General features: G+C 27.9%; 2 protein-coding genes across 4 annotated transcripts; one reads left to right on the forward strand and one right to left on the reverse strand.

Annotated features, from left to right (window-relative positions):
* The first annotated feature begins 7,820 nt into the window (after positions 1 to 7,820).
* LOC136085368 (uncharacterized) lies at positions 7,821 to 8,507 on the forward strand. The gene has a single exon (XM_065806669.1). It carries the CDS (start codon positions 7,821 to 7,823, stop codon positions 8,505 to 8,507), a length of 687 nt encoding a protein of 228 aa, XP_065662741.1.
* An 11,382-nt stretch (positions 8,508 to 19,889) lies between these two features.
* On the reverse strand, positions 19,890 to 58,964 carry LOC100203776 (kinesin light chain). 3 transcript variants are annotated; one of them, XM_065805133.1, is made up of 17 exons: positions 58,826 to 58,964; positions 53,719 to 53,949; positions 52,294 to 52,521; positions 48,717 to 48,789; positions 48,038 to 48,153; positions 35,997 to 36,115; positions 35,834 to 35,921; positions 34,557 to 34,658; positions 34,372 to 34,455; positions 29,358 to 29,447; positions 29,194 to 29,250; positions 28,831 to 28,881; positions 28,691 to 28,755; positions 24,091 to 24,199; positions 23,766 to 23,885; positions 22,401 to 22,604; positions 19,890 to 20,020 (listed from the first exon to the last, which is right to left on the reverse strand). In XM_065805133.1, the coding sequence occupies exons 2-17, from the start codon at positions 53,935 to 53,937 to the stop codon at positions 20,003 to 20,005; spliced, it is 1,743 nt and encodes a 580-aa protein (XP_065661205.1). In that variant the 5' UTR covers positions 53,938 to 53,949; positions 58,826 to 58,964; the 3' UTR covers positions 19,890 to 20,002. The 3 variants fall into 3 exon arrangements, with proteins under 3 accessions (XP_065661205.1, XP_065661203.1, XP_065661206.1); XM_065805131.1 differs by having other exon boundaries at positions 19,890 to 20,361; XM_065805134.1 differs by lacking the exon at positions 58,826 to 58,964 and adding an exon at positions 57,694 to 57,812.
* Between the last annotated feature and the right edge of the window lie 2,880 nt (positions 58,965 to 61,844).

Here is a 61,844-nt window from a genome sequence, read left to right on the forward strand (position 1 = left end):
TTAAGCTACAGAGGTGCAGAATAGTCTGAGTTTACATTGCTTAATGAAAGTGTAGATCATGAGATTTTTTTGAACACTCTTTTGTTTGTTGGCAAGTTTGATCCGTTGTTGGAAGCACATGCGAAAGAGGTGGTTAAAAAAAGCGATTTCTGGCATGATTTAGTTGGCAACAGAAGAGGTCATTTTTGACAGATATGACCAAGACTTGGTCATATTTCTGTCAAAAATGATGTCCTTTGTGATCCGATATGATTAAGAAGCTGTACATGAACGTGTAATATCGATAGTTAATTGCACACCAACAACTGGAAAAGGAATGTGTGATTTGGTTTGTGACGTTTTTGAAAAGTTTGGCATTTATATTTATAAATTTATTGGCAATGCAACCGATGGTCAATATCAATACCTAGTTAAATACAGTCTCCCTTGGTCAGATTCATGTATGGAGCTATGTGCATGACTTAAATTAAAAAATGGGTGATGGTTAAAATTGTTATCTTATTTGGTTTTTTAAAAAAATGAGCAGTATTTTTACTGGAATAATACTTACGCTTCAATGTTTGGCATGAATTTAGCAAATTGAAATATATATTTGGAATCGTGAAACCCGTTGGTGGGCGAAAGATAGAGCTCTTACTAAGATATTTGGAAACTTCTTCTTCATAAAAACCTCCAATCAAGAAACAGAAGCTATTGATTATTTGTACATTGACATGTTACAAATATTTCATGGTATTTCTACATCAATCAAGTTTGATAATAATATCCGTTACAGAGCGGAAGTTCTTTTAGATTCCTTGACAATTTTCGAATTTATTTTGACGGCACAATTGTTTTTGAAAGTGTTTGAGAGCACAACGCCATTATCTGAATATTTGCAAACAATTGGAATGGATATAATACAAAAGTATAGATTTGAAGTTCAGACTGGTTTGAAAGAGAAAATAATTAGAGCCAACAAACTACTTAAAAGTCCAAGCGATAAATTTCGAGTCAATTTTCACAACATTGTCATGATTCAGTAGTTTAAAACAGAGATTATCTGAGCATGGTATATGCTGATTTATCTTGTTTAGATCCAAGCAATTTTGCAGAAATTTTCGAAAAAAGAGCCAAGTGGCGTATTGCAGCACCTCAGTGGGTTGCTCAGAAAATTTGATGTTTATGTAACAATAGCATTCAAACGGAATTATGGTACTTTGCAAGGAAATGTTTCGAAAAATTTCTTGAAGATGAGTATAGTTTGCTATTTGACACGGAATTATCTAACTCTGTCTCGGACAACATTCGACAATCTAAATACATAGATATTTAAACTGTCTTTTCAATCCCAGCAGTAGAAAACAGTGACAGCCACAGAAATAAATGCAAATCTTGCAAAAAAATGTATTGTTTGTTGTTACTTTGTTTTCCAGAAGTTAAATTTGCATAGTCTTGCGTATTTAAATTTATTTCTGGTTTACAAATTTGTGTTGACAATATCCTTATCCCAAGTTGCTTGTGAAAGGTCATTCTCAAAATTGAATATATTTTGAACAAATTAGGAAATTTTTTGTAAATAAAAAAAAATATTTTTTACAACTATAAGCTTCTTGCTAAATGCAATCATCAGGTAAAAATATGATTTTTGCAGAAAAACAAATGTAAGTTATAAGTGCATTGCATCATTCCCAAACACACCCACCAAAAGATATATAGGTTCTACAGAGGGCGCACAGTGAGTCAGAAAGGTGAAAAAACGGCAAAAATTATATAACTATCATATATAATTATGTGATACATCAATATTATCGTATTTTGGGTCAAAAAATTTAAATTTTCCATTAAAAATAATTTTTACGTGTACCTATGACGCGTAAGGCGCGCGCATACGCGTGTAACTGTCTTTTACGCGCGTAAAATATAACCTAAATAAAAAAATCGAATTCCGTGATCCAAAATACCATATAAAAGAATACCACATATTTTTTAATCTGAATATTTTTTGTGCCTAAGGCTCGTACTACTTACGCGTATACGCGTTAGAGACTTTTACGCGCACAATGACTGACCTAATTTAAAAAAGTTAAATTCCTCAAACCAAAACATTTATTAATTAAAAAGAAAAACTGGTTCGAAAAATATTTTAATATTATATAATATTAAAATATGTTAAAAACAAAATAATTATTTATCTTATCTAATTTTTCTTTCAAGAAAACAAAAAAAGAAAACCTAATACTAATAAAAAGGCTTTATTTCATTATTACAGCATTAACAAAGATAAAACTTCAGGGGTAAGTGTTTTTCCATTTTCAACCTTGTATTTTTTTAAACAAGTGTTTGATATTACAGGATCACTTCTAATCAACAAGTATTGGTACTGGTTTTTCATAACATTCTTTCTAGATATCTAGGCTGTATGGTTTAATCTAGCTTTGCAAATTTCTTTATTTAGAGCCTCTTGTGACTCTTCAGAGAAGTAACCAATTGGCAGTTCTAATGCCTCAGATATCTGCACACCATGTTCCAAGAGTTTATGAACAGTTGGGGGAATCACATACCAGCAATAGTTTTTGAGTATAAGAGCTGTAGTTTCATAGCAATACTGGCCAAAACTTTCAGAGTTCAACTCATAACAGGAGCATACTGATATTAGGATTGTCCTCAATCTAATAATTTCATCTACTGTTACTCCCGTTATATCAGCGAAAGTTTCAGCATTTTCAAATGCTCTTCTGGCAGTGTTTCCATCGTTAGTGTTGCCAAAACTCTGTTTGGGCATATCAACTATAAGACTTAGCTCTTCTCTAAACCTCAGTTGAATGTTCGTTTTTTTACTTTTTACTAATGCTTTTTCAGCAGGGGATTTGGCAAAGTATTTTTTAATGTCTAACTGTTATCCTAAATGTAAAATATATTCAAAACATCTGAGCCAGCAATGCAGAGTAGAAAGACCCAAAGACAAAGCTTTTTCATTGATTGGTTTAGATCTGATCAATGCTGGGTTATTAAGTTCACTGGGCTTAGCTCCGCAAACATTACATGATTGCGAGGACAGAGTGTTAGTGAGGGCATTAACCACTTTACCATCATACATGGTTAAATCTAGTTTGAACTTAAATGTGATAGTTGTATCCGGTTTGCCTTCCTCTACTTCTAACTTTACTTCAAACTTGACTAGTCTATTTATTTCTGTATTTAAAAGTTCATATTCAATTCTTATCAATTCTTTCTTATTTATTTTGATATTGGAGATGGAGGGGTCTACAGTAATTTATTCACAAGTATCATGAAGACTTTAACTATTTATTTTGGCCAGATTTAGCAAGTTCTCATTATTCTAAAGATTCTCTAAATTGGATGGACCAATATGCCTATTACGTTGATAAAGAATCCAATCCCCCAAATGTGCCTCAAGCACGACCAATTGAAAATTTTTGGGGACATTTGGCACAGAAGGTTTACGAGGGAGATTAGCAAGCTTCAAAAAAGCAAGTTTTGATTGATCGCATTAAACTAAAATACAAGAAATTGATTTAAACTTTTTACAGTCGCATATGAAAGGCGTCAGAGCAAAATTGAGATCAATTGCAGATGGTGGTGTTTTTTCATATAAAAAATAATATATTTTTATTAAAAGATAAATGCTTTATTTAAAAAAAATATAATAGTAGTTTGTTTTTTTATTTATGAATAAGTTATTGACGTTTTTATTTTGTCCGATAACTTCCGCATCACCCGTTATAGTTTTTTATGAGCTTAAGTTTACTGAAACTTCTCTCACACGTAGCAACTGTGACTGGTATGGTGAGAAAGATGCGAATAGCACTTGCCGTGTTGGGATAAACATCGGTCAAAGAATATTTATGAAAGAGTTGCAAAAAGCCGATCAGGCTAGATTTTTCAAAGTTGTCCATCATTGCACAGAACAAAATTGCATTAACAATCACTTTCAAGATGTCTCTCCACTTTTTCATCTCTCCACTGATAACTGCAGATCAAAAACCCTGGATTCTGATCTGCAGATCAGAATCCAGAGTCTTTTCTTCCTTGAGATTTTTTTCAAGAGTTTTCCAATCAGAATAGCATCATTGGTGTTAATTGCTGTTTTCATGCTCAGGAATTCACAAAACCCTTTGGAAATTTCTGAGAAATTGTTGGTTTTTGTTGTTAAAAATAACAAACAGCAAAAGCAAAATAAAGAATCTTTTTTGTTGCTGTACTGCAGCCAATTGCGAACAAGTTTTTCACCATTAGGATGAATTTTTTCATACCATTTTGAGCTGAAGTGTCGCATTCTGTTGTCAAAATCACACAGCGTGTTTGAGAAAAAAATTCTCTTCTGTCTTGCTCTTCCCCATGCTCAATCAAAAAGCCACTTGTTTTGTCCGTTTTTTAGGCCATGTTGCTGGATCCATGTGTTAAAACTTTTCTTCCGAGACCACTGGAATTTCTGAGATTTCTAAATGAGTTCATCCTCGTCCATTTCAGCTGGGCCTGAAAGCTGGGCATTTCCATCTTCCCTTGTTGGTTCTGAATCAGTTGTGCAAAATTCTTCTTGACTTTGGCTGATGAAAATCTCCTCTTCAATTAATTCCAAATAACGATCTGAACTTAAGTTCATTATAGGATCTGTTGAATTGTCATTAACTTCAATACAAATATCCTCTGAAATAATTAATTTTTCCACTGAGTTTGTAACCAACCACTTTTTGAAACAGTTTTGTAGTTTCTTGTCACTTTTTTGGCGCTGTTTTCTTTTCTTCTTAAATTCAGCACCAGATAATTTTTTGGTTCGATTCATAATAAAATCATAATGTTCAAAAGTTATCAAAGGTATGTTAGTGTTAAAGGGGGATCTTTTGTTCAGTAAATGAGCTTTAATATTTAGGAGTTTGTGTCAAGAGGCGGAATTTTAATTAATTTTCTTATCAACAGCAGCGACGCCATGAAAATTTGTTTCATAAACTGATTATTGTTTCTTTAATTTATTAAAATTTGCGCCCTCCCAATTTTGGTGCCTTAAATATGTATATATATATATATATATATATATATATACAATATATATATATATATATATATATATATATATATATATATATATATATATATATATATATATATATATATATACATATATAGGAGACGCAAATGTGATACAAAATACAAAAATATTTCAACTTCTTTCCCTCCTCCCCCCCCCCAAAAAAAAAATTTCTGAATCCATCACTGATATTTATATATATATATATATATATATATATATATAATATATATATATATATATATATATATATATATATATTATATATATATATATATATATATATATATATATATATATATATATATATATATATATATATATATATATATATATATATATATAGAAACACACAGGGTGACCAGAAAAAACGGAGACAAAATTAAATATGTCCTGATAATAAAGTTTTTTACGGTATCCAATTAGTATATATCCATGTTTTTATGTTTAGTATATATATGTTCTTAGTTTGATATCTCTAAAATATATTATATTTTTAGAATGTCAAATTAAGCAATTTTAGAGTTGTTTCGTAAAGGAATGCGTGAATGTAATATTGTTCGTTTGCTTAATGTGCCTAAGCAAAATATCTCCATGGCCGTTAACCGTTTCAAGAAGCTCGGTCATGATGGTCGCCGTCCAGGAAGTGGTAGAAGACGCACCATCAACACGTCCGCCAACCGCTAGATCATCAGGAAGCGAGTCAAGCGAAATTCGAGGGTCTCCATGCGAAAAATCGCCCGTGAAACCGGAATGAAACGTGAATCGGTGCGACAAATGGCAAAAAGGGAGCTTAAACTCATGCCTTACAAGCTCAAAAAAGTTCAATTGCTCACCGATAAAAACAAACGTGTGCGACTGAAGAGATGTCGCCAACTCAAGCGTCGGGCCGCTGCTCAGCGATGGCCTAACCACCAAAACAACAGGAGCTGATCCGCTGAGGCTCCCGGCACGTCGGCTATTGTCGAACACCGCCAAAATCTACAGTCCGTCATGGTCTGGAGCGGAATCTGCGTTAGCGGTAAGACCCCCCTCGTTTTCGTGGATCATGGAGTCAAAATCAACCAAGAAGTCTACCGACGCAACATTCTCGAGACTTTGGTACTTCTGTGGGCCCAACAGCATTTCGGCGATGTGAATTAGACGTTCCAACAGGACTCTGCCCATGCTCACAAGGCGAAAACGACTCAATACTCGTGTCGGACCCATTTTCCGGACTTCATCACTTCTTCGGAATGGCCGCCTTACTCGCCGGATCTTAACCTGATGGATTACAGCGTGTGGTCAATTTTGGAGGCCATGGCCTGTGCTACACTCCAATTAAGTTTGGAATTGCTGAGGCAATCGCTGCGCCGGGAATGGGATCGAATGTCGCCAGAAGACCTGCGGCCCATTGCTGAAAATTTCAAGACGCGTTTGGGCTTATGCATTGCCGCGGGAGGAGGCCACTTCGAAACCGGCTGTGTATATTATTGCGGAAGGTCCATGTTGTTGTTATTCATCGTGGTTTTACTTAATTTTTATTGGTTTAATAAAAAATGATTAAAAATGTTTGTCTCCGTTCTTTCTGGTCACCCTGTATATATATATATATATATATATATATATATATATATATATATATATATATATATATATATATATATATATATATATATATATATATATATATATATATATATATATATATATATAAATTAGTAAAAAACACTTATCTAACTTTTTTCTTTAACTTTAAGTTTCACCATTAGCAAGTTTCATATGACGCGGTTTAACTAAGCGAATATTGCCTGTAGGGACAAAATTCTAGCCTAAATCAGATAATGTTTCTAGATTAAGCGATACTCAGTTTTTTTTATCGATTAAACTTCTAAAAATAGCGTAGTACTTGATGCAATCGAGTTAAAAACACATATAAAAATCAAAACAAATTTTTTTTTAATATGCTATTAAAATAAGTTAGCGATATGTAACTATTATTTATTTTAATAAAAAGATATTAAACATTATTAGATATAAAATTATATTAAATTATCACTTAAAAGAAATGGTTAACTGGTTTTGTGGCGCAGCATTATGTTTTAACAACTTTAGAACCAAAACTACTAACGGAGAACGTATAAATTTTTACAGGCTTCCCAAAAATGTTTCTATTTAAAAAGAATATATCCGAGTTTTAAATACAAAGGGAATGAATTTCAGAAATGGGCATATTTGTTGTGAACATTTTTCATCTGGAATAAGAGAGTTATGCACTATAATAGTTACATATCGCTAAATAATAGTTACATATCGCTAACTTATTTTAAGAGAGTTATGCACTGATATTCCAGACATATTTTTTGGCTTGGTGGTGCAGCACCAAGCCAAATTGCTATAATGGAACAAAAATACGCAAATGCTCTGGCCAAAATAACTAAATCAAGAAAAACAACTGAAGCTGATAAAAAACATTTGAAAGGGTTAAAACGTAAGCTTAGTATGGTGATATCCTTGTCTAAACCTTGTCCTATTCGTAAAAAACCAACAAACCGACCTTCTTATGTTACAAAATCTCCTTTATCATTGCTTAAACCAACAAAACAACAGTTATTTTCTAAATTAAAAAAAGAAGCAGATGCTAACAAAATTCTTCTAGAAAAAATAAACAATGCAAACAATTATATAAAACAGCTTAAAAAAGAAAAAAAAAAAAAAAAAAGTAAAGAACGATATGTTACATAAAAAATATTTAATTTTATCTGTAAGAAATCAAATTTCAAAAAAAGAACTAGACAAATTTGAAAAAGGAATGTTTAAATATTCCAAACTTAAAGACAAACCAAAGCAGTTTAAATATTTATGTGATTTAACTGTCCTGCAATTTCAACTCCTTTATAATTGTGTAGCACCATACTGCCATTTAATTGAATATCCGGATTGCAAAGGTACAGGAACCAGATTCCTTGAAAAGAAAACCGAATTGTTTTCAGTTTTAACATTGTGCAGACATGCACTTCATCTTGGTGTTATTGGATTTATGGCTGGCGTTTCTAAAAGCACCATGTATCGTGTTTTCACTGGATGGGTTGTATTTCTAGACACAATATTTTCAGAGATAAATTTAAAAGTCGAAAGCACTTATATTTCCCTGATGATGCCTTCTGTTTTTAAAAAAACTGGCCATGGTGAAACCGATATTTTTGTGGATGCTACAGATTTTAAGTTTCAACAACCAACCAATTATGACCTTAACACTTTAATGTTTTCAAGTTATAAAAACTGTACAACAAGGAAAGCTTTAATTGGAATCTCTCCACATGGGTCAGGATTGCTTTTTGGAAACATATACCCTGGTTCGATCACAGATAATGAATTAACAGAACAATCTCATATTTTAGAACTAGTTGAGAAAGAACACGAAGTTATGGCAGATAGAGGGTTTTCAATTCAAGATTTATGCGCTTCAAAAGGAATATATCTGAATCGACCATCTTAAAAATCAAGCCATCAGTTCCCACAAGCTGATGTAGCTGGTAATTTTGATAAAGCTTCTACCCGTATTCATGTAGAGAGATTCATAGGATGCGTACGTGATTGGTCAATTCTTAATGCGGTGTGGCCGGTACAAAGAATGGACTTACTTTCTTTAACATGGAAAATGTTATGTCATGTTGTAAACCTTACAATGCGCCCCATCGGGCCAAAGGCAGAATCTTGTAACTAATAATATTTTGTGAATATATATAACCATATAAAAACATATTTTATTGTTTTATCATAATTTTAAACATTTATATCAATTTTAATAGAAAAGTTGATGTTTTTACAAGTTCTTTAATATATGATCTAAGTAGTTTTAGTTCTTTAAAATCAGGAATTTTCCCCACAACATTATTTCCAAGAGTAGTGAGCAAAGAATGTTCATGATGTTGCCAATTTTTTATTGGATTTGAATGCAAAATGCTATCTTATAATTCCTTGATAACTGACATCAGTAAATTATTTAGTTAAATAATAAAGAAATTTGAGTTTGACGTTTCAGGATGATGAGATTGTAAAATGCAGTATTTAGATTTTGTAAATAGTAGTGCAAGCTGAGCTTGCACGTAATACTGAGGTTGGTTTTTTAAATGGGTCAATGGACTGTCACTGTTTTTTGCTCGTGTTTTAATTTCCAAAATAATTTGATGACACAAGGCTATCTGGACTTGCCCCATAGTTTAAATCATCTGGGTGATAGAAAAATCCACACATTTCAGGAGAACATTTTGACAGCAAAGTGCTGAAGTGCAATAAATTCATATTTATGAACACGCTCAAAATTTTTTATGTTTTGGGTGTTATAAATACCATTTTCATTTAATCCTTCCTTAATTATCTTCCAATAATTTGTAAATTTTTCCTTTCCATATATTCCTAGCAATGCTGGTAATCGACTCCTGTTATTTTCCCTTTTCTTGTGTCCATCCACTCCTGGGTATTTTGTTTGACATTAATATGATTGGTGTATTGTCTTTGTGATGGTATCAGATTTGTGAAATCAATGCGAATAACAGGATCCTCATTTAAAAGTTGTTTATTAATTTTTTCTAAAACAATAACTTGTTCAGGCGAAACTATGATTACCTCGATGTTTACTTTATTTTGATTTAGTATTTGCAATATTGTTGGTATTTCATTATAATTATCTTGACATTTTTGTGGGTTTACTGCTTGTTTATTTAAAGTACGACTTTTTGCGTTTATAGAACTTAACTTATTGAATTGGGATTTAAAACTTTCAGGGTCATATCTAAATCTTAAGTGCCCCATTAGTAAAGATTCATATCCAAGATCTATTGAACAAAGAGTATCATAAACGTGTCTTTCAAAATTGGGTTCCTTTTTCAGCCCTTCCTTAATTATTTGCTTCATTTTTAAACATCTCTTTTAAAAGATGAACTTTCTGGATCTGCTGGAGTTATTTTTAAGTTTTCAACTGTGCTTTTGTTTCTTGCTGATTTTACTTTAATATGAGATAATGGGACCATTGGAATAGAACCTTTTTTTGATCTTTTATGCCATTTCTGTATCACTTGTGTGCACGTTAATTCTAAAATTGTTGGCTTTGTATCCCTTATAATGCTTTAAGTAAAGAAGGATAGCTAAAACATGACAACAAAGCCCACTAAGACCAACGGGGCATTCACAATAACCTTTACGAGGTGTCTCTCCTACAAAAAGTAAATAAGCAGGGCGTGCATCATGGCTATAAGATTTTCTTATGAAAGCTCTTACATATACTATATTGTTATCTGAATGTATTTTAACTGATATAATTTTTAACATTTGGTATGCTTTTTGCTGTTGTACAAATGTACCCTCTCTTTTATTGAGTATGTATTCTTTAAAAAGTTCAGAGCTTACACAAGGGTAGAGGTTTTCACTTCCAGTCCAATTTCGAGACATGTGTGGTATCTCGTCTACATGTGTGGTATCTCGTTTACATGTGTGGTATCTCGTCTACATGTGTGGTATCTCGTTTACATGTGTGGTATCTCGTCTACATGTAATCTCGTCTACATGTAAGCTTGTTTTGAATAAGTAGTTTTTTTTGCTTTTAGATAAAGTTTCTTAACTAGTTTTAGATATGGTAAGAACTTCAAAATTCCGCCTTGCAACTCTATAACAGAGCCTGTGACACCCAGTCCGTGGTTAACAAGCCATTCAACACAAATCTTTCTTGATGCAGTTGAAATGTTAACTACATTAATATTTAATTCCATTTATAACAGTAATAGTAAATTAGCTTATATTTATATTAGCTATATTTTGCTTTACTTTAAACTGCTATAAATGTAAACAAACGCAATAAAATTTTTTGTCCCTCAGCTCAATTATAAGTACCCAGACCTACCCGTATGAAACTTGCTAATTGCTGGATCATCAGGAAGAGTTACCAAATCTCAAAAAAAATACAATTTATAGAAAAAAATATTTTACAGGAAGTTATAAATTATTATAACTAAAAACAAAAATTTTTTAAATTACTATATTTTTTTTGGTTAACGGGAAGTTACAGAAAGTAATTATTAAATAAATTTCTTTGAAATGGGAATAATTTAATTTGGTCATTTGTTTTTATAATTTTTTAAGAGGTATTTATTTTCGTGCCTTTATTTAGAAATTATTTCAGATTTTTATTTAATAAATTTTCCTGATTTAAATGAGTAATTATTTCAAATTTTTCTTGTAAACATAGCATACATTTTTTGGAAATGTTGTTATAGGCAAAAAATATAGTAATTAAAAAATATATATTTTTTTATTTTTAGTTATAATAATTTATAACTTCCTGTAAAATATTTTTTTCTATAAATTGAGTTTTTTTTGAGATTTAGTAACTCTTCCTGATGATCCAGCAATGGTAAAACTTAAAGTTGAAGAAAAATGTTAGATAAGTGCTTTTTACTAATTTATTATTGTTTATTATTATTTACCTGTTTATTAAGAATATTGAGCACTCTATTTGTAAAATACACTAACATATTTTACATATCCATATTACGGATCCAGCATTTTTCTTCCAGATATGGAGCAAACTCCAAACATTTCTATGTTTATACTTATATCAAATAATAATGCTTTGCGATGATTGGAGGCTGGGAACAAAAAGGCCCTAAAATTCCATTACCCCTGCCCCAAACGTGAGTGCAATGAGTTGATAAAATGATTTTTTTGTTATTCTCAACTAAAATTATATTCATCAATAAATTTCAAGTTTCATAGTATTATCTCTCAGCGTTCAAAAAATATGACCATAGAAAGTTTAAATCCCCCTCAATTTAAGGGGGTTACAAATTTTATATGGTCATAACTTTTGAACGCTGAGAGATTGTACAATAATACTCTAAGATTACTTTTGTTTAATACTTAAAAATTATTAGTTGTATTTACTACTATAAAAATAATACTTTACGTCTGATTTGTTTTTGTTCTTGCATCTTTTAATAAGGTTGAACTCATATTTGCACTAACAGTGCCAATTTGGCATTTTTCTGTAGTGGTTCGTTGACTGTAGTTGATGATTCATTGTATACCATCACTGGTAAAATAACTGCTTTTGCATAAACAAGCAAGTTGGTATGAATTTCATTTTTTAAAAACAAAACAAGCATTACACTGGGATGGAGTCGATAGGTTAGTTTAGTTGATTGAGATATCGGTATATGCTTGTCAATTTTTAAGTAGCAATCTCATTTGAGTTGTTTAATTTTAACAAGATCATCAACAAGGCTGCGGAAATGATTTAATTTTATGCTAAGTAAAAGATACAACGACCAGTGTGTTGTTTTCTATACTTATTACATGGTTTAAAGACTCAAACAACTTAAGAAATAAGATAAAAGAGATCAGTTTTGTTGACATCAAATGTTAAGTAATGGTGACCACTTTTGATGAGTTGATTTTTCGCAGGTTCCAAAAGCTGACATAATGATTAAAACAAAAGAGTCGTTTTTTCTTTAAAGTTTCTAAGACCAAGCAACCGCTTTAACCTTGCTATTGCCGTAGCTAGTTTTTCTCTTACGAAAATGTATTTGTGACTTTATTTTTTGTGGTTAGCACAATCTTTGTCTCTCATTAGAATCTTAATTTGAAGAGTTATCGCTTCTCATTTTAACGGATTGTAAAGGGTAACATCTATAACACTTTATTTCTGACTGATTATAGAAGAAAATTTTCGTTTATAATATGGAAACTTAAGACTGAAAATCAACAGAAAGAGCTCAGAGAGCAAATATAAATAATGCATTTAAAATAATTCGGAATACCAATCAAAAAGGGTTAAAATACATGGTATCTAACAAAAAAAGAAGTTTTTAAACTTGAAAAAAAATCTGCGATTAAGTTACTCTAAAGTCATTTGTATCTTTTTTTTATTTTTTATAATTTTATATTCAACAAGGTGCTTGGCGACAAAATTTTTCTGTCTTCTTAGTGTTCTGGCCATATTTTTTTCTTGTATATGCAGTATTGGACAAAACATTTGCAACCAACATCGAACAATGCTAAAAAGTGTTCCTAATTTTACATGTCTTAAAAATGAAACGAACTATACTACAAAAGCAAACAGTTCAGGAGTTTGGAGCAAAGCATGCCATGACATGAGCAATCAGCTGACAGGTGACAGCAGACAGGCATAATTTCGTTGACAAGTGCCATTTTGCAGCGGACAAAACAAGTGCAACTTTTTTGGTTTGTTTCATTTTCTTAAGTCTGGTCCAATACAACAAGTGTTTCATTACATCAATACAGTCCACATCCAACCAAGACGTTGTGTTCCACAGAGCATTATTGTATCATCACAAGGTAAATGTAACACGGTAAGCCTTGAGAAGCGTGATTACTTATTTTTATTATTTTTATGACTTCAAGTGCAAAAATGGCTCTTGACAGTCTTGGATTGGAACTAAGAAAGAAAATTATTGTCAATTCCGTAAGTGGAATGTCACAAAAAATATTTGTGATAAATATCGCGTGAAAAAATGGACCGTATCAAGACTATGTTCCAAATATCGTTCAACGGGGAAGTTGGCGGCAGATAACAAAGGTGGAAGACCGCGTTCCACCACTTCTAGAGAGGATTCTATGATCTTCAGATCCGTCAAGAAGGATCCCTGGATATTATCAGTCGAGATACAAAAGCAATTAGAGCTGCCTGTATCGGACCGAACAATCAGACGACGTGCTGTTGAAGCCGGATTGTTTTCTCGACGCCCTGCAAAGAAACCGCTGATTTCACTAAAAAACCAGAAGAAAAGACTCCTGTTTGCTACATGTCATATTGACTGGAATGTGCAGAAATGGCGAACTGTCCTGTTCAGTGATGAATCGAAGTTCAACATCATTGGGAGCGATGGCATTTGCCGTTTACGTCGACCGGCCGGAAAACGCCTCGATTTACGTTACTGCCATAAGACCGTGAAGCAGGGTGGAGGCAATAAAAAAGGTCTCGGGGTGTTTTTCTGCTAACAGTCTAGGTCCAATACATCGAAACGATGGAATAATGGACCGTTTCGTGTATAAAAATATCCTGAAAGATGTTATGTTACCTCATGCTGAATGGAATATGCCAATAAAATGGGTTTTTCAGCAAGATAACGATCCGAAACACACTGCAAAAGTAGTCAAGCAGTGGTTTCAAGACAACCACCTATTGGTAATGGATTGGCCGCCTCAATCTCCGGATCTCAACCCTATCGAGAACCTGTGGGAGATCGTCAACCGCAGAATTAATCGTAAAGGTGTTCGTAATAAGGATCAACTGTTTGAACAAATCCAAAAAGCCTGGGCAGCGATTCCACAAAGTTTCATTGATCACCTGATCAAATCTATGCCTCGAAGATAAAATACTGTGATCGACAACAAAGGATTCGCCACAAAATATTGATAGCGAAATACAGCTTGGTCAACATTTTGTCGAGTTGCACTTGTTTTGTCCAGAAGGAAATCAACTTTTTTTATTACTTTTGATTAATTTATTAATTTTCGTGTACAAATAATGAACTTTGTGATGAATAAAACTTGAAGAACTTTGTCTCTAAACAGTTACATAGTTATTTCTCTAAATTGAAAAAATGCAGCACTTTTATATAAAGAAACTAAATTAGCATTATTTGGTTGCACTCGTTTTGTCCGATACTGTATATGCGATTGTATTTTTTAAAAAAAGATCTAATTTGAAATTGACCGTTAAAAAATGCACACTCCGATAATTCGCAAGAAGAAGATAATAATTTGCTATTACCTGAGTTGATCATTAAGCGCTAAAATCTAATCACAGTCTGCTATCTATCGTCTGGCATCATTTGATAACCCTCCTGATTTAATATGGAAAACTTATCTTGCTTTAATCTTTTGGCAAAAGGCTTACGCTTGGTCCGTGTTTACTATATCTTAGATTCTCAATTCATGAAAATTTCGAATTCAAGAAACTTTCGAAGTGAAAACTCGGCTGTTAAGACATAAAGTATTACCTCCTTTTTTTTAACCAAAACCTTTGGTTGTCGTTTTTTATTGTCTTTGAAGGATCAAAAAGTTATCCTAAATTTTTAATTTTTGATTTTCAACATTTTAAATCAAATCTTATTAATGGTAAAAACTCGCATAAAAAACTAAAAAAAAGATCACCCTAATAAGTGCTGGCAACTCAGTGAAAATCACGCGTTGCATGGGTGCAAACAGTTGAAAATATAGCTGGAGAGAGAATGCAGTAAAATACGTCATTTTAAGGAACAGTCTTAGAACGAGCATAATTTTCAATTAAATATCGCATAATTATCATACAGGGTTATTAATAATTATATATCAGTTTCTTAATAATTATATACCAGTTTATTAATAGTTATATATCAGTTTATTAATAATCATGTAGCGATTTATTAATAATTATATAGCGTTTGTATATAATTTTTTTTTTTTTAAATAAATAATATATTCATCCATTATTACCTCGTTGTTCCATCAAAAAATCATTATCATTTAAAATATAACTTTGGTTATTTTAGTACCATGGAAAATAATTTTAATGAAAGTGAACCAGTCAGAAATATAAAAAGGAAAAAAGAGTATTAATTTCACCTAATTTATTTAAACAAATAAAAATAAGAATGGACAGAGGGGAAAGTATAGCTCAAATTGCCAATGTTACTGATTTGGGAGTATCAATCGTTAGAAAATTGCAGGCTATAATATCAACTAAGAATAATCATATTGATTGTTTTAACCTACTACAGAAAACAAGGCCCCAAGCAAAGCTCCAATTCTCGTGCTATGATGTTGTTATCTGAATGTATTCAAGACGACAATTTACTTATGCAGGGTGAAACGGCCAGAAAGCTTCAAGAAAATGGAATACCATATTCCAACCATCTATATCTTGTTACCTTATAAAGCTTGAAATTACAAGAAAAAGATTAAGAAAGGTCTCTGATGTCACCTGTTCACCAAGAATAATTAATAAGAAAAAAAATTATTTTATTCGATATAGAAGTATTCTTCTTGAGAATATAGATATAGATATAGAAGTATTCTTCTTGAGAGAAGACTTCTCTCAAATATTATTCTTGGATAAAACCGGGTTCGATTTACTTTCAAGTAAACACTCCTGCATTTACAACTGTTCCTGCAAACAAAAGTCGCAATATCGGTCTACTTCCATTAATATCAGTTAGAGCCATTTTAAAACATTCAATTATTGAAGGGGTTTTCAACACTGAAATTTTCTTTGAATTTCTCAAGCCATGCAAGGTAAGATTGTTTGAAAATAAAATTCTCATCATGGACAACGTAAGATTTCATAAATCAGGACTGATAATTTAATTTTTCTGTGATAAGAATATTAGATACGGATATCTGCCCCCATATTCTCCCCAGTTAAATCCTATAGAAGAAGTATTTTCATGTTTAAAGAACAGATATTACAAATTACGTCCATATCCAGAAACTAAAGAAGATATTATTCAACACATTAATACGGTAATAGCAGATATGAATGAGAATGTTGATTTTATGGCGTTTTATCAACATATCGAGGATTATCTTGATCTTGCTTTTATAGGACACAAATTTGAATAAAAACTTAACATTTAACAACAATTTTTATATTTATTTTACTGGATGTGTTTTTTATTTTAACTAAAAAAGGTATTTTATAAATTTTATACAATACACGGGTTTATAGTCTCAGTTCCGTTCAGTAAATTATCACAAAATCGTTTAGTAAGATAAATATTTCGAACTTAAGTTAATGATAAATTTGACTAGGAAAGATATTAGCGTTAAAAAAAATTTATGTCAAAGATTTTATATTAAAGTAATATCAATATGTCATTTCTGCTTCTCAAATTTTTTTCAAATCTTCTCATATTCTAGAAATGTTTTCTATTTTAAACAATTTTGAGATTTACGGAACGGAACTGAGACGATAAATCCGTGTATTGTAAGCAACTCGCTATATAATTATTAATAAACTGATACATAATTATTGATAAACTGATATATAATTATTAATAACTCTGTAATTTAAAGTTATCCAATCACATTCAACTTTAAAAAAAAAACTATTTAGTTTTTGTTTTAAAATGTCAGATGCAAATAAATGGCAGATGCAAATAAAAGGTGAAGGTTTAGAAAAGTTTGTAAAGTGTTTAAAAATAGTTTAATGACATTTTTTTAAAACAACTAATAGTAAATTTTTAGATTAGAACTAATTAATAAATGTCATAATAAGAATAGGTAATATTTTTTCCGGATTTACAAAAAGGCATTCATTTAAATATAGCAGTTTTTTCTTTTCAGTTCCGTTCAGTAAATTATCACAAAATCGTTTAGTAAGATAAATATTTTGAACTTAAGTTAATGATAAATATGGCTAGGAAAGATATTAGCGTTAAAAAAATTTATGTCAAAGATGGCAATTCTGCAATTACAAACGATTATTGCACGTTTGAAGATGGCATCAATTCAGAAGAATCCAGTGAAAGGCAAAGAACTACCATTTCAAAAACCGACAATATGGTACGCCGTTTAATTGTGAAGGACATACAGATTTCAGACTTAAAAATTCCTATTCAACTGTATGAATGTTAGAATGCAACTATGCAAATGTTAGAATGCCGGGAAAAAGTCATCAAGAAATAACTCCAAGAAAATAAAAATAATGTTCTTAACTCATGGCCATGCAATTCATTCGATTTAAACCCTATCGAAAACAGTTGAGTTAAAATTGAAAGCGGTGTGATCAAATAACCAAATATTATCTCTTGTTGTCCAATTGCAGCAAAGAATAGAGACTATTTTAAAAGTTGTACGAGCGCATGCAAAGTACTAAAACATATTTTATACTGTGACTTTATTATTTTGTGAACTTTTGTTTTTTGAGCTAAAACATTTTCTAGTAATAAATGCGTACACCATTCAATGCAAAAAGAATTTTTGAATATAAATGTTGGGGGATCTTTTTAGCTATAAAAAGACCATAAATTATGTTAAATTAAAAAATTTCCATTTAGTTGGAAATAAAATGTAAAATGGCTATATTTATTTTATTTTTATACATTTTGAGAGATTTTTAAAATCATCAGCTTTTTGGCATTATTTTTATGTGAACTTCGTGATTACAAAATAAAAATTCGTCAACAATGAATATACATTCTTTTTTTTTTTTTAATTTTATTTTATAATTCACCTCCCCAAGGCCGAGAAGGTCACTACAGGTAAGGAGGCTACTTGTAGTTATAACCCTCTCTCAACTCTATAACTCCGAAACAGGAACCTTGATAAACAAGGCCGCTGCGCGGAGAAACAAGTTCAAACATGTAAAAACAAAAATTACAAAAGTGATTTCATATAAATAGTAAATAAACTTCTGTAACACTGTTAAAAGAATGCTGGAAACTTGCAGAAGAACAAATGGTCTTATCATCAAGAACCGCTTTACATTGTCATACATATAAAAACATATTTACATTGTAATGTAACGCAAGATAATAAGTACACCAATATATTTACCGTTTTTTTCTTAAAAATATTTACACAATTGTTGCTCAAAATATATTTATATATACTTTAAAGAATAAGAATTTATATAAAGACATAGTAGTGAATAATTTTTTCTTTTTTTTTTTCTCCGTTGTATTCAAATCTGAATAGAATAGATCATAATCAGGCGTAAAATAATAACATAAATCATGATAAAAACCGTTATGTTATCTTTTGACTGTACTGCTTGAATACAATCCGTAACTTCTTTCATTAAAATACTTTCTTATTAATATAATAGTGTAAATTTACTGTATATACTTAAGCATTGAATGGAGAAAAATAGTGCCTTAACTCGAACTTATATTTCATATAAGCTAAAACTTGACTTAAGAATTCGTTTTAGTCGAACATTTGTCAAGTCGAACCATTTTCCTTGGAGGTCCGAGTTATCGGGAAACGACTGTATTTAGAGCAGCTAAAATTATTTTTAGCGTTTCTAGATCTCGGACTTTTTAGTCTCAGCGTTCTTATAATTGTTTATCTTTTCTTAAAAAAATTTAATGAAATTAAAGAAAATTGTAATTACAATTACGTATATTTAAAAATTTATATCGGATACATATTTATGTTTAATAAATATTAATTAAAAATAAATAAAAAAAAGCAAAGCGAGTTCAAAGAACAAAAATCCTCTTGACTATTTATTCAAATTAAATTTATGTTCTGATCATTTTAATTAGCATTAAAACAAAAATAAGTATCTGATATGATAACAAGATACGATATAACTAACTGCTCCTAATTAGATGTCGGAGTTGGCTATAAGTGACAATTGTGTTGACTCAATAGAATTACAGGAAAACATACTCAACCTAATACATTATTTTCGAGGCAACACTATTAAATGGATGATGTCGGGGCAACACTATTAATGATCTATGATTTTTAGCGGCTAAAGTAGCACTAGGTAATCTAGCCTTAAGTTACTCTATTAAATATGTAAGCAGGTTATATTGGTCAGTGAGTTTTTTTGCTTTTGTTAATTCACCTCCTCAAGGCCACTACAGACGAGGAGACTACTTATTTGTGGTATAACCCTCTCTTAACTATATAACTCCAAAACACGTACCTTGACGAACAAGACCGCTGCGCGGAGAAACAAGTTGAGCGCGGTACTACTAGGGACGTGGAGGGGATCGAACTCGGAACCTCTCGCTTATGAAGCGAGCGCTCTACCAGTACACCACTACCGCATAATTAGAGTTGACATGAATTGATCCACACGGCACAGGATCAATTTTTTTATCTAAACTTTTTTATTTTCATTTTTAAACGTTTAAAATGAAATAATAGATTAGCGAGATAAAATTTTTATTATCGCATATAATTACAATTCATTTCTATAAAAAAACCCATAAATAATCAAAAAAATAAAATAAATTAAATATTCGAAATCATTTGAAGCTCTCAGGTGTTATCAACCATCTAAAAGGGAATTAAATTTAAAAAAAAACATCCATTATAATTTAATATTTAAAAATTCAAAGTAACAAAACAAAAAAAATATAAAAATATATAAAAACAATAAATTAATAATTCAAAATTCTGCAACTACACAAAATTATTGTGCTTGCCTTCGTACGAAACTCTGCAATAACACATAATTAATGTTTATGCCGTCGTTTGAAACTCTGCAGTTTCACAAAATTAGTAGTTAATAGTTGGTCATTATAAATGTCAGTATACTAAAGTAACTCGTCTGTTTCTTGAGGTATCGGTACAGTACTACGATCGTTTGTCGTGTACTTGTATTGTCCAGCATTAACCTACGATAATAAGATAAAAATATAAATAATGATGTGCATTGGAAAGTTACATTATATTATACTAATATGAATATAGTAAATACAGCACTATTATAATATATTCTATCTAATACATTATAATATAATGTATTACGATGCATTTAGGGTGAGTCAAAAAACAACATTTTTGAAAAATATTATCAGCCTACATCTTAATGTGTTCTATATGATAAAATAACACTGGATTTAAAAGTTTTTTGAATAAAAAATACTTTTATTAGTGCCTCAAGACCCTTGAACATTTAATGGGTCTCTAATATTATTAAAAAAAAGTTTTTTTCAAAAGTATATATTGTTGAGTCTCAAATGAAGTGAAATTATATAAAAATTTCAAAAATAATCATCATTTTATAAAAATTTTTTAGATTTTACTGCATAGCAGTTAAAACCTTTTAACGAAAAAAGAGAAAAGTACATTTTTACAAGATTTTTTGATTATTTTTTTCTCTCAATGCTTTTTATAAAATGATGATTATTTTTTAAATTTTCATATGATTTCGTTTCATTTGAGACCAAACAAGACATACTGTTAAAAAACCTTTTTTAAATTAATATTAGGGACCCATTACATGTTCAAGGGTCTTGAAGCACCTCTAAAAATATTTTCTATCTAAAAAAATCTAGTGTTAATTTATCATATAGAACACATAAAGGTGCATGCTGCAGATATTTTTCAAAAATGTTGTTTTTTGACTCACCCTAAATGCATCTATATTCATACAATACATTATAATATAATGTACATAATACATTATGAAACAATGTATGTATGCAAATAACTTTTTGTATGTACTGATGTATATTTGTATACATCAGTACATACATGTATATTTGATGTATATTTGATGTACATAGTTAAAATATATTACATTATATATATATATATATATATATATATATATATATATATATATATATATATATATATATATATATATATATATATATATATATATATATATATACATATAATGTATAACAAATATATATATATAAATATATAAATACATATAATATATAATATATATATATATATATATATATATATATATATATATATATATATATATATATATATATATATATATATATATATATATATATATATATATATATATACGTATAATATATAATAAAATTAAAAAAAAAACTTTTCAACCTGTTATAACACATTCATAGAATACATCAAGAAAATAAAATTAGATAAAATTTAAAAAAGTATTAGTGAGTATTTCTAATAAGTTCATCAAAACAACTGTAGCATTAGAAAAAGCAATTACAACAATAGAAAAGAAGTAAAATTTAATTTTCATTATTTTTTATTGTTATATTGAAAGTACTTGAATACTGTGCAGTCGTTCCAAAATCAAGCTGAGAAATCAACCAGACTATGTTAAAACGAACGAGACTTGACGTAACACACAATAAAAAATGGATAGGTTAGTATGACGTGTAAACATCATACTAACCAATCCATTTACATTGCACACACGGCAGAGTATATAAAAAGACAATATGTTAAAACATATTATATTAACATAAGTTGAGCTAACAGTCTTATCATTTAATGTCTGACATAAAAATGAAAATAAACTTTTTTTCATAATGTTTATGCTATAATAACTCCAATATTGGAAATTTTAATTGTTTTTATTTTTTGGTAGTCGTTTTTTTCGGATTCAATTCCAGTTCTAAATTAAAACCTTGTAAAATAAAAAAATATTTTTAAATTTTGAACATGAAGATAAAATTTGAAAATACATTTTTGTATTTTAATTTAGCCATGTTTTTATTTTCTTCCTTAATGTTGATTTCTCAACAATAAAGAATTAAATATTTTTTTATTTCATCTAATAAAATAAAAGACTACCTCCTCAGTGCAAGTACCTAATTAATCCAACACAGTTTTAAAAAGCTTTTAAAGTAAGACTATAATAAAAATTTTATTAGAGCTATTCTGATCTTTAATTAAACATAATTATATTTATTTTGAAAATTACCTTTTCATTTGGTATTAAAGCCAAGTGAGATGTACTTCTTGACATTCGTTCTGATTGAGGAACCTTAGAAGATAAGCCAAGGTTCTCTCTAGACGATGATCGTTTAAGATTACCAGAGCTAATTTTTTCCATTAATTTTTGTCCACGATTACTAAATGTCCGTTTAAGTCGAGATAAAGTTGTTTTATCTTTGCGTCGTTTTTCCTAAAAAATTTTTATAGTAGAAGTAATGTAAACAATAACAACAACAAATGAAAAAAAATATTTTTAGAATGATTTATATAGAATAGCAAAATATAAAATGAAAAGGCTTTTTTTTAGCAAGGATCAATATCCAATGGCTGAACCATTAAACAAAGGATCAATATTCTTCATAATGATGTCCTCTACAGTAATCTTTTTGGTCTGAAGTGATTTTATTCAAATTTTTTTAACAAAAAAAACAAACAAACAAGATTTTGAAATTTAGGCGCAAAAATCTTACTAAATTACCTTTCTGGGATTCTTCGGGAATCATTTATCACGAAACTCCAAATAAAGCAAAACATACTGTGAATAAGTTGGAGTTGGTAATGCTACATCATCTAATATTTTTTGATTATAATAGTAATGATACTAGACATTGCAGCAGTAATTGTCAATAATACAATTTAATTGATGATTTTTTTTGTCAACACATGGTTTTATCTACATAGCACGTTTTGTTGTAGTATTTACTTATGTATTTAATTTGAATTAAACCACGAGATATTTAACTATTAATTTTACTCAAAACAACTATGTTGTTTGTTACTTTGTTGTAAAAAATAAAAGGTAAATAAAAGTGATGCGGAAACTATCAAGGCTGATTTTTGTTTAAACAAAAAAATTTTATCTCATTTTCTGTTAGATTGGACAATTTCTGCACTAGAAAACAATAAAATAAATCATATGTGATTATTACATCAAAACAATTAGAGGTTAGTGAAATAATGCCAGAGAATGGTGACAGAGTGGCTTATTTTATTGTATTTTTTTTAGAGTGTGCGACAAAAGTAATGATATTAAACCTTGGTTTTTGTGTTATTACAGATCATAGTTTTAGTTAAATGCAATACAATAAAGTTAGGCTTTATGTTAGATAAACAATTCTTTTGTTTTCAGAACTTTTTGACTATTGTTTAAAAACTTGCAAGAAAACTCTGGTCTGTATTTATTACATTATTACTATTACTAGCATTATTATTAATGTTATTATTATTTTTTAGTTTATTATCTTTAAAGTTTAATTAAATATTTATATTAACATTAAGTATAATATTAGTTATGTTAATAATTAGGATTTAAATATTTATGATTTCATCAAAAATTAAAATTAAATTTTACTTCTTCTTCTGGAGAAATTTCCTCAGTTTTAGGTGATATTTTGTTTAATACAGGTGGCGACATACTATTGTCAGCTCCAAGTATGCTAGCTAACTGCGACTGTCTCATTACGTCTATAGGCTTTAAAATAAATATGCAATGAAACATTTTAACAAAAAGAGATTTATGTAAATATATTTTTATAAAAATACAAAAATAAATATCTCATTAAATACTTGTATAAAAATACATTAAAACATATATATCATTAAATACTTTATAAAAATACACAAAAATTATGTTTACAACTAAATAAAGTGCAAAGAATTTCTTATCAAGGACAAACATTTTTTTTAGAGCGATTTGCACAATCTTCTAATGTTTCTGCTGCTTCATATTTTCCTTGTCTACGGTACAAAGCTGATAAATTCCTCAATGTTGTTGTTACTGTTGGACTATTAAAAAAACAAAACATATTTACACACGCACATTTACATACAGCACGTAAAGGTGCATAAAGTTAAAAATTTTATTTATAAGCAGATAATAGATACTAAAACACAGCAGATACTAAAATACACTTATATTTCACGGTGCATAGGAACATGCTCTAAGAACTTGCAACAGAGAAAGAACTTGGTTACTATGGTTATTATTATTATTTTAGTTACTATTAATAATAGAATTCAGTTATTACAATTACTATTTCAATTATTAACAATTAGCAACAGCTAGCAGTAACTAACTGTTAATAATTGACAAACTAACAACAATATTTGTATCTAGATATGTGTTATGAAAGTAAAATATATACTTATATATAATGTACTGTATAAGGTTTGCAATGCTGGATCCTAGGATCCAGAAATCGTGCATTACTTTAAAAAACCCAAAATCCCAGGATTATTTTAGAAGTATTAGAGGACTTAAAGATTTTAAAAGTTAAAATAAACACTTTTAAATTGGGTCAAATAAAACAAAAGCATCATCAATGTAGTAAGAAATTTATTTATTCATACAATGCAATGTTTTCATTTTAAATTTATAAGTTTTATTATGTTTAACTAAACAGTCTAACATATTTTATTAATTACTAACACGTTTATTAGAAAATAGTAAGACCCTATAACAAAATTATAGTAATTACAAAGTTACAAAGTAGTAATAATAATAATAACAATAAAACCAATAATTGATTTATATTAAAAAATGCTGACAGATCAACAAAAGCTGTTCTCTAACTTTATCCTGGCCCAATTTCTCAAACAAATTGGGCCAGTTATAAATTGTATTGATTTTGAAAAGATCATTAAGTAAAAATGACGACTGTCTTCAAAAATACCTAAAAAGCGGTTTTACAAAAAACTTTCATTTGATAAAAAGATTGCAAAGTAAGATGGAGCAGCTTATTATTAACAGTTGGAAGGCTTTAAATTAAAAATTACATAAAAAAGGCAGTTGTTGTATAATTGCATAAAAAAGGCAGTTGTCTGTATTAATGATTCAATTAAAATGGCAGATAAAGAGTATGAAATTGTTTTTGAATTAGTAGACACGCTAATTACGGTAGTAGTATAGTAGTAGAGCGCTCTCTTTAAAAGCAAGAGGTTTCAAGTTTGATTCCCACCTAATAGTACAGCAATCAATTTGTTTCTCCATGCAACTTATTTATCAAGGTTTGTGTTTTAGAGTTGAGTAAGGGTTGTAATTACAATTAAGATACGCTCCCTGACTGTTGTAGCCTTCTTGACCTTGGGGAGATGAATTAACATTAATAAAAAAAAATTCAAGCAGTGGATGCGCTCTGTTGGCGTGATGCAAAATTTATAACTGCTGAAATTGCATCGGAGTTTATGCTTACAAATTAAAAGAACTAAATACTGCAATGAGTTGTCATTTTTTCAATGCATTAACTTATAAAGAAAATTAAAGCCCATAGCTGAAGTTTTTGAAATATCTTTAAATTTTATTAATAAAAAAATGTTAGATCTTCTGAATAGATTAAAAGTCAAAAATTTAAATCATCTTAAAAAGTCCATAGACAATGTTAAAGATTTGTCAAGTGAAGAAGATATCATCACAGAAGATAACTAAATGAAGCCTTTTCTTGCAACAACAAAAAAAAGGTCATCGTCAAAATTAACCGAACCTTTGAGTTTTTAATTGTTAAAAGAAATATCATTATTTGAAAATGGCTATACTTGGTGTGATGATCTTCAGAAAGTTTATTGTTTTTTAATGACAATTAAACCAACAAGCGCAGAGTCAGAAAAGGTATTTTCCACCGTAGGACTAATTTGGAGAGAAATATGAAGTCAATTAAGAGCTCAAAGTTAAGATTTTTAATCATTTTGCGAGACTATTTTCTAAAGACAAAATATATTATTTTCTATACAAGTAATTTTACTAAAATATTCTGAATTAAGTTATGATATTATTTTTAGTTTTAAAGCATAAACTACATACCAGATTTTGATGCATAATAATATACTTTTAAATTTTCTGATGAGTATAAAACCAATGATTTTTATGAATTCTAAGTACTTGCAATACGATTGAAGCTGCACAATTTCTGAGAAATGAAAGAGGATAGAAAAGTGCAGAGTCTGCAAGGATAGAACTGCAGAATCTGGTTTTAATGTTAAACTGACTGAGAATAACAAGCTAATTGGAAAATTATTCAATGATGATAAATTGCCTTGTTATTAGGAGTTAATAAAAACAAACAGGTAAGAAATCTATTACCTACAACTTTTTTAAGATAACAAGAATGCAATCTGTATTATTCATATTGATTTTTTATGCATCTATAGTTTATGTATAATGCAATCAGTATCATTCATATTGATTTTTTATGCATGTATAGTTGGTAGAAAACAATGGTGCATTGCAATGACATTAAAGAAATCAAGAAACAAATGATGTTGATATTAAATTAGGTGTAAATGGAGGACAGGGTTTTCTTAAAGTTTCTCTATCACCCTAAAATCAGATTAAGCACTACTTATCTCAAATTTTCTTTTTCTTTGAATATACACATGATTTAGCTACATTTTCTTTGAACATACACATGATTGAGCTACATTTTCTTTGAATATACACATAATTTAGCTACATTTTCTTTGAATATATACATAATTTAGCTACATTTTCTTTGAATATACACATGATCGAGCTACATTTTCTTTGAATATACACATAATTTAGCTACATTTTCTTTGAATATACACATAATTTAGCTACATTTTCTTTGAATATACACATGATCGAGCTACATTTTCTTTGAATATATACATAATTGAGAAATACATCAAATTCTCTACATCAAAGGTAGAGTCTTTGGTATGATAAATTATTATTAAGTTTGATATTTTTTTTTTTTTTTTTTTTTTTTAGACTATTCAGCTCCCCAAGGCCCGAAGGGGGCCACTACAGTCGAGGAGGCTACTCATTTTTTTTGTGTTTTTTATTTTTTAGTTATTATTCGTGGTGCAACCCTCTCTCAATTCTTTAACTCCGAAACACGAACCTTGCTGAGCAAGGCCGCAGCGCGGAGAAACTAAGTTGAGCGCGGTACTTCCAGGGACGTGGTGGGAGTCGAACTCCGAACCTCTCGCTTACAAAGCGAGCGCTCTTACCACTACACCACTACCGCATAAAGTTAATTATACTAATAGTAATTAAATGCTTAGTCAATTAAATTAACTAGTTAAATAAACTTGAACTTTTTTAGCTTAGAAGTTTTTTGAATTTCTTTAGCTTCACCTAGAATTTCTTTATATTCTTTAGGCTTACTTAACCAGGTTATCTTCTTTAACCTTACTTAACCAGGTTACTGGACCAAACAAGCTCTGATATATTCATTCATATGGATTTCAATTAGTTTTGGCAAATGAGAAAATTAAAGAGCACAGTCCAAACTGCATTGAAAGCGCTAAAAAACGCAATCGTTGCTTACAACTACAAACAGTTTTAAAGAAGGCTTTCAATTTCCAGTTAGTTTGAAGAAGGTGCAATACTAACCTGCTATGATGCTATGAACAGTTGTTTAATATAACTTTTTGATGTTTGATATGATGTATGATATGATGATATGCAAAATATAAATAATAATCTGACCACATATATCAGCAAATTCTTTTTTATAGTAGTATAGTGATTTTAAACTCTGTTGGACCTTTAATAGCCCTCCCTTAGGGTATGGTTCCTAAAAAGACTTCAATTATTTTTTTGTTATATTAAACTAGCTAATAAACTTATCAACAGATGCCAAATTTCATCAAATATTTCTTGTTTAAAAGTAATACCTGTTCAAAGTTATTTCAAAGGGTAAATGAGAGGAATTAAATTTGATGGTCATAAATTATAAACAAAAGGAGATTTATGACCATGCAAAATAAACTTCGCATAATCATAAACCTTAAACAAAAGATTTTGCAAAAAAACAAAATGATTTTGTAAATCATGCTCATTTGACACCAGTATTGACATATAAGAAACTTGAGTATTTGAGAAATTTGTGTATGCCACATACCATATAGTTACCATTTTGAACAAAAAAAAATTCACTCACCGAAAACACACGTTTCTCCCCAGTGAAAAAGTTGCTTTTTACATGTTTGGAATATGGTCTTAGAGCATATTTCTATGCATCGTGATGTATAGTATTGCATAAAAGATCATTTCTTTTTTTTTTTAAATTTTGATTCACTTCCAAAAGTTGAAACTTTTCATTAAAAAAAAGTTTTGTAACATGTTCTTAAGCAATACTTAAAACATAATTAACATATTTGTAATATTTAAATATTCTGGTTATATATTCTATACATATTCCGGTTCCTAACTCTGTATATGTAGCTTAAATAAATTTTTAAAAAGCTTTAACAGCTTCAAGTTTTGAAAAAAAAAAAAATTGAAAGAAAATTGCAACTTCATAAGATAAATACCTGTCTACTTTAGCGGCTTTATGCCAACCTCCATATTCTCCATAAGGTGCATTATCTTTACCTCTCTGAAAATACATCATAGTTACAAACCAAAAATGTTCAGTTTAAAAAAATATATATATATATTAGTATTTACTTACTCTACTTTCATCATCCTTTCCGAATTCTCGTTCATGTGCTCGAGTAAGGACCTAAAACGATACACTTTTTTAAAAGCAACAAATTGAATCTTATAATATACAAAATTTGTTTCTCTGTTTAATACGTTTAATACACACACACACATACACACAAACACACACACACACACACACACATATATACATATACACACATACATATATTTACATATATATTTACATATATATATATATATATATATATATATATATATATATATATATATATATATATATATATATATATATATATATATATATATATATATGATTATATATATAAATCATTCTTTTGTTTTCATTTTGAGTGGAAAATGTAAATACCTGTTTATATAACCCCTCAGCAGCCTTATACTTCCCTTGTTTAAGATAAGCAGAAGCCTAAAAACATATTAATAACACATTTTATAAATTAACTAATAAAAAAATAACTTGTATAATGTAATTAAAGGAAAATTATATAAAAATACTAATTTTAGAAAATATACCAAATTGTTTTTGGTTTTTGCTACATTTGGATCATCAGGTCCCAGTTGTGTTTCATATATTTCTAATGCTCGCTGATAATACATTTCCACCTAAAAATAGTTTAAAAAAAGATCAACTTTTAAGAAAGAAATTTGTGTAAAAAACAACAAAGAAAAAAAATTGTGTATAATGTGACAGCAATAACTTTCTGATTGCTTTAAAAATGTAAAGTTGCCTATTTTAACCAGGGATGCAAAGTTGGAGTCTGGAATCCAGGAGCCACTTTTTTTACCCAGAGTCCTTAGTCTTGCCTGCTTAGTTCTGAATTACGTTGCTTTTAGCAAGCCCTTAAGCATGTAAATTATGAAATATGTGCAGCGTGCTTATGGCATATAAATCGCCTATAGCATACAGTTAGTGGTTTTGAGATGACTTGTATGGAACTTTTTACTAAAGAGTCAAGATATTGTGACAAAGGGGGATGATCAAAAAAGGTCAAAATTAGGTGATGCAATTTATAGACAACCCTTAAGTCCTTTTCTTAGCTATCAAGTCTTTTTAAACACAGTTATGAAGTATCATTTTACAAATGTAGCAATTGAAGTCTATTAAATGTGTCTGAACACATTGTTAGAATAAAATTCATAATACTTTTTGAGTTGATATAAGTTATCATTTAAACTAAATAAAAAAGCATTATGACATTTTGGTTTAAATAGGCAGTTTACTATATTACAGTAATTAATAGTTTATTATAATACAGGTTATATTTTTTATATTTGTTTAATAACTATTTTTTGTGGTTTTTTTTTAATTTTTAATTTATAATTTAAATTTGTAATTGTTTAATTTTAGGAAGGGTATAAAGTAAGGGAAGGCCGATATGCAAAGAAACAAATCGAGTGCGGTAATCGAACTCTGAACTTTTTTATAGTTTACTCCAGCAATTCAGGGACTATTTCACCTAAAAACTCTGATTAATTGGCTCAAAATAGTTATAAAAAATTTTTTTTGAGTCTTGAGTCTAAGGAGTCCCTATTTTTTGACCTTGGAGTCCAGAGTCCTTAAAAATCTATAGGACTTTGCATCCTTGATTTTAACAAACTTGGTGACTGAAGTTGACCCCAACTTCTTAAGAGTTTAAAGGATTTTTTAAAAGTGTATTCTGAAATTGATTTTGTATATTTGATACTTAGTTGTTATTTTTTGCTTTAATTTTTATTCTATTTATTAGAAAGAACATGTGTATGTTGCTATAATTATCAAATCATTTTATAATTTTAAAAATTGCATACAAATAACACTTTCTATTTTCTGTTCTATTTTGAAGTTACTGGAAGAGAAACGATGAAGTTTATAGAGCAAGATAATGATTGACAGACGACTTAAAAGTTTGCAAATTATATGAATCAGGAAAACAAGATGAAGAAAGTGAATTCCAAAGGACTGATGTCTGAGAAAAAAAACTAGACAAATAAGAACTTTTAGAGCACTTAGGAACAGTCACAGTAAAAGGATGAGACTAGAATGAGAATAGAATGATGAATAACACAAAAATGGTAGAGTAACACAAGAATGATGAGTAACACAAGATGGTAACACAAGAATGAATTTTAGTAGATGGCACAAGAGACGCTAGCTCTTTAGAGCAGTGTCTATTATAGTAATTATTGAAAAGAGAAAGAGAAGCAACATTACAACGATGTGATAATAGTTGGAGGTTGGCTGCAAGGGCAGGTCCAACTATGTTTACAATGTGTTTTTTGCACCTTGTCTAAGAGAGAAAGGGTATCATTGGAAGATCTGACCCAGATATGGCAACAGATTCCATACAAGGATGGATTTGAGATTTATAGAGATAAATAACAGGATCAGGAGTAAGAAAATGGCGACCTTGATAAAGAGATGCAACCTTAGTAGATAATAATTTTGCAATCGATTTGATATATGGTTTCCAAGAAAGATCGGAAGTAAGAGTTAATCCTAGAAGATGAAGAGTAGATGAATTATCGAGTACATTACCGTTCATAAATATAGGAAGATCTAGATTATTGCGATAACAATTAGCTGAAAAAAATTCACCAGCCACTGAGAGCCCCATTGCGGAAGTGAGTTAATTACTTAAAAGCAAAATATATATAATAAATCAAACTTAATAAAAAATAACTAATTGTCATTAATCAATCAAACAAAATTGTTACAAAAACAAATAATTGATTTATAATTATAATATTGCAAAAAATATCCATAAAACCAAACTATTTGTTAAAAAAAAAAGTAAATTTTATAAAAACTATAAAAATACTTATTACTAAAAAAGAATCAATTTGAAAAATTAACATTTTAAAGATGCTTTAAAAATCATCACCATGCAAATTTTAAAATATTTGAAAACTTGTTTGACCTGGTAGTTTCTAAAGTTAAAACTAAAATTTCAGATGTACATATAAAAAAACCAATAATAAAAAAAAAACTTTTACCATTTTACAAATAACATTTAACTTATTCAAGCGCATTTATGATCACCCTGATCATGGATACATGTAACCCAGTACAATCTGCTGATTTGCAGGAATTTTCTTTTTAACCAAAGCCTTCATGAAGTTGATTTTGACTTAAAATATCCTTTGCCTTTGGGTTTTGTTTGATTACTGTACTCTGTCCAAGTTTACCAAGATTGTGCCAAAGTTGCTTACATACAGTGACTCATCCCAGAGAAACAGGTTAATAATGGTCAACACAAGCTTTCGCTGTTAAAGTTATTTCTCAGTTAAACTTCTCTGCAGCTTGTGGTCGCATAGGATTCCTGTCACAGTCATAGTCTTACAAAAGTGTTCTTCAGAACTCTCTTGTCTCTCTTGAACTTCTCTTGTTCTTTCAGAACCCTCTTGTAAACTCTCTAAACTACAAAAGTAAGGATTCATGTCACAATTTTACAAAAGTGTTCTTCAGATTTCTCTTGTCTCTCTTGAACTTCTCTTGTTCTTTCAGAACTCTCTTGTAAACTCTTTAATCTATTTAATTTAATATTTATTGCTTAATTGAACTTGCTTTCCTTCCTGCTAAAAAATAGCATTTGCGGTTTCAATTTATGTAAACTTAGGAGATTGCTCTGGAGATTGCACTGATCTAACTATTGACTCTTTTTAACTATTTTACTTTTAACTATCTTTTAACTATTGACTATTTTTAGCCTTTTAGTCTTGAGATTAACAAACATCTTCTAATATCTTATGCTAATCTTCTAATATCTTACTCTCTGAAAATCATTATAGATTTCGATCCTCTCAATTTCCTGCTGAATTGTTGACCAACAAAAAGATTTTATTGAAAATTAGAAGAAACCAGCAAGGCAAGGGCCATTGTTCTTGACACATTAAAGGCTTTTGATAAAGTCTGGCATACTGGTCTTTTCCATAATGGTGCATCTAGAAAGGTTTCTATAATTTTTCAGTCAATTTTTTTATAGTATTAAAGTTACCTTTAGGCAACACTCTTTTTATTGTGCTTGCTATTTCTTTACTCCTTTTTACTAACTTCTATAAATCTCTTATTTATCCTTGTATGGAAAACTATTGTTTTTCTTTTTCATTGTTTTTTTGTCTCTTCAACAACTCCATAGTTGCTGCTCAAACATCTCTTATTCTTTATATTTTATCAACTTTATATTGAATGACTTTTCATCTAGCAAAGTAGCTTTTAATATAACTGTTCAAAAAGCTTCTATTCATCTAGTTTTTTTCCTTGAACATAAATGTTTTGAAATTTCTTCCAATCTTCATGTTTTCCTAACTTATACAGTTTACAGTTTGTTAAGTCTTCTGTCAATTTCTTGCTCTTTGAATGATCAACTGTCATTTTTTTTGAATGATCAACTGTCGTTTTCTCGAACTTTAACTCTCTTCTTTGCTTTCTATTAACTCCTAACTTCAATATGATTGCTTGCACTCTTTCTATTAACTCCCAACTTCAATATGATTGCTTGCACCCTTTCTATTAACTCCCAACTTTACCATGGTTGTTTGAACCCTTGTTAAGAGTGAATTTGCTTCACATTCTAGCAGATTTAGTAAAATAAACAAAGACAACTTTAAATCATTGCTTCAAAAACTTTAATTTTTTTTATTATTATCCTTTTAAACTTTTATGTCCTTAAAACTCACAACTTAAATTAAATATATAATACAAATTAAAAATCTAATATATAAACTTAACAAAATAAAAATATTAAAACAACAAAGATTTATTAGTATAATAATGTTTTAGATTTCAATTTAGAATTTCACCTAAATAACCAGATATTCACAGTGGCTTTCAATAAATTCAAAACCAACAAAAATGTCAACTAAAATTGTTTGCAGATTCTATAAGAACTTCATGTCAAGGTTACAAATCTGTTGAAATTTAAATCCTGCTTATCTTTGTAATTAATTTTTATTTTAACCAAATCACTTTAAATACAAACCTTAGTCCATAATCTGATTTCAGTTGTTAAAGATATTATAGAAAGAAATAAAGAATGTTTATTTTAAAAGTCTTAGATTACAAAAATTGCCTAAAAACGTTACAAGTATTGTTTCAAAAATAAAACTAAAGATTGCAACAGTGGTAGAGAAACTTCACCATAGACATCAGGTTTGAAAAGATTATCTACACGTTGATGTAGTTTACTACATGCAACTCCTTAACAATAAAGAATGATTTTACTTAATTATTGATGTTTTCCAGTAAATGATTTAATTAAAAGTGGTTTAAAAATCTAAGAAAAGCAGTTAAAATTTTAACTTCAACATTAGTGACCTTTAAAATTGGTGTTTAAGATCTGGAGACATTAAATCTGTTTACATTTTTATTAACCTTGAACTAACTAATTGAGGACCACTTTATGTATTTAACAAAACAATAAACCTTCATCAAAAGTATTGTTATATCCTTTTAAAGTTTTATTTTGTTCAATGCTTCTAGAGTCTATGTTAAAATAATTTAAAAACATATTTAAAACATATTTTTGTGTTAACAAAAATAAAACAATACTTCATCATATTTTCCTTGATTTTGACAGAGAAGCGCCAAATTGTTCAACTGTTTTGCAACATCAGGATGATTTTTTCCCAAAACCTATTGTTAAAATAATCTAGTAAAAAAACTACATTACCAATTAATTTGGTTAACAAATTATGAAAAATAATTTATTCTCTTAAAAAAAACAACAAAAAAACCTTTTCTCTTATTTCTAGTGCTCTTTTGCAAAGAGGTTCAGCTTCTTTATACTTGCCTCGCTTACCATACAATACTGCAAGATTGTTTAAAGTAGCAGCAACCTTTAAAGATACATACACATAATAAAAATTGAATAATAATGTAAAAACAAGTTGTTTATGGTTCTTGTCATATCCCCTGAATGATTACTAAGACTTTCTTTTGCAAAGACATTGCGTGTGTGACCTTGTATGTGTTAAATTGTATGGCAATAATACTTTGTATGAAAATACAAAAATTTATTTAAAAGCTTTGGCATATAAATTTGCCAAATAGTTAACAAAATTTGAATAAAGTATCTATGACAGTGTTAGAGTTTTTGGAAGACTATATGTTTTATTTAATTTTAAAAGGGTTTTTAATAGGGTATATTTCCATTTGATTGTTTTTGGTTTATTTATGCTGGAAGTACCTATTTGGTTTAAATGGTCTTAGGGTGAAATTTATTATTTTTTTCTGTTTGCGTACTTTAGTTGCTTTAGTTTTGTTCTGGTGTTTTTATTAGAATTTTAATTTATTGTGCTTAGTGTTTTCTAATGGTGGTGTGGTATGTGATTTATTTAGTTATTTTTATTTATATTGTACAGTAGATCTACACTTTTTATATTATATCATCAAAAAATATTAGTGTTTTACAAGTTTGGGTATGGTTGGGTCTTGGCTAGTAGTAGCGAGTCCTTTTTTACTGCAGTATGGATTAGGCGTAAGTCACGGGGTAAAGCATAAGTGGCGATGACGTTTGTCTGACGGGATAAACTAGTTATTAGTGTTGATCCTCATCGAAACACCAGTAATAATAGACGTGACTCTGATGAGATGTTTATAACTTAATCACTACACAAATTATGTGTACATACTAACATTAATGCTTTTTTTTTTCCATTCCGAGACCTTTCATTGTTGTAAGCATACTTTTTATTTTGTAACCAACTTTTTGTTTTATAACTTTTTGTTTAGTGATATATTTGTTGTATATCTTTGTTCATACTAGCGTTTATAAAATTTTTTATTTTTTATTATTGTAAGTACTGTTTGGGTGCATTGACTGTCTTATTTAATTTTAATATTCCTCTATTAATTTTTATCTTTGTCTTGACAACTGTCAAAATATGCTTTGTTCAAAAAATAATTCTCCTATATTCTAATGTAATTCATTTCTTCATTCAAATTAATGTAAAATATCAAACAATTTTCTAAAAATGATTTAAAGATAATATTAAAGTTATAAAAAACCTACAGCTGGATGATCAGGACCAAGAGTTTTTTCACGAATAGCCAAAGCATCATTCAAAAGATTGGCAGCCTCCTTATATTTACTTTGATCTCTATTAATGTAAAAAAAATTCATTACAATTTAAAAAAAACTTTAGAAACTGCAAAACAATAACAAAAAAACATACCTATAAACTAAAGCAAGAATGTTTAACATAGTTGCAACATCAGGGTGATCATGCCCTGAAGTTTTTTCTAAATCTTCAAGAGCTTGTTTACAAAGTGGAACAGCTACTTCATATCGACCCTAAATATAATAAATTTTTATACAAGTTCACTTAACTAAGGACTGAGTAACACTTTTTTTTACAGCTGTTAAACAAACTTATTATACATGGACCACTAATCACACAGAATATATATATATATACATACATACATACATACATATATATATATATATATATATATATATATATATATATATATATATATATATATATATATATATATATATATATAGTATATATATACTATATATACTATATATAAATATAATATATACATATATATACTATATACACTACCGTTCATAATTATTCCAATGGTATTAACTTTTTAAAAAAATGCTATTTTTTATTTAACTATTTTTTATGTTTATTTTTGCACTATTAGATAATTTAAAAGTATTTTGATTAAAATGCTTCGATAAAAATCATAAGAATAATAAAAAAAATGCTAAAGTTACATAGAAAATGGACCATTAATGACAGTAAACGCAGACCAACATGTTGAAGGTTTAAATCTTTGGTTTCAAGATAAGATTGATTGACTGGAAAAAAAATCATTGAATTTATGATAAAAAAAGTGTGTATCATTGACTGTAAAACATGGTGGATGTAAAGTTAGGGTGGGGGCAGTTTTGGTTGGAATGCCACAGGTGACTTTGTAAAAATAGAGGTAATGACAAAAGTAGTTTACTCGTACACTTAAAAAATTATGCTACACCTTCGGAAAGATGGCTTAATGAGAATCTTTTCATTTTTTCAAAAAAAATGATTTGAAGCTTAAATCTAAAACATACTTTTCAAAAATTTGTTTAAGTTATTTGAATGAATTCAAGAACTATCAAATATTAAATAAAATGTTTTAGCCTCCCTAATCACAAGATCTCTCTCCTATTAGACTTTTATGGGAGGAACTAAAAGTAATGTCAAAAACTAATGCCAAATGATGCATAAGATGTGGACAAAACTTATTAGTTAATGGCATAAAATTGACTTCAACAAATTGGATAAGTTGTTAAGTAGAATGCCAAGAATATGTATGGCGGTTATTGTCGCTAAGGGTGATTAAAAGGCAAGTAAATTATAAATTTATCTAATCGAACTTATATTAATTTTTTTGTAAACCTAATAAAAAGGAAGATAACATATAATTCAGGTAGACTTTGCTGACAGTTTCTCTTCCAATAATAAGTAAAACTATGATATCTTATTTCGAAAAGTACGACCATTTGAATAATTATGTACAGTAGTGTATTTAGTACGTATACATATAGTATATATATATGTCTATATATATATGTATATATATATATGTGTGTGTATATATAGATATATATATATATATATATATATATATATATATACATATATATATATATACATATATATATATATATATACATATATATATATATACATATATATATATATACATATATATATATATACATATATATATATATACATATATATATGTATATATATATATATACATATATATATATAGTCGAAATAAATCCGCAGACTTTCTGTAATGTTGGCCTTGTTTTAGGTATAAGAACAAAAGCAAGAATGGCAAGGACGGCTCTTGAATTCCAATATGCATTACTAATAATAGGAGTTTTTTGAAAGTTAACAAGTAAAAAATATCCTTTTTCTTCATAGAACTTGAACACAAGTGTCAGATGATGCAAGAATTTCATGTCATCTCTCCAGCCTGACTTATCAACGATCACATCTGTTCCATTCACAACTTTTGCTTGCAACTCCTTATAACTGTTCATCAGCGGAGGTACAAAAGAATACTCAATGTTTGGGAACTTGGTGTTTCCTTTAATTTCCTCATCCATGACCACACGTAGATACCTATCAAGCACATGATGCTGGCAAGAAATAAACAGCAATTTGTCCAATCCCTTCGCTGAAAACATTTGCTTAAGTTTTTACAACACTATTCTATTTACTAGGGTTAACACTGGTTGAGTCAGCCACTATTATCTTCACAACACTCCATAAATTATATTCCGCAAGAATTATCAAAGTTCCATTAGTAATAGTTTCTGCCTTTCCATTGTTCAAGCACAGTGCAGCTAATTTCATTTCAATTCTTTCATTTTTCAATACTACAATCTGATATTTGTCTTTATTAAGGTGCTTTCGATCAAAGTGTAGAGATCACTGTTCAGTTTTTAAGTTTTTCATTATATCTTTTTTCAGTTTAGAAGCTTCTTTAAATAATAAGTTATTATAAAACTCCAGCTTGACTGGGTATTGGAATTTTAATGCCATCGAGTGCCAATTGCTTGCAAATTTTGGCAGCTTTTCTTGTTGATACTGTTATTAATGTCACTAAGTTCATGGCAACTTTACTCTTGTTATGTTTCCTTTTTGGTGGACAAGTATATTCATCATCGCCATCCTCATTGTTCTCATATTTCTATAATTTCAGACTTATCCAAATCCTTAACATTATCATTAGATGAGAGATCGTATGAAACTTCTCTTGGAAGGATGAATTGTTTCCTTGTCTGTCTTTTAGAAAGTTGAGGAAAAGTTGGTTATGTCACTCTTTAAAGGTGGTATAACCAACTTTTCCTCAACTTTTTACTTGTAGATAATAGAGTTTTTTATCTTCAGCTGACAACCATACTTTGTTAACTTTTGTGATATCAAACTGTTTGTCTAATGCGTCATATTTTCCTCGTTTAACACATTCATTGTAAGTTTTTAATACAGGTAAAAGTTTTGCTAGTATTACTTGATCGGATACAAGAGGAAAATTTAATTTATTTTTCCATAAACTTTAAACTTCTTTGGAAATGTTTGCTATTCTTTCCTTTCATCCTTTAATTTCAGCTCCAAGAAACTGGTATTTCTCAACTACTTGCCTTTTAAGTGATACTCTGCATTTTTCTTTAAGTGAAAATTGTTGTGAAGGCACAATACCCCTTTCTTTATGCGACTACTGAAATTTCATCAGATTTTTGGCCCAAATGTTCTTGTTCTTCTCTACAGTGCTAAAACTTTTCTTGTGTGACATTGTCTATAAAGTTATACTAGTTCTAAAGATAAAAATCAAAATTAAATAAATATATACTGATTGCTTTCACTGCTATATGTAATTTATGTAAATTATGCAATACATATATTTTTACATATTTAGTCAGTAAAGCAGGTGCTTAAGTCCAGTAACAGTATTTAATAACCGCCAAACAATATTTGCTTAATTAATTTGTCAGTCTCAATTAAAAGGTTACTTATGTCTCTATATCACTTTCTTAACCTTATCAGTTAGTCATTCAACAACAACAACAAAAACTAGTGCAGAAATCGCTTATAAAGTACGTTAGGGTTTATCGCTTATACAGTCACGGTTAGTAGTTCTAGAACAACCTACACATTTCTAGAGTTTGAACTTTACCTCTGGGCAAGTTTTGCAATATCGCTTAGGAAGAAGGCGAGAACTTCCAATTAAATGCTCCTCCACAGTGTTCTGTGATAAGACAGTAAGGACTACTTGGTTTAATTTTAAAAAAACGCAATAGTTTTAATAATATTGCTAAGAGATAGCAATATTTTAATTGTATTCTATGGCAATATCTAGTTTTTATTTGGGGATGACTTTTTTTGAAAATCTAATGGAGCTGAGTGTTTTTTTATTGTTTTTAGGTGAAAATTCATCAATTTATGATACAGGATATGTTATATTTTAAAAAAACTTAGAAAGTTATATGCTTAATACATACATACATACATACATACATATAGTAAGCGACCGGGGTTGATATTTGACTGGGGCCGGGGCTGGGACCTGGGCCGGGTTTGATAAAACATAGCCGGGGCCGGGTTTGTGACCGGGGCTGCATTACCATTGATATTTCTTATAAATATATTATTGTTATTTAAAATTCATGATATATTTTATATAAAGGTATATATATCATCTTATTGTCATTATCACCATCATCATCATCATCATCATCATCATCATCTCTACATCATCATCTCTACATCATCATTATCATCATACTCATCATCATCATCATCATCATCATCATCATCATCATCATCATCATCATCATCATCATCATCATCATCATCATCATCATAATACCATCATCATCATCATCATCATCATCATCATCATCATCATCATCATCATCATCATCATCATCATCATCATCATCATCATCATCATCATAATATCATCATCATCATCATCATCATCATCATCAAGCATACAGTTGATGATGATGATTAAGATGATTATGATGATGATGATGACAATGATCATCATCATCATCTTAGTCATTGGCATCATTATCATCTTCTCTGATACACACTATAAGTATAATTACTAATCTCATACTCTCTCTAAGATCATTGCTTCTTTTCCTATCTTTTAAAGACACCATATATCCATCTGATCTACTTTGTTCTTTCTTATTTGTCATTGTAAATATTTATGAATTATATTATATTTGTATATATTATTTTTGTGACTTTTTCTTATACTTTCTTAAACTTTCATAACAAATTTTAACTTGTACAAAATAAAAACAAACAGCAACAACAACAACAACAACAAAAATCCAGACCCGGCTAGTAACCCCTGCAAATTGTGTTTGTTTAGCAGGGGCCGGGTTTGCAAAAACCTCTGTTTTTAGCCGGGGTCGGGGCCCCGGTCACTTACTACATACATACATACATACATACATACATACATACATACATACATACATACATACATACATACATACATACATACATACATACATATATGTATATATATATATATATATATATATATATATATATATATATATATATATATATATATATATATATATATATATATATATATATATATATATATATATATATATATATATATAAAATAAATAAAAATACATATTTTTTACAACTATAAGTTTCATGCTAAATGCAATCATCAGGTAATAAAATGACTTTTTTCTTGTGGAAAAATAGTTCTGTACATGAGGAAAATGCATTAGAAAAATCTGTTCTTTTGGTTTGTGGTTATCCAGCAAAAATTTGTTTTCATGGCGACACTTATTAGATATTAGTTCACTTTTTTATTTAATAATTCTTTGGGATTTTTATACAATAAAATTATTAGCTTTTTGAATAAGCATAATAGGCATTCTTTAGTTATGTTGCTGTAGGTGGGGGTGCTTTTTATGATGGACCATGTGAAATTGGGTGTTATTTTTAACTTATTTTTTGTATCCCGTAGGTATTTTGAAAGTGTGGTTGTGTTTTTAAGTTTTTTGTTTTTGAATAATTGCTTGTGGTTCACCCATCTAATTTTCAACACACCCTCTGTTGAACCTATATATGTTTTGCCAGGTGAGCTTGAAAATGATGCAATTCACTTATAAATTTTTTTTTTTTTCTGCAATCTTTGTTCATAGGGCAGATTTCATTTAGTTTACAATTGCAAGCTAAAATGGCAGTTCAATTCATTGAAATAATTTTATTGTTGTGATTCTTTAAGTTTGTAATTTTTGCTATGTTGCTTGTGCAGCTATAGCTGACTTTTATTGCGTTGCAGTTAAACAATTCATGAAGCGGATTTGGTTTTTGAAAGTATTTGTCAGTTAGTTGTAAGAAAGTTTTGCCTATATTTGTCAGAACGCTTTTATTGTATGATGGGTTAAACCAGATTTCTAGTTCTTTTTTGTTTGGAAGCTACTTTGTTTTTATTGTTTTTAGGGTATTGTATTTAAAAGTTAAATCTTTGAAACCATTTCTTTTTAAGGCTTCATTATATTCTGCCATTGACGAGTTAAATATTTTTTCATCAGAAGAATTTTAAATTAACCTATTGTTGATAGCAATTAGAATTTGTTTATTAATTTGTGCGTGTGTGTGTGTGTGGGGGGGGGGGGGGTGAAACTCGGTATGGATGTAAAGTAAGTTGTTATTTAGTTTTTTGAAAGGATGATATCTTTTTCCAAATCAAAAGTTACATCTAGGAAGTTGGAATTGATAGGTTTGTCCTAATTTCTATTTGGAAGCCGATTTTTTAAAAAATTTCTGTTATATTTTTTCTGATTCTATCTATCTGTGTGGCAAATTTTTTACGCATCCTTATCAGCCCGAATTTAATATATACAGACCTACCAGCTCACAAACCTTGGCTCCATCAAAGCAGTCATTAGTTGAATTTTATTTCCAAGTTTTATCACTGAAAAAAAACAAGGATTTTCCGCACTGGTTGATCGTTCTGATTTCTTCTTAGCTAATTATTATATGTTGTTTCGAGAACAGTAAAGCATTTTTCAGTATAATAGATGTAATGGAGGAGTAGAATTCAGTGATGACAAGTGGAATAAAAGTGCAGTATTTCTTTTCTTTTATATTTTCAAAACATTTGATAACTTCAGTGGTATTTTTCCACTGGTTGAATTTCAATATATTTTTTATGTGTTTATTGATTTTGTCTAAATAGGTTCTGCTTACAATGCAAAATTCGCTCTTTGCTGGATTTAGTAGACAGCAGGATTTGTGTTTTGGAAATTGATTTTGTGGTCCTTCAGTGTAATGAACGCTTCTGATCTGGTGATTATTTTGAATTTATTAGATAAATTTAGTGTTGCTGCTATGCTTTTTGCTTCGAGGTTTATAGCATTTTCAAGTTTTAACAAAGCTTTTTTATATATAAATAAATATGTAGTAAAATATATTAAAAAATATGTAAATACAGATTTGTTTTAACTTAATTTATTTTAATTTAATTTAGTTCATCTAGCACTCTCCTGAAGATATATGCAAGCACAAATACGTATACATATATATTTATATATATATATATATCAAGTCGGTTGCACCCCCTTGTTTGTCTACGTTTAAAGTATTTTTTTTAGACAAACTGACCATGGCAGTTCCATCTTTTAAATTATAAAGCGTTTCAATGATTCGCGGCAAAAAGCTAAACTTATCTACTCAGAAAAAATAAAACAATCCTAAAAAAAAGAGACAAAATTGTGACGAATTACCGAGTTTAATTAAATAAACAAGAAAATTTAATTATAAAAAAAAAAAAAAATTTTTTTTTATAAAATGTTTATACAACTTTTGTATTCTTTTTTTTAGAGTTTGTTATTGAAAAAAACATTACTTTTATAACAATTTAACAACAATTAAAAGTTTTGATAAGCAATTTATTCACGATTTTTATCAGTCCATATAATTAAAAAACTAAATTGCAACGTACGCTAGAACTATACAAAATTTTATTAATTTTTTTTCTTACGTTTATTCGTTTATTACAAAATGTAATTGTTTTTTACGTCTTTAGGCAATTTCTCATAACAAACAATAGCAAAAATAAGTACTCAATTTGAAAAATAAAATAAAAGGCAAAATAAAAAGTTATAAGCTAAAAAATAGTACACATTAAACTTTTTTTTTATATTAGTGCCACTTTTGATATTTTAAATTTTGTTTATTTGTTTGTTTTGTTATAATGATTTTATAACAAAATGCTTTTTCATTTTATCAAAAAAATTAAAAAACATTAATTATTACAAACTTTAAACGACATCTTATAAAGAGTTTATTTTTTTTTAAAAATTCCTTATAAACAAGTTATAACTTTAAACACTGCACCAAAAATATTCATAAAGTGTTTAACTTATATATAAATATTCATAAAATGTTTAACTTTTTTGTCTTAAGGCAAGAACAGCAGTATATATTTTTTAATAAATGATACTTGAAAACTTAAATCTTTGTTTGTCATACAAAAAAAAAAATGATGGTAAAGTAATTAACTCAAGTTTTTTTCATTGCAACAAGTAATATTTTTTGATTGTTAATAAAACTTTTTAAAAGTAAAAAATCATTATTTGCGAAGCCACAATTTTAAGAAATAATGAAAAAAAGAATAACATTTTAATTCATTTATACAAAATCTAGAGAAAAGAAACTAATTTACGTTAAATGATAATAAAAAAAGTAAATTTAATAATTTAAAATTAAAAAAAAAAAAAAAAAAAATTGAATTAAAATAGATATTTCACAAAATGTATATTTACAAAATTTGTTTTCCTTAATTAGTAAAATAAACTTGTTTTGCAGTAATTTATTATATTCCTGTACTTTGAAAAAAGTTAACTCAATTAAATAATAAAAATAATAAAGATAATTTTATAACATCAAAATCAAGAAAAGCTAATGAGCTAAGCTATTTTTTATTTAAAACATGACCTGATATATATATGTGTATATATATATATATATATATATTAGGGATATGACTTTTTAATTTTTTTTCAAATAAAATGTTTCCTGTATCATAAATCGATGAACTTTTACCTAAAATCATGAAAAAAGGCCCAAATAGCTTTCTGCAACAAAAAAAGGTCACCCCAAAATAAAAATTTGATTTACCATTTTTATACATTCATTTTTGACCGATGTTTTAATCTTAAGCTTAATTCTCAGCTTAATTCTATTTATTTCATTATTTTGTTATGAATTTATAAATATAACGCCACACGTTACCATGGCAACGAAACGGCCGTGTGCCGGCAAATACTTGGAATTGTTATGTGATGACGTCATTGTGTTACCACGGTGATATAGACGACTGTAACAGACTGTAGAAGATTATAGAACTTAGTAGAACATTCTGGAAGCTCTAAATAATTATATAAGCGAGCTGCTGTCAGAGCTCAGTGTTGATAATGTGAATAGTTCTATGAAGTACTCTGCGTGTAACTGAGCTAATAAGGAACTACTGTAGCGAACTAAAGACGCTGTAAGTGTACGAAGTATAAGTAGTTGTAGCATTATCGCTAGGATACGGACTGGATTATCGAACTGTTATCAACATTGACTGGATTATCGAACTATAATTGGATTACTATACAGTTAAAGTATTTTATTAATTAAACGACTTTATTAAACGGATATTTACGCTCAGCTATCCGTAAAGTCGTAACAATATTATATGATGTCTCACAAGAAAAGTCATACCACAGTAACAAAGAACAAGAAGACTTGGACTAAAAATTTGGTGAGATTTCAAGAGTCACACAGAAGAAGAGGAAGCGTGGCTGTAGAAGTACATTCACTCGATGAAAAATCCAGAATACCACTTCAATTGCAGATCGTAGGAAGATACCAGTTTCACAGAGCATATGTTAAACGAAGAAAAGAACGAATAGACCAAATTTCTAAGGAAATTACAAAATTGTGGGACAATAAACTGAATTTTCCACGTGTGTCTGATCAAGTGATAAAAGCAAAGCTTATGAAGGTGCTGAAGGTCTATGATGAATGTGTCAAGCGTGGAAAATATGATGTTCTCAATGCATTATTTGACATCACGAAAGTGAATGGCCAGTGGTTATCCTCGGAAGATAAACGTCTATACCACCTACAAAAAGAAAGTAAAGGACAGGTGGGGTACTCAACAGGACAAGTGGCAAGTAAAGAAACCATTCACCCTTCCAAGAGAAGGAAAGTCCAGTCTGGAACAGCAATACCTTCCACATCACAAGTCCTGTCTACCACAGACAGTGGTACTGAATCTGAAAACTGCAAAAGTAAGAGTGAAGATGATGAAGACGACGACGGTGATAAAGACGATGATGAGGACACTCAGAAAAAAACTAGAAAGCACTACAAAAGTAAATTTGCTGTAAGTATGGTTACATCAAGTGGAGTTTCCACAAAGAAAGCTGCTAAAATATGCAATGTATTATCACAACAAGGTATTGATATTCCAACTCCAAGTCAATCAGCAATTTACAAGTCCATATTCAAAGAGGCAGGTAAATTAAAAAAAGAAATGATACAACAACTTAAAATGGAACAGTGGTCCTTACACTTTGACGGCAAACAAATAGATGATAAGGAATATCAGGTAGTTGTACTTCAGAATGAAAGAACTGACGTGAAACTTGATGCACTGCGTTTAAAAGATGGCAAAGCTGAAACTGTTGCTGAAAAAATTGCCAAACTTATTGATGAATAGAATTTGTGGAATTCAATTAAGATGATCATTACTGATACAACAAACGTCAATACTGGGAAGAGAAATGGAGTTGTTGTGAAGTTGCAACGTATGTTTAAATTAAAGGGTGTCACAATACCACAATTTATCGGTTGTCAGCATCACGTACTAGACAGGATTCTCCGTCTGGTGATGGACGAAGAACTTGGGGGTGATACCAAATCTCCAAACATTGAATACCCATTTGTGTCTGAACTGTTGAATAAGTATGATGAACTGAAGGATAAGTTTGTGAATGGAACAGTAGAAATTCTTGATAAATCAGGGTGGAGAGACGATATGAAGTTTTTGTACCATTTAACAAGAGTGTTTAGGTTCTATGAAGAACAAAGAAACTTCCCTCTGATTCACTTTCAGAACATTCCTAATATGAGCAATGAGCAATGCCAGATGGAACTCAAGAGCCATTCTCGCCATTCTGGCGTTCATTCTTATGCCTGAAGCGAGAAAGAATTTGGAGAAGGTTTGCAGGTTCATTTCATATGAGTGGGCAGAACATTGGTTTAGTAGTCAAAAGTACAATGACAATGACTTCAAGAATTTATCTGATGTATTGAAGCCTTACAAAAAGGCATTGCAGTCATTCAAAAATCACTGGAAGAAAGAGCCATCCGTCATCGACATACCACGAAGTAATCAGATAGCTGAACGTGCAATCAAGGTGATGCAAGACCTGTATGCTTCCTGCAGAAAGAAAGACAAACTGCAACTTCGATTCATTCTAAGTAATAAGCGCTAGACTCTTTATGAGACGTGAGCATCATGTGACCCATGTACTAAACACAGTAGGCCTATAGACACAGACAGTTATGTATATTGTTGTACTAGACGCTTTGATACTGTTAATTTTGTAATACTTGTATAATTATATATCACATAATGTTTTTTGTTATATCACAGTACATGTTGCATAAATAAATAAAATAACAACAGGAGTATGACTCTTACAACATCTTCAGCCTTTAATATTCATTTACTGTACAAAAGTGTACCTATTGAAAATTCGATTTTTTGGTTTTGGGGTGACCTTTTTTCAAAATATGTCAAAATGAAACATCTATTCGTTCTTTTTACATAAAAGTTCATTGAATTACGATACAGGCCTAGTAGGTTGCAAAAAAGTCATATCCCTAATATATATATATATATATATATATATATATATATATATATATATATATATATATATATATATATATATATATATATATATATATATATTTTATATATATATATATATATATATATATATATATATATATATATATATATATATATATATATATATATATATATATATATATATATATATATATATATATATATATAGTTATGAGATTTTGTTGCATAATGGAAAAGTTTTAATTTAAAGATTATTATATTATAGAATATCTTTAAATTAAACAATATTTGTTATAAAAAAAATTATGAATAAAATTTAAATGTTAAAAAAAAAAAATTCCTTATATAAAAAAACTTATACTTTTTTTCTTTAACATAGTTAGGAAGTTTAAGAAATTAAAAAAAAAAATTGTAAAACGAAACGCTTCAAATCTTTTTAAAAAATTAAAAATAAATTTAAATATTTTTATTTAATATAAATTTAAATATTTCACAACTGTCATTAAAATGATTTTTACAACAATTAATTACTGGTTAATGTTTTCTGCATAAAATATTTTAAAAGACTGTTTAAACAATCTATTTGAAAAAAGCTTTAGCATAAGGTAAAAGACTTAACGCATACATAAATTTGCCATTTTGTACAAAAAATTTGAATGGCATAACGCTTCTTAACAAGGCCTGATTGTATATAACAACTCGCATAACTTTACAGCATTTATACATACTATATATAACTTGCATAACTTTTACAAAGATTTAAAAAAGTTACCTGAGATGCATATTGTATTACAAGATTGTGTAGAGTTCTTAAACGAGCAGGAATTTCATAGACACCAGTATTGTTAACAGAACTTGTAACAGAAGAAACTTGACTCAATGCATCATCTAAATTTGAAATATATATTTAAAAGCTTACAAATATCAGAGCCAGTCAGAAATCTTTATGTTTCAAACCACTATGTAATTTTAAATGCGCTGTAATAATTAAAAAAGTTAGGAGCAGGTACAAGCAAAGAATTAAGATAGTAGCAGGAACAGATAATTTACCTGCGTGTATAAGCAGGTAAATTTTCTGTGAATTTACCTTTGATGTCTTATTTGCCAACTTTGTTAAACACATTTTAATTCATGCATTTATTTATAAAAATTTTTTCATAAATTTGTATGAAACATATATATTAAATAATTTTTAAAAAAATTGTAAATTAAAAAATAAACTTCTGAAAAGAAAACAAAAATTTTTTTTTTTTTAAAATTCAATAACAGTAAACATTATTGTGCATTAAATAAAATGTCTTTATAGTACACCAAGATGTTGTATAGTTCAATATAATGCAGTGGTTCATACTGGCTCTAAAGTGCAATTCATGAATGAGACTTTCAACATATATATGTAAAAATTTGCACATATTTTTAAAATGAAAATAAAGTAAAAAAATGTATTCAACCTTCATCTTTATCAGAGTCATGACCATCATCTGGAATGTCCTCATGGAAATCACTATCGATTCCTTCATCTGGCTAAAAATAAAAACAAAAATAAAAAGATTTATTTTGATTATCTTTAAAAAAAGAAAATTTTTATTATTTTTGCTTTGTGATATTGAAAAGTTTACTTTGACCTCTCTACAGATAGATTACAGCATGGTAAGCAAACTTTTTGCTTACCATGCTGTAATCTAATCTGTAGAGAGAATAAAGCAAACTTACCATTTTAAATTATTTATTTGCAGTTTTTTTGCACAATCTAGATATAGATACCAGGAAAAAAAAGAGACTTTTAGCCCAAGACCTTTTAGGACTTCTCATCCCTGGTTATAACTAATAATTGTCTTTTCAGATAGCCGGGCAACTGACTGGTATTTTTTTAAATAAATTTCAGTTGTCTTTCTTTTTCACTGACTTTCCAGAGGACTAATTGTCATGTACTGCTGGATGAATGCAATGTTACATCACTAAAATGCAAACTAAAAATAAGAAATTGGGAAGTCAAAATAACATTTTTGTTAAACAGGGAAAGGTGTGTCAAGCATTGTACTGCTAGATAATACTTTTTCTTCAAACATAAAAAAGTAACCATATACGATTGTATTTTTTGCATTTTTTTCGTACATTTTATTTTTGTATGACAGGAAACCATCATTATTATTTTAGCTGAACAAAACTTTAAAATATTTTTTGCATGACAGGAAAACTATTTCTCTACAACTAACATCTCAATAACAGGTTTACTTTATATAACTTTTTCTATTAATTTAAGATTATCAATGGAATTCAAAAATTATGCAAAGCGCTGTAAAAAAATAGAGCTACAAACTTTTTAATGATTCGTGTTCTATTTTTTTCTCAACCAAACTGTTGTTTATGATCATTTTATTAATTAATTTATCAGTATGATAATTTCCTATAAATAACTGCAAAAGCTTTCCTATAAAAATATTGCTTACAATGACTAGTCACATTAGAGTTTTTTTTTTAATTTTGATAATTTAAGATACACAGAAATTGATCAAAAAACAGTAAGCAAAGCGCATAAAAGTGGCAAATAATAGGGATGAACGATCCATGATCAGTATCAATGATGGCAGTTTCAACAAGATATGCCATTTCTCTACACAGAGTGTACAGTCAAAGTCAAATGTGTGAAAGAAAATAAAATAGCATTATCAAGCCTTCCCAGGAAAGGCATGTGGTTTTCCCTCTTGTATATCCACAGATAAGTTTTTTATTTTAGACAACTTGGTCATGGCCATTTGCAAGTTTCATTATATTAAATGTTGCGGAAAAAAACGCAAGTTTCAAAAACAAAGAAAGCAAAACTAACAAAATAGGAAACTAAAATAATTTGAATAGAAAAAAAATTATTAATATAATGGAATAAAAAAGTCAAACAAAGCTAAATTTGGCAATTTAGCTTTGTTTGACTTTTTTATTCCATTATAATTTTATTTCTTAATTGGCTTATTAGGATTTTTATTTTATTAAGTGTAAAATAATGTTCTTTTTAAACTTTTATAATGTTATTGTTCTTAATGCAAATATAATTTATAAAAATGATAATATAAATAATTTTAAATGACACTTTTAAAAAATATGTATGAAATTAAATAAAAAAGATTTTTATAAATTTAATTTTTTATAAAAAAATCATTGTTTAATAATAAATAGTTTATAATTTACTATTAAAGAATAAAAAGTTTTTAACTTGTTTTTATACTTCTTTTTATAACTACGACAGTTTTTACGGTTGACATGATCTAAAAAATGATTGATCCAATTTTATCTGATTGTCTTATTTAAGCCAATAAAATTTACATTTTCAAAATTAAACCAATGCAATCACAGAGAATTTAGCTACTTTTTGGCCATTTCTGAATACTTTGTTATATTTCTGGCTACCGCATCTCGAAAAATATCTGGCAAACCTGCTAAGTAATGGATGCATATACTTTTATATATAACTTTTTTTATTATATAATTATATTTATTTGTAATTAAGTATACACACTTTTTATTTGTTTAAGGTATTTACTTCATGGAATGTCTGTGGTTCGAATCCCCTCCTATGTCAACTTTTTTTAAATTGCTTTTCTTTTAAATACCACTGATCATATATTTGCCTTGTAACCATTTATCTTTTTTTGTATATAAAATATCTTTTTGTTGTATACTTTTGAATGAAACTCATCTCTTCACATTCAGATTTCTTATTTTTGCATCTTAATTTATTTTGCAACGCCTATCATAATAAAACCTGCAAACAGCCAGAAAGAAAAACAGAAATTTCATTAAACTAATGCAAAAATGATGTATGGATTGCAAAAAAGCATGTGGAGGATATTTAAAATGCTAGATTTGATGTTTACTTTATTCTGTTTTTTTTGTTTGACAAAAATTTTTTTGCCAATAAATAAAAAATTAGTTTAATATCCTCTTTAGTTTCTATTTCACTTTAAAGAAGCAGCAAAGTTTTAAAGCACTTCTTTTTTTGAAAAAAAAAAAGTGCTTTAAGATTTATCTTCTATACTTAGCTACTTTAAGATACTCTACTGTAGCATATATAGATCAGCAATTGCTTACTCATTTTGCTTATCTTTATAGCATATAGCTTTTTCAGAAAAATAATTAAATAACGAATAATAATGAAAGAAAAGAATGCTGCCCCAGCCCAAACCTTCAGCTAATGTAGCGGCACTCCTTTATGCCAACAGGCTATAAGATAGTTAGGCTATTTTAGTATGATGTCAGACTTGTTATATAAACATGCATTTATACTTATATATGTGTATATATATATATATATATATATATATATATATATATATATATATATATATGTATATATATATATAAGTATAAATATATGCATATATAAATATATGCATATATAAGTATATGTATATATAAATATATATATACATATATATAGATATATATTTATATATATGTATATATAAATATATCTATACATATATATATATATATATATATATATATATATATATATATATATATATATATATATATATATATATATCAGGGGCTATTCTTGACCATTTTTGACAGCGTCGACTGTATTTGGGTGCTGCCCAAATTAAAAATTGAGGAACTTTTTTTTTATTATGTTTTTTAAGGCAAATATAGTTTTTTCCGCGAAAAACGCTAATATTCAGCTAAACGCTAAAATTTTTTCCTAGAGTAGCCTCTGTATATATATATATATATATATATATATATATATATATATATATATATATATATATATATATATATATATATATATATATATATGTATATATATATATATATATATATATATATATATATATATATATATGTATATATATATATATATGTATATATATATTATATATATATATGTATATATATATATAAATATATATATATATGTATATATATATATATATATATATATATATATATATATATATATATATATATATATATATATATATAAACGCTAACATAGATATTATTTTTAAAACTATCTAATAAAGAAGTTACCTGAGGCTTATCTTCATCATATACTTTTAAAGAATTCATATATTCTAAATGCTTTTTTTCTTCCTCTAATTGAACAACTGTCTGCTCACTCAACTGTAACCTTTGTTGAGCTGTAGACAACTCCTCTCGCAACCATGCATTTTCTTGGCAAAGTCTACGAACTTGTGCCTTTAACTTTTGCTTTTCAGCTTCAACCTGACTTAAGTGATTGCATAATGCTATCATGACCTGAATATAATATTTATAACTAAAAGAATAATATTTCATTAAGGTATAAAAATTGGAAACAATTTTGGACTTTAACAAGTTCATGAAAATTTTAAAATATATTATTAGCATTTTTTTTCTGCTAATAAATTAAATTCTATTATAATCAGACAAATATAAAAAAACAACATTAAAATGTGCATAATATAATTATGTAATTTTTAAAAAAACATAAAAAGAAAAAAACAAGTTATGATTATTATTTAAGGTGCTTCAGAATATCAGAATGAAATTCAATTGTACAAACTGTAAGCTGACTTTTGATAAAAGCTACTTGCTTAGCTAATTACAAACAGGATTACCAATGTTTAATAAATTGATAAAAAAAAAAACAAATAAACATTCCCAATGTTTAATAAATTGATAAAAATAAAATAAAATTTTCTATGCTTTTAAAGTTCTTAGATCTATGATTTATGCAAATTATTTATGCTTCTTGAGTCTAAATTATCTACATTTACGCCAAGCATAAATATGTAAAAACTTTACAAATTTATACTCAAATTTTTCTTCTAATTTATTTAATTACTTATATTTATGCTAACTTATCAAACTGCATAAGTAATGTTTAAACAAGGTCTGCACAAATTTAACAAATCACAAGAAACTAACTTTCTTGTCAGAAAAATGAACCAGCATTTTTTTTTTTTTCATTTTTATTTATTCAACCAGTTTTATATATATACTCATAAATACTTATACATCTTATAATATAACTGCTAATGCATATGGTGAGTACAAATGAAAAGTTTAAAACACATTCAAAATAAAATGCACAAAATATATGGTGTAGATCACAGCAGTATCACAGCAGTATCTTTTCTCTGTGCTTTAATTTGAACCAAGATTAATTTTTGCCATTTAAATTTATATACTCTCTCTATAAGTTAAAATAGCCTGTTATAAAATTTAAAAAACAACACCTAAAATCTATAAAAAGTTTTTACAAGAACTTTCAGGGTTATGATTATATATGAAAAATTTTACAATTCCTAAAGCTAAAAAGGTTAAACTAATCAAATTTTTGAGTTTAGAGTGTTTAGATTAAAATAAAAATGAACATTAAATGCATGAAACTTTTAAAAAATCCTTGATAACTACACTGATTGAAACTAAAACTGTATGGGTGTTAAATAAAATGAAATAAATTTAACCTACCTGTCCTTCGCCAAGACCCAACTCTATTTTCTCAAGTGACTTTCGTATAAAATCAACTCTGTGAAATGTCTCATAACTGGCATCTGTTAAGTCTCCAAACTTTTCTATAAGCCCATTGTGCTCATTCTTAAGGGTTTCCAAACCGCGTAAAACATTTTTAGTACTGGATATAATATTATCTTGGGAATTTTTTTCACTAAAATATTCTAACCCTGTCATTTTGCTTTCATTCTAAAAGAGAAAATAAAATATAATATTAGCATGAAAAATTTTTGGCTACATAAAATCAATATTTCAGAAAAAAAGCAACTTTTTTTAAATATCAAATAATATTCAAAACAAATCATATTTTTGAAATTTAAAAGTACTTTTGTAACCCAGGTTTAACTAATTTTGAAATACTATTTTTTTTTATAAAGGATCTCAAATAATGAAAAAAAATCTATCCTAAATTTCTTTTCAACATTTCAACAATTCCATTCTTGTATTTTAAGCATTGAATTTTTTTTAACCTCTTTTTTAAGTTAATACAAGAACTAAAATTAGCCAAAAAATGAGCCAACAATTAAATATATTTTTTATATTGCTATTTTGTTATATCTTATTTTATTCTATTTTTTAAAATAGTTTTCAGTACAACACACTAGATTTAGTTACACTTGGGTTTTAAATAATAATCATTTGTGTATGATTGGTGTGTCATTCTAAATGACGCTAAATACCTTTGCATTTGATCAACACCTCAACAAGGAAAGAGATTGCACTATATTTACTTACAAATGTATAAAAATAGTTACAAATATCAACAAACAAATTCATCTAGTTATTACTCTACTCCAAAGCTATATTATTCTTGTAGGGTAACCAGCCAACATTTAGAAAAAGTTTTTTAGTAAAATTGCAAACTTTTAAATACTATTTCTTAATGAAACTGCAAGCTTTTGTGTGGGCTGTTCAAACAAGTTTAATGCTTTTAAACTTGTTTGAACAGCCCACACAAAATGTATTGCAACACTTGTATAATATTGATTTTCAGGATGAGTCTTTATGATTTACATAAGTCTAGTATTACTTAGCATCAAAATTAGTATCAAATGTATCAATCCACCTACTTGATCAAGTTCATACTTCAATTAAAAAAATATTACTAATTTCATACCTATTGATAAAATATTATTGTAATATTTACATTAAATAAATCAATTAAACACTTATTATTACACTAATTGTTTTCAAAAAAAATTCAAATTTAATCACTTATGTTCCAAATAATGGAGACTTTATGCAGAGCAGCTGAAAAAATTTTCTAGTTATAAATCTAGTTTCATGACATCCTAGTTTTAGTGAGGAAAAAATGCAATTATATAATATGTAAAAAGATATGTAAATAGTGTTCAATGCAAAATAGAGGCAGATAGTTGTGAATGATGAATGGCAGATCGTTGTGAGCGTTGAATAGCAGAGAGTTGTAAATGTTGAATGGCAGATAGTTGCGAGTGTTGAATGGCAGTTAGTTGTGAATGTTGAATGGCATGTAGTTGTGAGTGTTAAATGGCATGTAGTTGTGAGTGTTGATTGACATGTAGTTGCGAGCATTGAATGGCAGATTTGTGAGTATTGAATGGCAGATAGTTGTGAGTAATGAATGGCAGATAGTTGTGAGCATTGAATGGCAGATAGTTGTGAATAAGTTTTTTTTAGAACACTCTCTAGAACTTCATTCTGATAAAATAATCTTGATTATTTTTTATTCTGACACAGTAATCTTAATTGTGGTATAAAAATTTTTTATTAATCTTTAACTTTATCATTTCAATTAACCACTTTTATTTGAGAAAATTGAATTAATTACTTTTTACTTTAATTAAAAATTCAATTAATTACTCTTTACTTGAATTAAATAGCTCTTTACTTGAAAAAATCTTATTTTTTGGATGAAGAAATTTGACAAGTTTTCAATGTAAAACGAAAAATGATAAAATTTCTTGTAAATGCAGAAGAAAATTAAAGAAAATGTATGCACTTAATCAAAAATTTTACATCTACTAAATAGATAGATATAGAGTATTGCTGAACCTAATAAATAGTATTACTTCTACTAACTAGGTAGAACAGCACAACAAAACAATCATTTTACTTTTGTTTACATTTCAACTTATGGCTTTAAAAAAAAAATTGATTTTTATGATTTTTTCAATGCTGTGCATGCCTGTCAAAAATTTGTATGGCAAGTAAAAACTTTATTAAAATTTGTAATTGTCAAATTTGAAAATATAGCAATTCTCAATTCAGAAATAACACTTGTATCCCAAGGCCTCAACAAAAACAACCATTATAACCCTTATAACCAAATTGAAAAACAAATACATTTCTAAATAGAAAAGACCAAAACAATAAAAACAGGTACAAGAACCATTAAAAAAATCAAGAAGAAAAACCAATAACAGTCATGCCATTGGTTATTCTCAATTAACATCATGATTCTCATTACCCAATCAGGGTTAAAAAGACTAAGCACTATTTAAAAAAAAATAGACTAATAATCATTGATTGGAACTTTGGACTTTGAGGAGGTGAATATATTTTTTAAATATCAACAAATTTATCTGAACTAGTTCAGTTCAGATAAATTTTTATTTACCTGAATTACTTGCCACACAGACTATTGGTTATAAAAAATTATATTAGATAAAAATTTAATATACAATAAATTTACATTTAGATTTTAGATTTTCTTTACAAAAAATCAGCAATCTAGATGCTTTAGTTAAAACAAGATACCCTAAAATTTTCAGAATAATCTGCTTTTTCTTAAACAATTTTTTTAACTAGTTCATGTTTTCAAATATTTAAAACTTTTATGTTTCTGCCTTTTTTTACCTTTTTCAAATATGCAATATATATGCAACTTTTTATATCTATAAATATTCTTTTTTAAAATTAAAAAAAAAAGTGAATAATTTAATGTATTAAAAAATTGCATCAGATTATACTTGATAAATTTGACATCTCCCTCCATTATAAAAACAACTTTAAACTACTTTCTCTAAACACTAAAATACAGTAATATGTATCTTTATATTATACATGAACACTCTACCTTTCCTGGCCCAGCATGTTAGACAAACTCACTATTCCTAACCTCTACCTAAACTCATCATATTTTTTCTGAACTGCTTTTTCTAGATATCTAGATATATGGTACACATTCTCCATCTTTAAATCTTTGCTTCCATTAAAAAGTTGCATAAACACTAAATCTGCACCAAAAGATATTAAAAAATCTGATATCAGTATTTGTATTAGATATTAAAGTAACGTACATGAAAAAATGCATACACTTTTGAGAGTGTGGGTAAGTAGTAATATACATATAAAAGAGATTTATTGAAGCAAAAAATTTATAATTTTGTAATTTTTTTCTTTTCTTCTTTTAAAAAAAATGTACGAACTCAAGGTTAGCAATATTATGTTCAGCAGAATATATTCGTACAGCCTTATAATAATAAAGAATATTTGTGTGTGTGTGTTTGTGTATGTGTGTGTGTGTGTGTGTGTGTGTGTGTGTGTGTGTGTGTGTGTGTGTGTGTTTATATATATATATATATATATATATATATATATATATATATATATATATATATATATATATATATATATATGTATATATATATAAATATATATATATATATATATATATATATATATATATATATATATATATATATATATATATATATATATATATATATATACATTACACAATGGTTACATTGATAACCGCATGTCATTGTTACCAGTATATGACGATTTTAAAACAGCTTTAAAAACAAATGCAAAAATGTGAAATAACTAGTACTATTTCATTTATTTTTTCAAAATAAATGAAATAATAATAGCTTGAATGAAATTTCTGTTAATTCATAAAAAAAATCTTCTTTTTTTTTTTATATATACATTTTACGTACAACTTACGTAATCAGGTATAAAAACTTTGCATAAATCTTTTTTATCTAATAAATTTTTTTGTTTTTAAATAAGTAATAGATAATAAATAATATAACAAATAAATAATACAACAAAGCTGCCGATTAAAAACAAAGAGTTCCGACGCAAACACACCAACAAAATCGTGAACCATAAACTTGCATTGATTGGTTTATTTATCACTGTATCAGTACGTAGTAACGTATCTGGATGAACTTGCAATGCCGAATTTGGATTTATGAGCCCTCATTTTCTAATTTTCATTCAATTTAATTTCATAGATAAATCATTATTTTTTTAAACATAAATCATTGTTTTTTAGTACAGTATTGCAAAGTTTAAATATATAAAAAAGTCGTATACAGCTCTTTGTAATTATATGAATAGCTAATGATTAAACATTTTATTTAATTATTGGTTATTTAGGGAATATTATAACTTTTTAATTGGAAGAACCCTTCTTCCTTTTTACCAGAGACGGTTTTAGGCGAGGAGGGTGTCCTACCCCCAAAGTAGGTGGGTTTCAATTATAGTCGGATTTTGTACGAAATTTATTCGGCTTTTCGGATATTTGACACAACTCAGTCGGGTAAATTTAAGTTTTAAGGACCGTTTTTTTTTTAAGGAACCAATCGGTACTTTTTATGGATTCGCCCCCCCCCTCCCTCAATTTTCTCGTAGAATCATCTCTGCTCATTACCAATTCACCCACAAGCAATAGCAAACTGTTGTTTTTATATTCATTTTATTTATAGGTTACTTGCTGGTTCTGTGGTTTTTATACTCATTCTATTTATAGGTTCTTACTGTGTTTCTCTATATATACGTTACTCGCTGGCTCAACTGTGTTTCTAGTATCATAACTATTTTATAACTATATCTGAATTTTTAAGAAAAAGAAAAATGTTTTTTTAAATATAATTTTTTTTTCAAACAGTTTTAAAATTTTTACTGAAAAACCCATTGAAATTACGCTAAAAGTAAATCATAAAATCGCGATTATTATTTAATTTGAAGTAAAGAAATCAATTTCCAATGCCTTATAAAACTCTGTAAGAAAAACAAAGAATAAGCAGAATTAGAAAAACATTTTAAAAAGTTAGAAAAAAAAAATACAAACCTTAAATTCAAAAACAATTTATGCAGCTGAGTTTCGGCAGCTATATTTTACAACTTTTATAAACAATAACAATGTCTAGTCATTATCCGTAACATTGGACGTTCCATCTCATGTGGTTTCGTAGTGTAAAAAAATAACTGTGTTTAAAACAATCAACTTTAATATTGCTAATTTAAAAACGTTATAAAAACAACAGCAAATGTACAGTGTTAAATTGCTATGTTACAATGTTAAATATTGTAATAAATATGGAGTTTTTTTGTTTGTTTTTTTAGATAACAAAACACGTTTACAAAAAAAAAAAAGAAATCAAAAACTTAAGAGGCAATTTTAATAACAAAAAATAAATTATTATAATTATTATATTAAACAAATAGATTATTTTCATTAAACTTTTCGTATATATTTTAACATTGTTTATAATTTAATTTATCTCTCCTTTAGGGTTCAATCTTTATTTCCATAAGGCTAATTTACATGAATAAAAATTAGAAACCATTATTTTTTATTGATTTTTGTGGATCGATTGTTTATAAAGCCTAATACCGAAAAACTTTACAGTGAAAAATATATTTTTTTTACATATTAAAACATTTTTCTCATACAGTTTTAAGAAGACTTTCTCTTTCTCACGATTCTTTCACTAGGATTTCAGGTTCAAATTCCGACACATACACACACACACACACACACACACACACACACACACACACACACACACACACACACACACACACATACACAGACACACACACACACACACACACACACACACACAATAATAATAATGTGTCCTCTTTGCATACCTAAAACTGATTGCAGTTTATTCTATTAACAAATTTTTTTTTATTATATAACTGATCGCTCAATATTATTAATTCGAATTTCAAAATTTAAGCCATTGCAATGGTTTAAATTTTGAAATTCAAATTATTAATATTGATTAATTAAATGAAACAAAACATTATTTTGTTTCAATGCATTGAAACAAAATAAGTTCTTAATGATTAAGTTAGTAATAAAGTTTTCTTTAAATTTGCGTTTGATAAAATGTACATGATTTAGTCTAGGTACTAGGCTCGTACCTAGACTACCTAGATTAGCGTTTCTTTTGCAATATTTTTATAGAGACTGTAAGTAGTCACTGTGTATATGACTTGTATAAATTTTTATCGCGGTATAGCTCGCTAAATAGAATGTCCCAGTTACAGCTTTTAAATGTCTTTTTAACATCCAATGAACCGAAAGTTTTTATTGTAGAGCTCGACTCTTTTACAACAAATTTGTGATGGTTGGTCTAATATTAATAAAACCATATAATGAAGATAATTTTATAAAACTACTAGTTTCGTTCACATAACGCAATTAATAAATGTTTTGCAAAATAACCATTTTATTTTAATATACTTCTATCATATTGGTTTTCCTAATTCTGTTAGTATTATCTGTTAGTATCATCTGCTAGTAACATGTATCAGGAAAAAAAATGTTAAAATTGCAGTAGTTGTTTAGATCAACTGAAACTTTCTGTTTCGATTTAAATATTGGTAAAATTGCTATAACATCAATTTTAGGGTCCGTCAGAGAAGTAAAGACGAAGTAAAGTTTTTTTTCGTCATTAATGAGGAAATGTAAAGAAGTTTTTTTTCGTCATTAGTAGAAAGGTAAAAAAATTTTCTTTCGTCATTAACAGAAAAGAAATTAAAATTTTTTCATATATAACATTTCCAAATAACCACGCTTGGAAAATAGTTTATGTTTTGTCTATTATTTTCATAATAATAAAACTAGCAACCTCCAATTTACTCTTATATAATTCTAATCTATATAAATATTTTGTTGACAAAGAATAGTATCAAAGAATAATTAAAGTTTGAAACGAAATCACACAATAAAAAAATGCAAATTTTAATTACTAGATAAATAAACTTTAATTCCTCTGAAACTATAAGTTTTAGCAGAATATATATATATATATATATATATATATATATATATATATATATATATATATATATATATATATATATATATATATATATATATATATAGTATATATATATATATATATATATATATATATATATATATATATATATATATGTATATATATATATATATGTATATATATATATATATATATATATATATATATATATATATATATATATATATATATATATATATATGTATATATATATATATATATATATATATATATATATATATATATATATATATATATATATATAACTTTCTGGAAATAAAAATATTTTATATTTAAGTAAACATTTCCAAAATATTTTATATTTAAGTAAACATTTCAAGTTACAGGATTACACTATGTATCATAAAGTCACAGCAATCGTTTAAATGCTGTTCATGTAAGGTCACGCACAAAAGTCACGCACAGGAGTAGCAAATTTGTTGAGTTCACGTAGCTAATTTTAAGAAAAATAAATTTCTAGTGAAATATTATATCTCTATAACTCAGACTTAATATATTTTCAATGAGAAATAGCAGTCATCAAATACTTCTAACTGGAGTATAGCGTTTAACTGGAGTATAGCGTTTAACGGGAGTATAGCGTTTAAAAAATCATTGTAAAGTTTTTACTATTTTTAACTATTGCGACATCACAAAAAAGTGTATATAAAATGATAAAAATATACACATTTAAAGATTCAGGTCACCTAAAAAATACTAAAAATATTTTTGTTACAATTGCTCTTTAAGATAATCATAATAGAAAGCATATTGCTTCAAGTCTTAGCCTCTAATTGTAAAAATAAAGAAAAAAAAATCACGATTAGTATTGGAAATGCTTTCTGTGGAATTTAAAAATGCGTACTGTAAAGGTGAGTTTCCACTTATCCGTTTATTACGGGAATGAAAAAAAGAAGGAAAATAGAATCACGTGAGCATGCTTAGTTTTCCTTCGGAAAAATGTAAACATGCTAACGTATTTCTTTTACCTTCTCTTTCCCGCTCCCGTAGAAAAACGGAAAAGTGGAAAGT

Source organism: Hydra vulgaris, chromosome 09, assembly GCF_038396675.1.
Source record: "Hydra vulgaris chromosome 09, alternate assembly HydraT2T_AEP".
Lineage (NCBI taxonomy): Eukaryota > Metazoa > Cnidaria > Hydrozoa > Anthoathecata > Hydridae > Hydra > Hydra vulgaris.

What these genes read in the sequence shown, in the direction of transcription:
- LOC100203776 (XM_065805131.1), bottom strand. Translation starts at nt 53,937, where the DNA reads ATGACAGGGTTAGAATATTTTAGTGAAAAAAATTCCCAAGATAATATT. An exon ending in ATTCTTGCTTTAGTTTATAG is followed by an intron (nt 35,922 to 35,996) that starts GTATGTTTTTTT and finishes TTACATTAATAG; the next exon opens with AGATCAAAGTAAATATAAGG. An exon ending in CTGAGGGGTTATATAAACAG is followed by an intron (nt 28,882 to 29,193) that starts GTATTTACATTT and finishes GTATCGTTTTAG; the next exon opens with GTCCTTACTCGAGCACATGA.
- LOC136085368 (XM_065806669.1), top strand. Translation starts at nt 7,821, where the DNA reads ATGTTTAAATATTCCAAACTTAAAGACAAACCAAAGCAGTTTAAATAT.